General features: G+C 37.6%; 1 protein-coding gene and 1 non-coding gene across 3 annotated transcripts; both read right to left on the bottom strand.

Annotated features, from left to right (window-relative positions):
- Positions 1 to 5,991: 5,991 nt before the first annotated feature.
- On the bottom strand, positions 5,992 to 43,770 carry TIA1 (TIA1 cytotoxic granule-associated RNA binding protein). Of its 2 annotated transcripts, XM_006862920.1 has the most exons (13): positions 43,528 to 43,770; positions 29,420 to 29,516; positions 26,631 to 26,729; positions 25,937 to 25,991; positions 25,732 to 25,764; positions 24,395 to 24,482; positions 21,156 to 21,231; positions 12,582 to 12,690; positions 12,142 to 12,237; positions 11,927 to 12,011; positions 11,409 to 11,532; positions 10,299 to 10,444; positions 5,992 to 9,222 (listed from the first exon to the last, which is right to left on the bottom strand). In XM_006862920.1, exons 1-13 carry the CDS (start codon positions 43,551 to 43,553, stop codon positions 9,096 to 9,098), a joined length of 1,161 nt encoding a protein of 386 aa, XP_006862982.1. In that variant the 5' UTR covers positions 43,554 to 43,770; the 3' UTR covers positions 5,992 to 9,095. The 2 variants fall into 2 exon arrangements, with proteins under 2 accessions (XP_006862982.1, XP_006862983.1); XM_006862921.1 differs by lacking the exon at positions 25,732 to 25,764.
- A 326-nt stretch (positions 43,771 to 44,096) lies between these two features.
- Positions 44,097 to 44,167, bottom strand: TRNAG-CCC. The gene has a single exon. It is a non-coding gene; the product is annotated as a tRNA-Gly (tRNA).
- Between the last annotated feature and the right edge of the window lie 17,578 nt (positions 44,168 to 61,745).

The raw sequence follows: 61,745 nt of genomic DNA, 5'->3' as shown, positions 1-61,745 counted from the left end.
GCTCCTGGAGCAGCTGAGCGTCTTGAATTAGAAAGCAATGGATCTCCTGCTTCTGCTACAAATTCCCCTAACTGTAAGCCTTCCAACCTTCTAAATATTCCTTTTTATGTGGTTCAGAGTTCTGGGACCATCTCCTGAGCCTGCTTGGTCTGGTATTCCTTCCGTGTTGTTGCTGACATAGTTCCTTACTACACTTCCACCCAATCTGCCATCTTGTTTGTTCTCTCCTCATAGGGTTTTATTTTTTAACTTTTTTACAGAAGCAGATGGCCACCTTACTACCAGACCCTGAAAATTCATTTAAAAAATCATCATTGAACACAGCTGTGTGCAGGCATTGCGTTAGTGTTAGGATTTCTTCTGGAAATATGACACAGTAATACCTGCCCTGAGCCTAATCTTCTAAATGGATGCAGATAAGTTAAAATACTACTACATACGATTTGTTGTTAAGTGCCATAGAGTCGGTTCCAACTCATAAGAAACCCTGTATAGGGTTTCCAAGAAGCAGCTGGTGGGTTGGAACTGTCAACCTTGTGACTAGCAGTCCAGTGCTTATCCTATAGCAAATACTTTTGCAAGTTGCATCTTTCTACCTGCCCCCTAAAATGTTTTGATGAATGGAGATGGATATGCTGTTGTTAATTACTGTTGAGTCAGTACGAACTCATAGTAACCTTCTATAGTTTCCGAGTGGCTGGTGGGTTTGAACTGCCAACCTCGTGTTTAGCTGTCCAGTGCTTTTCTTACAGTGCCACACCAGGAGTCCAGGACATGCTGCTATCCCTTCTCAAAAGAGCAAAAGCCATGTTGTTCTTTCATTAAAAAAAAAAAATGTTGGAGCACAGATCCTTCCTTTTCTAAATCTTAACACCAAATTCTAGGGAATCCTACTTATCTGAGGAGCAAAAACCATGAAATGTCTAAAACATTACTGTTCTAAGTAAATGATTTAGGTTTGTAATGTAACTGAATACTTTGCTTCAGACAGTAAAACATTTAACCTACCTGTAATAGAAAAACATTTTTCAAAGACCTTCAGTTTACTCTGTGAAATTCAGAATGGTGCAAAATCCCTACCTAATTCCTAACTTTTCACTATTTGTAATGCAAGTTTGGTGAGAAAGCACTGATCTGGAAGTTACAACTTGTTTGGGCAATTTTCAAAGGCATCTTGAGTTATGGGAAGATTTAAGGGCACTTAGTAGATTTTGCAGAAACTTACCAAAGTTTACCTTTTTCTACTAGCAGTTTCCTGTAAGGAGTTAAAAGTTGTCAACCACTCTGTCTTTTTCAATGTGAAACCCACCTCATGAGCTGCTATCATCAGTACTAGAAGCTTCATCTCTTATGGAAGGTTTGTTGTTAAGTGCTGTTGAGTAGGTTCTGACCCATAGCAACCCTGTAGAGTCCTCAAGGAGCAGTGGGTGAGTTTGAACCACCAACCGTGCGGTTCAAACTGATCTTGGGATCCAGTGCATTATCCTGCAGCGCCACACGGGGAATATGATGCAAGATTTTTATGCCATTAAACTTAATTTTTTAAAATCTGTTGACCTCTTATAAAATTGTCTTATGTGAAAAACTGGAACTGGACCTGAATATAAGGCAGAATTCACAAAATCAAGTGGTCTTTTAACCCTAGTGCTGTCTACAGTTTCCATAAGCACTGCTTGTTCTTTAGGACTCCTGGTGTGGTGCTGTAGGATCGGCATTGGACTTTGAATCACAAGGTGCTCCTTGGAAACCCTACACAGGGTCGGTATGGATCAGAACCAACATGACGGCATGTAACAAGAAGAGTGTTTTTTTTTTTTTTTTTAATTTAAGGTTTTTATTGTGGATTGAGTGAAAGTTTACAGGGCACATCATCAGTTTCACATTCAGTCATTCATATAACTTGTTTCATTACATTGATTATAATCCCCTCCATATACCATCAGTTAAAAGTATTTCTCTTTATCCACTTTAGCTTTTTTTAAAAAAACACACAAACAAAAAACCCCACTCAGGCATATATAATAAATTACATCTCCAAAGGGCACATTCTGCAAGTCTGCCTCCTGGCCACCAGTTCTTAGTCCTTCTCTTCTTAGTTGATGAATCTAGAGTCCTCAGCCGCTCCCACTCTCCATGCCCCCATCTCTGCCTCCATCTCTGGCAAAGAAGCGTGTTTTTTGATAAGCATTTTAAGTGACTAAACAGGACAAGAAACTAATGACAAAAAAAACAAACCCGCATAATATAATCCATTTATCCAGAAAAGGGTTGCTCTTGAATAATTCCTTTGAGACTATAGTTAACGTTTTGAATGTTTCATGTCAGGCAGTCTGTTTTTTATAAAAGCTCTCAATCTTATAATCAATCCTCTAGGTACTATTTACATTTTACAAATAAGGAAATTAGGAGGATACTTTTTTCCTTCTGGTTTCTCTCTAATACGCATTTTTCATTAATCATCTCTAGGTATTAACAACATTCTATTATGGGAGATGAGGAATTTATCTCATTTTTTGTTGACAGAATTCTCATTTATTGGAGATGATCTCAGGGTTTCCACGACGTTATCATCTTAGTACCTTAGGAACATTCCTTGTATTTTTTCCTGACAATACATTGTACTTTTTCATTTTTCTGACTTCCCTCAAATATATCTTACATATTTAAAGCTCTGTCAAATGGGCCACTACACAATCTTCTAGACTCCTGGTGTGGCATTGTGGGTTAATACACTGCACTGCAGTCGGTTTGAACCGAAAAGTCAGGAGTTCAATCTCACCAGCTGGTCCTTGGAAACCCTATAGTTATCACTATGGTTCTGAACCGACTCTATGGCACTTAGCAACATACAATCTTCTACATAGCCTAACCTGTCAGGTAACCTCAGGTCTGTTGTAAAGTGCCGTTGAGTCAATTCCAACTTACAGAGACTCTGTATGGGTTTCCAAGGAGCAGCTCGTGAGTTTGAACTGCTGACCTTGTGGTTCAAACCGACCTTCCTATCCAGTGCTTTATCCCACAATGCAACACCAGGACTCCAGGTCTAGCCTTTAGCAATTGTGGAGTAACTGCTGAAACTGCTTTCTTTTCCTGTGTTGCATCCCATTTCTAGACTCTATGTCTACTTTTTTCTTGATTTTCCTTTTTGATTAAATGGGAGGAAAATCTGAGAACTTGAATGCTTAATCATGCCTTTTATTGCCACCTTTAATGAAATATAACCAGGTATTCATTCCAACTTTTGAAGGCACTACCATTAATCCCTAGCTTCAATATTGTTGAAAACCTATGATCAGTGGTGGCTGGTAGTTATGTGCCATGGAGTCGGTTACTCACAGTAAGCCTGTATAGGGTTATTTCTGAGGCTATAAATCTTTACAGGAGCAGAAAGCCTCATGTTTCTCCTGTGAAGCAGCTGGTAAGACTTGGAACTGCTGACCTTGCAGTTAGCAGCTCAGCTTGTAATTCACTTTTAAGACCAGTATTATGCTTCATAAGGGTGGCACAATTGGTTTGCACTTGACTCCTAATATAAAGGGGTCCTACTGTGGCACTGTAGGATAAGCAGTGGACTACCAACGGCAAGGTCAGTGGTTCAAATCCATCAGTCACTCCTCAGAAGCCCTACATAGGGTCGCTATGAGTTGGAACCAATTTGATGGCATTTAACAACTAACCTGAATGGCTGGAGGTTCAAACCCACTCAGGGGTGCTGTGGCACATAGGCCTGGGGATCTGTAAAGATTACAATAAAAAAACAAAAACCCCTGTGGAGCAGTTCTACTATGTAACACATGGGGCTGCCATGAGTCAAAATCACCTCAACAGTAATGAATTTATTATTTTTATTATAGCCATGTATCACCCATGATACAGTCTATGAAATAGGACATTACGTGATTTGGACGTTGTGCAAACACCGTGTTGTATGTAGTCTGGTCCTGCTTTTTCTTTAAGCATTTTCAACAAGCTTCATGCCTTAGCAGGGATCATCAATGTGCTGAAGGATTTGCTTTTGTGTTTTGTTTCTCAAGCCACATCATCAGCAGTCTCTCCACATCTGATACAGGTTCCTTTTGCATTTTCATTAGCCTTGTAGCCTTCAGTGGAGCTGATCGTTTAATACGTGGGAGAATTTTTTCTTTGGAGAATCTTTTGCTTTTGAAGATCGCAGTGATTGTAGAGTGAGGTACCCCTAAATCATGAGCAACAACATTCACTGATTTTCCACTTTAGCGTTGTTTTGTTTCACTTCCAAACTGGTACATCTTCTTTGCCTCTGGCTGCTGTTACTAGTACTAGTCTTGCTGCATTTGGGAAACATGATGCAATTTACAGTAATATTTTGAAAGAAAGTTAAAGAGCGAGACAACACGACAACACTCAAATCTGAGATAAATGAGATTGAGTCAAACTTTTCAGATAGATGTGCAGCACACATTAAGCCAGTAACACAAGTGTTTATTATGACTATCAAGACAAGTTATACAAGGAGGGCTTCAAAAATTTAATTGAAAAATGAAAAAGAAAATGGAATTTCTCCATGAACTTTTTGAATCCTCCCTGTATACGTGCTGTACCACTTTTATACAGGAGACGTAAGATACACATGCGCAGGGAGCTCTTCCCTTCCTATGTTCCGCTCTTCGATCCAAATCTGTGCTCTTTTATAACCTTACAAGATCACTGATGAACATGTGATCAAATGTTGCCTGAACAAATGTTAACTGTTTTCTTAATTTTTAGAACACAATCTAAAAGTAAGTCTTTTGCTGTACGTAATCTTTTAGCATATTTTTGTCTGGTGTTCTAAAATTCCATGCTGGTAACTCTTAGTATGGGTGTTAAATTTTGTTTTGATAACTCAGTAGCCTTTTTTTAAATCTTAAGATTCGTCATTTCACCAGGTAAAATTTCTTTCGTTTTCCCAAATAAAATATAAGCGTTTTCCATCTCTCGTTTTCGCAATTCTCTCCTAGGAACTCCTAATGGTTGGATATGAAACCTCCTGAGCTGTTCCCCACACTCTTTCCACTTTTAATTTTTGTTCTAGAGCATTTCCTTTTTTTAAAAAAACTCACAGAATTTATTAATATTTTAAGTTCTTGTGATGTTTTACTAGAATCATGCTGTATTTTTTTTTATCTGAGGCTATTATAGGTCTTGGATAGTTTCTACTTCCTGCCAGCTATTTATTATCAAAGATCAACCTTTCTTGATCAAAGTTTATTTGCAAGAATTCTGATTATCTTTGGCTGTCCCTATTTAAAAGTGAAACAGGAGAAACCCAGTTGGAACAGCGTATATAGGCAGGACTTATAGACTGGTGGTGTACTTTATTGTAAGGGTATTGGTTGGCAGATGGGTTTTTTTAGGGTAGGGACCCACATACATAGTTTCTTCTCTTAGGAGTAGTTGAGTTTGTCTAGGAAAGGGACCTCCACCATTCTGCCTGGTAGGTATAAGACTGGCTGATGGTATTCTGGAACTAATTAAAGATAAAGATCTAAGAATCTTATTTATCCAGTATGCAAAATTCTGCTTCATTCTCATTTTTTTGTATAGGCTGTCTCATTTTAGTCTAGTGGCTGACTTAACAGTCTATTTGTCCTTAGTTTAATTATTCTTAGAATTAACATCAGCAATCAACTTTAGACATGTTTGCTATAGGGTAGTTAGTAAATCTTGGCAAAAACACAACCTATGATGCTGGTGCTTTAGCCAAGTGATTGGATAAAATAGAAATGTCTAATAACTGAGTGTGTCATTCAAGACATATTCCTGCTAATACTGTAAGCTTCAAGTTTGGCTGTCTCCGAAGGAATTAAGGTCTTCCAAATGAAGGAAGTAAATCATAGTCAACTGAGAAGTAGTCACATGTATTTACTAAAGCTATTAAATTAAAAAATCATTGTTTTGGAGGTATCTTCTTTCAAGTTCTAAATACCATAGTCAAAAGAATGACTGAAATAAAATGCAACACACCCTAACAAACAAATGAAATTGGTTTTAGAAAAATCTTCACTCTTCATCGACAGGTTTGTATTCGTTTTCGCATTTCCTACAAACACATTTTACTTTTCAAACTTAACTGAAGCCTCAAGAGCCTTTAAAGCAGCTGGTAAAACCTGACTCCCTTTTTAAATGCAATCTAGCTCTCATCAACTACCTTCTCAAAGGGAATAAACACTAGCAAGCATACAAAAAGAAGATGAGCAAACACAGGGACAAAAGAATAAAACTAGAATGTGAATCTCATTTTCAACAGTAAGGTATCAACTGGGAAAATGAGATCCTTGTTTCAGCACTACTTTTATCTGCAAAAAACAATTTCTCTGTAACCCAATGTGAACCATGGTTCCCGGTATAAGATTAAAAAATAAAACAAAAAAACACCTTTTGAGTTAATCATACAGCTAGATCAAAAAGAAAAGACAGAAAACGAAACAAAATAAAAAAACTTCTCACACACAACAATCACTGCAAGAAAATCCCATAGTCTATAGAAAACATAAAGGAACTTTAATATCCAAACAGTCAGGGTAAAGAATACTGGATTAATGACTCATTAACTATGAATCACTTCAGGTTCTTTACAGTACCAGATGTATTTTAAAGTAAATCTGAATGCATATTGTAGAGAATGAAACCATTTTAGAAATTTTAATTTCCTTACCTGATACTAATAACACTAGTATGAGTTTTGATGGAAAATCCTTAAATAACTTGTTTCAACACTAAGAGTTAAATAGAAGTTAGCAATGTTCCTGAAATGTGAATTTGTTCAGTAGTAACCTTTTCATCATGAGTAATGATACTATTGTCTTCTCAAAATGTAGTTAATGTACATTTTAAGATCTGTGCAATATGAAAATATACTGGCTAATAAAAAGTGGTATTATTTGATAGTCCAAATAAAAGAAAACTGAACTTTTGCTTAAATCCTTTATGCCCAATTAATTTACCCTGCAGTCCTTAAGATGTTTAGGAAATAAAAATATTTTTGAATAAGTGAAAATCATGAGGGTCCTAAAATAGAAACATAAGCCAGAGGAATCTAAAAATAGCTTCCTGATATTTTATTTTTTTAGAGTATTTCATTTAAGCTGCTTTTGGTTACACGCCCTGATCTGTAAAAGTTAACAAGGAAATAAAATTTCCAAGTATTTTAAAATTTTACTTATCGTCCATAAAGCAACTTTTAATGTACCAACACTTAAAAATGTACAGTGACTTAATGAAACATCAGCACAACTGCATAGAATTGAGCTCCAGAGAATTATGCACTACAAAGTGGTCTTTTCTGGGCTCTGATTTAGAAGGATACTGGCGTAGAGACCAGTTTAGAGTCATTTGTTCCCACCTGGAAGATACAGGCCAGGAAACTCTAAGACTTCACAGACCTTTTCTGTTCCTACATAAAATTCTGGGAGTTCTCTGAAGGTCTTAAAAGGAAAAAAAACCAAAAAGCAAATATCCAAATATGTACACTGGAGAACCTTCACCCTTTGTGAGTCAAGGAAGGTGGTTTGTGACCTTTGCTGAAAACAAAACAGTCTCCCACAACTCTTCTAAAACGACTGAAATATACTAGAAATGTCAAAACTAGAACAATGCCATCAAAGACTAAGCCTCTTAATGCTCGGAGATACCCCAAAATGATAAAATTGGGAACTCCAGGAAAACTGGTACCAAAGGAATAAAAGTAATGATTGCACTGAGGATTCTCCTCTTTGAAGGCTCTTTAAGGAGGTAGGATTTTAAGTGTTTTTTGTTTGTTTTTTTGGCCTCTGAACATTTAAAAAATGCTTTGCCCGGCTGGTCCTTTAGGCTAGCATTAGAGTTCACAATGAACCCCAAGCCTGACATAAGGATATTCTACAGTTTCACAGCTATCATTTGTACATATTACAATGAAGTCGACTTACTCTTTTTAAGTAAATCTGACTAGAAAATGGCAACTTAATATATTCCTTTACATACAATTTTATGTCTCAAAATTCTTGAAAAACAAGAGCAGATGACTTTGTATTCAAAGACTACCAAAGTATGTATTTGATATTCACATGCAAACAACTTAAAACCTTATAAGTCTCATGTCAACTCTGCATGATACCTTTAAGAAGGAAATGACATACAAAGTTCGCTAACTGTGCAAAATATTAAATTGCTAAAACATTTTACATAATGAAATAATACACATAAATGTAGAAGTTGACACATGAAATTAACATGGGTTCATAAGAACTTATCACATTCCAGAAATTTTCTTTAGTAACAAGTTTTTTTAGATTTCCAGGTACACAGCAAAGTTCATCACAGAAGATAAAAATCCATTTCAACAAATCCAACAGAGAATTCTCGAGGCACCTTCTCATATAAAACACAAATGAATGTAATTATCAATCCATCTGAGAAAAGTTTTCAATTTAAGTGAACATCATTTTTTTCCATTTAAGTCTTATTTTACAGAACTTTAATAAGGCAAGACAAATTTGTGAAAAAATGGTTGATACAAAAATGATGTAAACTAATAATTTATATTTAAAAACCCCAAAGGGATAAAAGTAGAGATGGGACAACTCAAACAATGCCTTTTTTTTTTTTTTTTTAAACCTAAAACAGAATTGTGCACAAGCTGAAGGTAATAAAGAACTTCTAGACTCTGCACAGTTTTGGTTTGTCTTTTTTTTTTTTTTACATCTTTATATTACATGTTTTAAATCATATCAGGAATGCAAACTAGAACTGCACACTACTTTAGTGGAAAAAAGTACAACATTGTGCAATTTCCTGCCTCAATTTAAAAAAGTGGCAGCAATCCCTGCATTTTTATTTGAAACAAGGATCTGAGAAACTTTAAACTTTATCAAAAAAGGTAATGAAGGCAAAAATTGGCAGACATCCAGCATCTTGTTTTTTTTTAAACAATGTGGATGATAAGTAATTTCATGATTAAAAAAATGAATCTTTTAAATAAATACATTGTATCTGACATTTGCACTGACTGATTTGATAAATCTTTTAAGTAAACAAAGGCTTTACTACACTCCCTGTAGCCTCAAGCCACTGGCTTTAGATTCTGGAGTCCTTTCTCATTGGGTTTCATACCCTGCCACTCGATACCCCGCCGGCTGGTTAGGCAACATGCTGCCATTCTGCCCTTGAGGTGGCTGCACGCCGTAATTTGGACCCATCCATGGTGCGGAAGACTGTGTCTGACTGGTAGAGAATGTGAAAGAAACAGAGGGAAGAGGAAATACACTGATTAAAATAAAATGCAATGCCAGAAACAAGTAACAGACTTATGGGAAATGAGAAATATACTTTTTCTTAAACCTAATCATAAGAACAATTATTATATCAGAGAAAGAAAAGGCAAAGGTTTTTTCCCTTAAATCTAAGCATCTCCATATGTTCAATTCTCAGGAATTACAGCTAATAATCCTCTTAACCTTTTTTTTTAAAACATTGATCCCCTTTAAATAAATCCCATCTCAGAAAGGAAAATGCCCATTTGGATTGGACATAAGTTGTTATAAGGGCTAGTATTTATATTGGGAGCGAAGTGGCTCCATAGGATAAGCACTGGACTGTGAACCACAGGTCAGCTGTTTGAGCCCACCAGCCACTCCATAGGAGAAAGATGAGGCCACAAAAACCCTACACAGGGTCACTTGAGTCCGAACCAAATCTTTGGCACTGAACAGCAACAACAGTAACAAGCATTTATGTTACCCAAGAAGAAATTGAAACAATTGCTAGCATATGTAAGCTCACAAATTTTTCAATATTAAAATTAAAAATTCTTTTATAATAGTGAAGTATTATTATTTCTAGTTCAGAAATTTAAGTAAAATTGCTTCATCAGGGTATATAAAGAAGCTTGTCATAAAACAATATATTAGCAACTGCTTTTGCACAGAAAAAGCATGTTGAACAAAACTGGTATCAAAATAATTATACCTAAGAGCTGCTTATTAAATGTCATGTAAAAAGCTTGACTACGTTAAGTTCTTCATTTTCTTACTAAAAATTTGGTTGATACATTATCAGTCACCACCAATATTTTTTATGGAGTTGATTTTACCTCGAGGCAACATATTTCCAAGTAAAATTTAATAGCGAGAAATATTTAAAATTGTAAATTAAAAACCATTCTAAACGTAAATTTTTTTAAAGGCTAAAAATTATGCTTTAAGACAGAGGGCCCCATTACCTACTAATTACTTAAAAATTGTGTTCTAAATTCATAACATATTCTAAGGTTAATAAAGGAAAAGAGCAAATATGCTTACTTAAATCCCTGCTGGTTCCATGCCTGACCATACATTCCATATGCAGGTACCTGCCAACCATTAGGCATGTATTGGCCAATTTGTTGAGCATTTCCATACCACTGGCCCCACTGGCCATAAGCTTGTGGATATCCAATTTGATTCTGCTTTTAAATAAAAATGTCACAGATAATTTAATGTAATTTGAAGTTATCTATACAGAAGTAATCCATATATATTTAATCACAATATAGCCATCATTATAATGAAAATGACATTTTAAACAAGTTTAGTGACTTCTTAAAAAAGTTAAGGTTGCACTGTCATAATTTTACCTGATGTCCTGAATGTGTACCCTTTGTAAGGCAGCAGATAGTGTCTTAGTGGTAATATTGCACACAGTATAAAGTTTAAATGTTTATAAACTATCCACATAACCGTTTCCTTTAGATGGGAAGGTACAAATATTATTCTTATATTCAATTTGGAGTCCTGGTGTAGCACTGTGGTATAATGCACTAGAACATAAAATTAGTTCGATCCTCAAGCTTGGAGGTTCAAACTCACCAGATACGCCTCAGAAACCCTATACAGGATTACTATGAGTTAAAACTCACTCCCCGGCACTTAACAACATACTCAATTTATTTATGTGAAAAACTGAATTTAGGATTTTCTTACTCCCATCTCTGTGTGCTCCATTTACAACTTGCTCATAGAAAATTTTGTGGGGACAGGTTTGAACCACTAAAGCTGCCTGGACAAACAAGAGTAGCAAAATCTAAAAGAATATGCTAAAGCTCTGAATATGGTTTTAGGAACATTGTTTTAGTTGAGACAAGCATGTTTGTTCAAAGTTCTCCAAATAGCATGTGAATTGAAGAAAGAGTTTACACCCTGTTAGGTTTGTCGGAGCATTTTAAAATCCACTGTGTGAGCCTCAGTTAAATGAGGCAGTCACATTCACCATGCCACCACTGCAATCCATGAACCACTACTCCCACTCTGGAACCATAATACTATCATTTTAGTTAAACTCAATAAACTTATTATTAAGGATTACAATTTAAAAAAATAATAACCCTTATTACTAGACCAACAACCAAATCCCCAAACCAAAAAGCCTCTCACCTGCTGCACGGGATTTATCATATCAAGAGTCTCTTTGCCCCAGTAGCATTTTACAACATGCCCTTCAATAGTGGTGCCATTAACAGAAACAATCGCATGTGCTGCACTTTCATGGGAATTGAACCTATTAAAAACAACATGAAGAATTACAGATACAAATTCCTTTAAATACTTATGAATAAAACCTACTTTAAAAATCAAACTGAATTTGAAATGAAAACAGGCAGCTTACATAAAAGAATATAGCAGGCTGGCATATTTTCTTTGTTTCTCCCCTCAACCCCTAGATCTACTGTGGAGAAACTTTATTTTAATAAAGGATGAAGTTTTCTGACCTTGTGTTCAGAGAGAGCAAAAAATAAGCAAAACAAGAAATCCCAACAAATACTAAATACTAGAGAAATTTCTACTTCTTTAATCAAGGTAAATGTTTAAGAAAATCACTAGGTTAAATATAAAAAAATTATATGTGTGTGGGGGGGAGGGAGGGGTTAAAAGCAAATAAAAAATATCCCTACCGAACAAATGAATATCCTTTATCTGGAAAGACCCGAATTTCCATTATTTGTCCAAATGGTGAAAAAGTCTGACGCATTAATTGTTCTGTTAGATAAAAAACAAACACAAATTAAACAAACAAACAAATACACTAGGCTATATAAAATTCCTACAAACATTAAGCTTCTGGGTTTAAAAATTAAATTGAGATGCCAGAAAGGTAAAGATCCCATACCTGTTAGCCCAGAAGTAACACCTCCACAATATACAGTACAGTTGCTCGGACTAGACTGATTGACCACCTCATCATATGACAGTTGTTTGGTGTTCGCTGGAAAGGTAAAAGCAGCAGTAACGACACTGTTACAATGTTAGTATTTACCTTGAGCAGACTGCTTATATAATATATATCACATTTAAGTTTAACATTAAATCTCCCACAAAGAATGTGTAAAAAATTATCCAGATTCTCTATTTTTAATAGGAGACTTGACACAGAGATAATATCATTTGCTATAATTACAAAAATGAAAACTAAGTACATTTTTGAATAGTAGTCTTGATTTGCTTCTCATCTATTTCTGCAATAAGTCTCCGGGAACAGCTCTAACATTTAAAATCTAGTGTATTTTTCTCCAAAACTCCACATTTCCTTTTCTTCTCCAATACACCTACACTCATATGTACTCTTTGGAGCTGGAGGCTTTCGGGTTGCCCAGTTAGTTCTGATTTGTCTTCCACCAAGCCACTGGCCACCCATCTGTTGAATGGCGTTTTCAGCATCCTGTTGTGCACATTAGAAACAACAAAGGAACATTATTAGATATTACAAAACTTTTAGCAATACAGAAAATTAAAGGTTGCACTTCAAAAATATTCTTTGAAAGAAAATGTTTTAAGAAATAAATAATATACGACAGATTTCCTAAAGTGCAAAGGTGTATTTAAATTTTACATGGATATCAGATTCTGAGAATGTTAATAATCTGAGAAAGCTTGGAGAGCCCCAAAGTCCTAATGAAGTAGTTATCATGAAGTTCATGTAGCTACTCAGTTTCAAATAACAGTATTCGGTATCTCATTCAAAGTAAGTTCTAAACAATAACTATGTTCTAGGCACCAGATTATATAGTAGAGTTGCACTGGTGAACAAAGCAGACATGGCTTTCTGATGCCACGGGGCTTATATTCTTTTGGGGGACAAATAAAGTAACCGTAAATTATGGTAAATGCCACAGCAGAAACAAAAGGCTGAAGCAGAGAATACAGGCATGGGAATCTGTTATTCAGCATGACTGACACTTAAGCTGAGTTTGTGAAGTGTAGACACAGACATGTCAAAACAACGAAGAAGAAAGTCTAAGTAGAGGAAAAAGCACTGCAAAAGTGCTAAGACAAGAAAGTTTGGTATGAATGAAAAAGCCCATGAAAGATTACGTTCAGTGGAATCAAGTTAACAAAAGGAAGGGAATATCAGAGTAAGAATGTCAAGAACTATGTTTAAACAAAGTTTTTTTGGTTTTTTTTCATTTTCAAAAGATCATTCTTTAAGCTAGTAGAATGGTTTAGGAAGACAAGTAGTAAAAGGGTAAAGACAGCTCATGAAATATGAAATTAGCGCAATACTTTAGAGCAAAATGTTGATGGCCAGTACTACTGCAGTTGACAAGCAAAGATGTCAGCTTGAGGACTAAGGTGTGCCTAACCCAAGCCATGATATTTTCAATAACCTCATATGGATGCTAAAGCTGGACAGTGAATAAGGAAGATCGTAGAAGAATTGATGTCTTTGAATTGTGGTGTTGGAGAATACTTAAAGTGCCATGGGTGCCAAAAGAACCAATAGATCTGTTTTGGAAAGTGCAGCCAGAATGCTCCTTAGAGGCCAAGATGGCTAAACTTCATCTCTCATACTTTGGGTATATTGTCAGGAGGGAACAGTCGCTAGAGAAGGATATCATGCTTGGTAAGATGGAGGTTCGGCGAAAAAGAGGAAGACCCCCAACGAGATGGATTGGTCAGGTGGCAGCATTAATGGACTCAAGTGTGGCAGTGGTAGTGAGGTTGGCCCAGGACCAGACATTGTTTCGTTCTGCTGTGCATGGAGTCGCTATGAGTCGGTTCTGACTCGATGGCACCTGACAACTACAGGAGCTGTGGATGCCATCTAAACCAAGTCAATTTGGAGGACAGTGCTGTCATTTACTGAAATGGGGAGAAAGACTGGGAGAGAGGAAGGGAACAGGTTTGGGGAAGAAACAAAGTACTCCATCTAAAACATGTATGGACTGAACTGTCTGCGCCTCCCCTCAAAAAAATATGCACTGTAAATCATAACCCCTGTATTATCTGTGGGAGTCTGGTGTGGTACTGTAAAATAAGCACTAGGTTGCTAACCACAAGATCAATGGTTCACCCATATTACTCAGTCAAGAGGAACTGGGGAAGGATTCTCTCGAGACAGGGGAATAAAAGTCTTTGCGAGCTGGCAAAAAAAAAAGAATATCAGTGGTTCAAACCCACAAGCTACTCCTCAGAAACCCTACACAAGGTCACCATGAGCCACCACTTAACAACAACAATGTTGTCCTGTGGTGATGCTATAGGATAAGCAGTGGATTGCTAACCACAAGGATGGTAATTCAAACCATCAGCTACTCCATGGAAACTTTATACACGGTTGCTATGAATCCAAAGGATTCATGGACACTTAACATATACCTATGGATTAAGTTACTTCACTTGAAAATGCTATCCCATTTTTAAGTTAATGAGACTATATTAGGGTAAGGTGTCTCTAAAGTCTTTTGAAATATTAATGAGCATATTAAGCTTAGAAACAAGGAACCATGAATGAGGAAAAAGACAGAAAACAAATTTCTGCTCATTAAAGCCACCTACTTGTGGTGTATCTGCTATCACGCCACTAGAGAACCAAGACAACAGGCTAAGTTTAAGATGTCTGTGAGCCGTCTTTTAATAAGTGTGGAGCAAGCACAGAGAAGTAGCTTGGATTGGAGATCGAGAATTCAGAGTCAAGAATAAAGACTGGTGCTGGTGGTTGTGTGCCGTCAAGTTGGTTCCAACTCATAGCAACCCTGTATAGGGTGGGTTTTGGAGGCTGTATATCTTTACGGGAGCAGAAAACCTCATCTTTCTTTCACAGAATGGCTGGTATTCGAACTAGTGACCTTGTGGTTAGTAGCCCAGCTCATAATCCACTATGCTACCAGGTCTCCTAAGAAGTAAGACTAGAGAGCGAGAAAAGAAGTCTAGGATAGAGCCCTGAAAAACACCAAAATTTGCAAACTGGGTAAAGGAAATATTTGCTGCTAGTTAAAATGACTAAGAAATCGCCTATAAGGGATGCAGAAACCCACAAAAGTAAACAAGAAGCCAAGAAGGCAGAGATCAGTAAGAGCGAGCTCACTGGTGACCTTGAGAAGAACTGTTGAATCTTCACTCAGTGACCCACGAGTGACAGTAGACTGCTCTATCATTTTCTTGGCTTTAATCTTTACAGAAGTAGATCCACAGAGGTGCTGGATGAGTGCAAACTGCTAACCTTTAGGTTAGCAGCTGACTGCAAACTGCTTGTGCCACCAGACTCATTTTGAAAATAGGGTTGGTATTTCTAAAAGTGACAGCAAGAACCAGATTAGAGTAGATTCAAAAGTAAATGGATGAAAAACAGTAAATGGGGATACAGCTTTGATTTGCCATATGCCAAATGTGGGCTTGGGTTTAACTTACCCTAAGGAATGCAGATAAATTAAACACTAAAAGTTTTTCTTGAAAGACATAAATAGGAAATATACATTCATAAAACAAACTTTACTATGTAATAGTGAACTCCATGAGATGCTTAACTACTGTTAGTTGCATCGTATCCCCCCAAAAGATATAAAGAAACCCTAGCTCTCCAGTGACCTTATTTAGAAAGAGTCTTTACAGTTATAATTAAAGTCATACTGAATTAGGTGGGCCCTAAATCCCGTGACTGGACCTTATCGAGAAACTCCTAAAGAGGAGAGATGGTCACATAAACTGGGAAGTAGACATCAGTGATGCAGCTACAAACCTAAAGAATGTCAAGATTGCTGACAACCAGAAGTGGGAAAAGGCTAGAAAAGATTCTTCCTTAGATCTGTCAGAAGCATGGTGCTGCATATACCTAATTTTGGACTTCCAGCCTCCAGAGCTGAGAAAATGAATTTCTGTTGTACTAAGCTACCCAGTTTGTGGTAATTTGTTACAGCTGCCCTAGGAAACAAACACAACTACTCACTCACAAAAACTTTTTCTGGGTGTGTGAGGGTGGTGGTGGTTGTGAATACACAATAAAGTGGAAGTCTATGTAAACAATACTCTAGAGAAATCTAATTCTGAACTATAAGAGAGAAATGGGGATATAGCCAGGAAAGAAATGTGGGATTAAGTGTGGTTTTAATTAAGAGATAGGAGAAAGAAACTAGAACATGTTTTGATGGTTGCTGGGAATGATCCAGTAGGGAGAGAGACACATGGTATAGCAAGAATAAACACAACACATATGACCTGAGTAATGTATAGGAACTATTCAGAACATGTAAATCTATTACATAAATAGATTAGTAGCTGCCCAGGGACTAGTGCAAGAGGGGGGAAAAGGTAGTGTGACAGTCAATGAGTTGGGGGGTTCTTTTTGGGGTAATGAAAATGTTCTAAAATTGATTATGGTGATGGCTGCACAACACTGTGAATATACTAAAAGCTACTGAACTGAACACTTCAATTAAGTTAATTTTATGGTGTGTGAATTATATCTCAATAAAGCTGTTACTTAAAAAACATAATTAAGCACAGGATCAAAGTATAAGGACACTGCCATCATAAGACATTTGTCAAGGAGGAAGTTTCCTCCACTGAAATAGGAGAAAGAAAGGGAAGATACATTTTATGTAGATTTGGTGGTTGTAGGACTGCTTCTACTTTCTTAACAAAGCAAGAAATAAATTTTGCCAACTCAGGATAATAAAGGAAGTAGGGATACTTGAGATAGAAGTAGGAAATAGATCTCGGGAATTCAAACTTACTAGAGAAGTAGGTTTAGGTTGACAAGGACAGTATAGTGTACTCTTTTCAAGTATGTACCCATGACTGAAACCAGTTGATTAAGTTGTTATGATTCTTCTAGATGCTTCAATATTGGGGATCTGGGTACTAGCATAACAACACAGGAGAGCGCCAGGCAGTGGAGGGCTACTGCAATCAGGGCCACGACACTGCATTAACACCAGAGGGTGCCAATCACTTAGCACCAAGTTTACAGAAGTTGATTCGTAGACTTAGGAAAATTACTTACCCGAAGTTACATCTATCATGAGAGTTGTCAGTATTCAATCTATCTCTGATTGATTCCAGAGACTATACACTGACATCTCTGCCACTTGATTCTGTTACTGGTGCTGCTGTTAGGTACCGTCAAGTTGATTCTGACACATAGCGACCCGAGTCAGAATGAAACACTGCCAGGTCCAGCGCCATCCTCACAACTGCTGTTACGTTTGAGCCTATTGTTGCTGCTACTATGTCAATCCTGTTGTTGCGGGTCGTCCTCTTTTTCTCAGACCCTCCGCTTTACCAAGGACGATGTCCTTTTCCAATGACTGAACCCTCCTAATAACATGTTTGAAGTATGAGAAATGGAAGTCTCATCTCCTGGCTTCTAAAACGCATTTTGGACTCTACTTCCATTAAATATCCATCTAATAGCGTTTGTTTGCTTTTTATATAGCAGGAGGCTATATTCCAGGTTTTCAAACAGGAAAAAATAGGTTTGTAGCCCACTCAAAAACCCTAACCTATTAATAAACACAAGTCTCCAAGTAGCACTCAAATACTCTGAAAACCTATATATCAATGTTTATAAGGAACTCACATTACTTGTGGCCATCAATCCATATACAAGGTCTTTTTCTACCTTTCCAAAATATAATGCTGTGACTGAATAATGCAGTAAAGCTTTCCAAATCTGCTCTACTTTAGCTTTTATTTACTCTCACAGAAAAAAAACACTGCATGGTATATAGGACAGTACATTGGTCAGTTTACATCCTTTCATTTCTCAATGAAAAAAACAAAACAAAACCTGATTCTGACTTACAGTGCCCCCAATACAAAGTTTTTGAGGCTGTAAATCTTTACAGGAGCAGATAGCTGCATCTTTCTCTCAAAGAGAAAGTGGGTTTGACTTTGCAGTTTATCAGCCCAGTGCTTATCCTTACAGCACCATCATGCTTTATCATTTCCAACTTTTCTTCTAATGCACAGATTTTTTTCCAACCTCTTTAGACTTGCCTAGCTTCTTCACAGGCTTTCTACTTTCATAGAAGGTATTTTTACTTTATATACAGAAAGTGATACTGTTATTACACATTTAAACAAGATGCAATCTTACTGTGATAAAAGAAGACTACAATCAATCTCTAGCCTGAACTTGTAAGCCATGTAAACATTTTATAGAGCCCATTTTTATTTGGATAATAAATCTTGTGCAAAAATGGTTACAAGCTGTTGTAGCAAAGCTCTGAATAAGTAAATGTTTTACACTGAGGGATACTGGACATTAGTTCCAATGCACAGACACAGGAACTAGAAAAGAAAAAACATGAGTTTGATACCATCTGGCACAGCTGCGAACACACGTATTTCACAGAAACTACAAAAGGAAACACTGTGTCCCAGCATATTACAACTGATCTTGATCAATTTGACCTGGAGTCATCAAGAAACAATATAAACTTGGCTATACTACTATTATTAAAATAAGAAATGTCTTCCTAACATACATTTCATATTATCAAAAACATTTATCAGTTCATTTCAAGGCAAAAAGTAGAGTGCTTTTAAACTTAATATTCACAACCACTAATTCTAACATGAGAAATCCTGATGTGACATTGTAAGATAAGCACTGGAATGCAAGGTCGATTTGAACCACACTGTTGGCAGTTCGGACTCACCAGCAGCTCCTTGAAAACCATATACAGAGTCGCTATGAGTCGCACTGACTCAACGGCTCTTCACAACAATTCTAACATAAGCAGCCCTGGTGGCACAAAAAGGTTAGCATTCATCTACTAACCAAAAGGTCTGTGGTTCAAATCCCATAAAAAGATTTTATTATTAAATGCCATCTAGTCAGTTCTGACGCACAGCGACCCTGAAAAGTGTAAGGAGCAGCTAGTAGGTTTGAACCACCAACCTTGTGGTTAACAGTTCAGTTCTTAACCTATGAGCACAACACCAGGACTCCCTCATAAAGATTACAGTTTGAGAAGCCCTATGGATCAATTCTATGTCATATAGGGTCGGTATGAGTTGGTATTGACTTGATGGCATACAACATAAAGGTAACACAAGAAAATCCAAGGTGACTGAAATATCAGTGTACACTCCAGACTTAACATCTGTGAACTCTCCCACCATGCATCCCTGCATTTCTGAAACTGTGGTATCTCTGTGATTGTCTTAAACCTTCAGTCATCTAACTGAAAGAGTTAACGTTTTGATTGACTTGAGAATACATTTATAAAGTTCAAACAACAAAGAGTACAACATAGTTATAGACACTTGCCTCTCTGCCACCCATGTCTAGCTCTTATCATTCCCTTTCCCTCACCTTCCTCAAGAAGACCCTCTTGGACAACCACTATTCCAGAAAAGAAAAGAAACTCATGCATCAGAAGAGGTGACTAATAAGCATACCAAAAGAATATGGCTGAACAAATACCAGAATCTGATCAGATAAAACAGTTTAAGGAATTTCTTGGAACCTACAATAAACTTACAGAAACCTGCTTTTTGGACTGTGTTAAAGACTTCACAACAAGAGAAGTAAAACCAGAAGGGACCACCTGTTCAGAGCACTGCTTACAGAAATATTTAAAAATGACACAAAGAATATCCATGAGATTTCAGGAACATCATATTCAGCAGAATGAAGCTCTGGCAGCCAAAGCAGGACTCCTTGGCCAGCCACGATAGACACGTCCTGATGGCTGGACTTATGTTGCAATATTGCTAACAGTTATTGCACTGGAAATGAGGATTCATATGACAGAATCTCATAAAAGCAAAAGTCACCAAGCTAAACTATCTGACAAATGGAAACTACTGGAGAAAAAAAATTGCTGTGTACCAGGAATAATCAAATAGAAGGTCTTGTTCAATGAAAATAATAAGATTCAACGCTTGTTGGGGCCTTAAGATTCAGCAGTTTGGTCACTTGATTAGAAAAATAAACCATTGTTTCTTCAATTGTGACTATTAATTTTAAAGCAAAATATGTATCCAATCATGTATGAGATAGAAAATAATTTTTATTACTAAACGTAAAATAAATGGAAAAAAGAAAAAAAAGAAGACCCTGTCATAAGTTTCTTGCTTATCCCTGCAAGGGAAAACGGACTACACACACACAGACACACATGCATGCATGTCTGCCATGCAAATATGGGCCTTTCCTTTTCATGCATTAGCCTTCCACTAAACAATATACTTTGATCTTTTAAAAACACAAATAACTACAGTGTTATATTACATGGAGGATATTCTAATATTCCAAAGATTTTATCCAAGTGTCACACTGAATATTTGCTGTTTCCTTCTTTATACATCCTACATTATCTTCATTTGACAAGCCACACTATCCTCTGTAAAAACCAGACATTTCAAGTCCCTGCAAATTAATGTTCAGTAAACATTTGGTGAGTGAAGGAAAAAAAGAAGCATTTTTAAGTGCATTAACCTATTTTTTTACAAGGTTCTCACGTCTTGAAACATAGTCTGTTTACCACTTTTATATTACCATAATATCAAATAGGAAGTCAATGTATTAAACCCACATTGTTGTTATGTGTCATCGAATTGGTTTCGACTCACAGCAACACTGTACAGAGTTTTTGAGGAGTGACTAGTGGGCTTGAACCACAAACCTTGAGGTTAGTAGTCTAGCACTTATCCTACAGCGCCACACCAGGACTTTGGCCGATAATTTTGACATCTTTACTACTTATATTCTAAAAACACTTTACCAGCACATTGCATGCATCAAGTACTACATAAATGCTGAATAAAGTATCAAATGAAAGAGGGTACTAATGATCAGTGAAATGAACACATAGCAGACAGAAGAAAAATTAAAACAAATTGAACATTTTCACTCCACTCTTAAAGCACTACACATTCACTTTTTATTGAGCTTACCCATTTGTTGAAAAAGGAGACAAAGCCATATCCCTTAGACTTTCCTGTTGCCATGTCTTTAACCACTCGGGCATCTCTGAAATCAGAAACAATCAGAAATTTAGAATTGCAAACTGTTCTTCTATATAAAGTGAGAATTTCACATACAACTCACTTTCATGTTTCACCTTCATTAAAGTGAACCTTTAATGTAAATTCACTGTTTATTCTATAAAACTTATTATGTATTAGCAAATGAGGCTTAATTTTGTAAACATGCAAATCAGTAACTTCTTAAATATATATGTATATATTGTACAGAAATTTCCTCCCAAATCAAAAATTTTTAAAAACTTAAATATTAAGCATGGTGAAAGCAGCTGCTCACATGAATTATTTAACCACTTACAAGGTATAGTAGATGAATGGCTTTCTTTAACCATGCAATTTTACATTTGCTATTTGATACTATATTCTCCCTAATCAACAAAAAATTAAAATAGAAAACTGGAAACAAAAAAGAATGAAAAAGGTATACTTCCCTAAATTAGTTATTTAATTTTCTCAGATTAATTCATACCCCCCTTTTGGACTATGGGTAAACTGAATAACTTTTGAAAACCTTACATTTTCAGAAATGTTAAATCATTGAAGGAAAATATAGACACACACCTTAGCTTTAAACTTTACAACAAAAGATTTTATACTGAATTTTATAATAGCAATCATAAGATTGATTGGAAACTACAAGACATAAAAGCAAATTTTTAAAAAAGTCAGAAAGTAAAAAAGCACGCCAACATTTATCCACTGTGAACCGTAGCTTGTAGTTAGCCAGGGCAATTCTGTCCATTCTTCAGAGACACTCTGCAAAATAACCAGAGCCCTATTATTTGAGATTGAGTAAAAACCCAGCCATGATAGCTAAAACTCCATACCTCAAAAAATTGGACTCAAATTGTGCTTCACAGGCAATCTGCTTTTAAGTTAGCCAGGTATGTCACAATGCTTGTTCTTTCAGGACACATGAACAAAACAGGCACTTTCACAACAAAAACCCAAGTCAGAAAACCATGCAAAGTAATTTTTATATTAAAGTATACATAACGATTATTTTAGATTAAGAGTGATTTGTTAAGTGTTTAGGGTCAGAGATGGTGGTAAGAAGGGATAAGGAATGCAAGTCACTTCTTATTAAATTATCTATACAATACACACATGCATTTAACTGTATAGTTGATTCACTTCTATACCAAAATTTGCCATACAATCCTAAACTCAAGGAACAGGAAGAGTTGCAATTGTATTAATTATGAAAATATAATAATTTTGATACAAAATATTTTAATAGGCCACCACTACGCATGCTACAGAGAATATCTGAGAACCCTACAAGATAGCATTATCAGTTTACCTCCTTCAACCAAAATAAATAAATAAATAAAATTAAATAAACCAGGAAATTGTCCTACCAACTGCCAGAATGGATTTTTTTAATTTAGTAAAGGTAGCCCCTTGTATAGCCTTAGCTCATTCTATTTAACCTCAACTGAAAATTATTAAACTTAAAGAAAGACCTTTTCTTTCCAGAGACAGAAAAAAATACTATGCATATCAACTATTATAGAGGGCCATAAGACAATCTATAGACTATAAAAATATATCAAATTTCATTAAAGAAAAGTATATATATATATAAATATATATATACACACACCAAATTTATCAAAAATATTGACTCACGATTAAAAGTATTAAAATTATTAAAATTTGAATGTAATTTACCTTAAACTCACCAATTTGTTAAACAGTTTTAACTAATCCTAAACTAAAACTCCTACGATTTTTCAGAAACTGCTTCAATCAATAATGAAAGCATTTGAGAAAATAGCTACTTAATCTACTAACAAAGTTAGAAAAGTTTTGTCTGCTTTAAGTTTAATTTCAGGAAATGTTAGCCTTGAAATATAATCAACTCTTACTCATTTCTCTTGGAAAGGATTCTCTGAGGAAGAAGCAATGAAAGATCTGGATCAGGGTTTAAACTTCTATGACTGCTATGCATTCATATGAAATTTACAGGGATTTCCCACACCAAAATGAAAATATACTGCAAAATTTTGCAGACAGATTTATAGAGCCCTTGAGGGACCAAAGGTTTAAGACTATCTAGTGTAGACATTTGAAAGCAAGCTAAATATCAAAACATAGAGCAGATTATGAGGAACAATGAGAAATAAAAAACCTTCCAAAAATGTCACCTAATAGAATATTCCATTTATAAACCCTACTTTTGTGAATATCTTCAAAGTTGGTCCCTTATTTACAGCCATTCCTTAGTCAATATGTTCTGCCATTTTACCAATGAACTCTTCATAAGAAAGCCCCCAAAATTCATCATTAAAGCTACTGATGATTACTTTCCAGATTCCTCACCTTCTCCTCTCTGGTGATCTATTCATCACACCAAACTACACCTAATATTTCCTTTTTACTATACTTCTAGTCTGAACAAAAATAATGCAACCAGAAATTCTAAAAAAAAAAATCATTTCTAAATTTAAAACAAAACAAAACAAAAAAAAACCCGCTTTTATTCTAAGAAAAGTATTGTAATAATCTTGTTATTCTTATTCTAATATGGCATTTTTGCAAAATAATTAAGTTCTTCTATGATAAAGCTACTTTAATGAGCTATTTACAGAAGGCCTAAAATAAAATGTCTGATTAAAAACAGATGCAAAGAAGACTGTGCTTCACAAAACACTGAGGCACTACTGTTGTTAACAGTTAAAAAAAGGAGGATCGAAGCAATCTAAGAAATGTCATTTATTAATTGCTTTCAAGGTTAAATTGTTAAGGTTTCTTTTTAAAAAAATAACAACAACAACAAAATGCATGGTATCACAGAAGTGCCCTAAGTTCTAAATTCCTTAAGTCACAGTACACGTTTACTAGATCATGACCGAGCCAGCATATCATCTATAGAAGAAACTCTAATATGTACAATGACAAATTTGATTCTTTGAAGCTAATGCTAATTGAAAAGGATTTTAAAATAATTAAAGACCAAGATTTATTCATCAACAGGAAAATAATCTTTTGTTGCTATCTAACTGAATAGTCTCTAAACAATGGAATACATTATATTCAATCGTTAAAAGTAGTGCTCAAAATTCACAATAAACTTATTTTCATATTACTTCTACATAAGATTGTTTCTAGCTAAAAGCATTTTAAATTTATCTTCAGTTACTTACGATATTCTTCCAAATGGCGCAAAAGCAGCTTTTATATCTTCAGTTGTAATTTCTGGACTGAGATCACCAACAAAAACATGGAAATGATCTTATAAAGGGAAGGAAGGGGAAGTGAAAAGAAAAACAGAACTTTAGAATTTAAAAAATACTAAAGTCAATAAAGTATTCTTAAAATAATTTGTGGATTATTGTATAAGTAAAACACTATTCTGTATCTATACAAATCCTCTCTATTTTAAACATAATGAATCAAGGCGACAATTCATAAAAATTCTCCTAAAAAGACTGGTATACCTAACTTGAAACTGACAGTTATATTTGACAACCAATTACTATACTAGTCTAAGAATATAAACTAATATATAGCAATTCTAAGTACTGCAAAAAAAATTTAATAACTTAGTTACCATTTTAATAGTAATTATTTACTTTTATTCAGTTTACCACTATGGTAAGCCATTAACAAATTAAAATAAAATAGTGGTATTGTGAATTATGTTGACTAGATTGGCCTTAGTTAAGACAATTTACTGAAGTTAGCTACACGATACACTTGGTTTAACCATATTTTGTGAAGAACAATCAAAGAAATACCTTGCATTGCAACAGTTTGATGTTAAAGTATTTGACAGTTTTCTCAAAAGCCAACAGTTTTGGTTGCCCAGACATTACACCATTCAGTTTATGTGAATCCATGTGCAAGTGAACTAAGACTGAAGGCAACAGAATGAAAACAGTAATCCCTTCACTTTGATTATATCAGAGTCATTAAAAAAGCAACGGAGAGAAATACGATCCCATATCTGAAGTTTTTTTTAAAAAAGACAATTCTTGAAAAAAAAACCCAAAACATTTAAAAGTAGTTGGACCAACACTTCAAAAAGGACATATATGTATATATAAATTTTGATAAAGTATATTTGGTAAGAAAAATTACCCCTATTTGGCAGGCCTTAAGCAACATATTGGTTGCCATTTGGGAAACACAGTTTCAGGAGCAACTCAAGCATTCTGAAGATCTGGGTATGAAGCACAGATCGTGACTTCAAGGAAGCAGGGTATCTTGCCCTTTAGTTGATGAAAGTATTTCTAAGACATCAGCTGCTATCAAGGGGGTCAGAGAGCTTGAAATAGCACCAAAGTAGTGGACAAGCCACACTCGGTCAACACTGGGAAGAAGGGGGAAAAATATCGCCAGAGAGACAAATAGAAATACGACTCCCTCCCTCCCTCCTCCCACCAATATCAAACAAAAAAAAAAAACACACACACACTTCAGGTTGTTAGTGATACCCTTTTCAAGAGATTTCATTTTATGTTTAAGAAGATACAATTACCTTGTGAACGCTGTGTGCTGACAACGGTACTACCTGATGACAAAGATTAGATTTGTTCTTAAATTTATTAACACAAACACATTAAATCATATCTTAGGATAACGATCAAAACATTACTGCAAACATGTATGATGTTTATATGCTTTACAATAAAACTACTGTGTACAATGAAAACAAACGTTCAAAGAGTATAAAATATACTTACTGCTTGTGTCTTTCTTTTGGCTGCTGGGAGTTGTTGCCCAATTCACTTTGACTTCCTAAAAAAATTTTTTCTACATTTATACCCCATAAAGATAGAGCTTAAAATCATCTATTATTAGATCTTAGGAAGGGTATATATTTGAGATGAAATATTTAAGGGGACAACAGTTTTGGCCAGAGTTTAAATACCAATATTTTAACCTACATTTATACAAATCATGTTGACAAGATTGCAATTTATATGCTTCTATGTTAACAGGCAACTAATTTTTTCTAACCTAAAGCATCGATGACTATTTTCCCCTATTATTTTATCCCCACTAGCACCCAGCATTCCTAGCTGTTTCCTCCAAACTTGAATCAAGAAATATTCCAGTATTTATCATGTACATTTCAACATGAGAAATACTAACAGGCCTCTGTCCTCTTAAATCTCGATTTCTTCTTTTCTATGGTGTGGTGCTAGAGGATAAGCACTTGACTCCAATGTCAGTTTGAACAGAAAGGTTCTATTACTAGGAAACCCTACACAGGGTTCACTACGAATGGGAACTAACTCCACAGCACTTAACAACAACAACAACATATCAAATATGAGTAACTGACATTTTGCTGTGAATATTTATAAAAAAAGAAATGAAGCTGTATATAGAAGTTTCCAGTACAAGTCACCTTCTTTCATTCTGACCGCTTACCTTACCCATTATCTTCCGCCCGTTCATAGCAGCTAGTGCTGCAGCTGCGTGACGATGCTCATAAAACTCCACAAAACAATAGGGATCATTTCCAGCTGTCTATTGGAGAAAAAACACAAAATCCATTTTAAAGTTTGATACTCCCAATTCCTTAAAATTAAACAACATTATTTCTTTGTGTGTGTATGTGCCAGGTCTTATACAACATCTCAGGTATCAGGGAAAACAAAGAGTTTATTCCACAAACATTTAGGCAAGAAAATAAATTAACTCCTCACTTACTGACTTATCTTGTTATCCAACATTTCACATTTACAATAGTAAATATCAACTATTTGATAATTTTGCAGATTAACGAACACTGGTATATGTCAACTCGGTTGAGGCATGATTCTTTGAGGTTTGGCAGTTACATAATGATATAATCTGGCAGATAATGATGTAGCCATCCACTGTTTTGTGGTCTGATGTGGCCGTCCTCCATCTTTGCAAAAGGCTGATTTTTACTTAACAAGCTAATGTTTGGAACCTAACCAGGTCGCTACATGAGGAAGAGTGCAATTTAACAATTTAATAATTTCTTTAAGCCACAAAAGGTTACATTTGACTAGACTGCTATTTACAGGTCTTGCTGTTATGATTTTTCTCTCTTCCCTATCATGTTTTCTTTTTAGTGCTACAATATGCATATACCTCTTTGCTGTTTCTGATTTTGAACTACAGGTAACCAGGCTCTGAAAACCAATTAGTTTTAGAATGGGTTTTTAGAATACGAACTTTCTGGCGTCCATTTTTTGTCTGGTTAACCTTTAAAAAATTCTCTGCTCTAGCCTTTAAAAAATGCTCTCCTCTTATTTGCCAGTGTTCCAGGTAGTTGATTTTAAGTGAACCTCTGAAGTCTTACTGTAAATTAAAACAAAAGAAAAAACACCCAACACTTACATTTAACCTAATCCATTAATCTACTACCGTCTAACTGATTCCAACTCATAGCAACTGTATAGGACAGAGTAGAACTGCTCCTTAGGGTTTCCGAGGCTAGGCTGTAAACCTTTTATGAAAGCAGATTGCCTCATCTTTCTCCCAGGGAATAGCTGGGGGTTCAAACTGCAGCCCAATATTAACTCATTGTGCCACCAGGGCTCCTTCATTTTACACCTGTTAACACCAAATGATACTATAGTCCATTCTTCCGTTAATCTTACACATATTGTTAAATTAAAAAAACTTGAAAATGCTAGTAGAATCTAGGAAAATACTTTGTTTCATGAATAATTAATAGTTTAAAAATATCACTAGCAAAGATTCCTATGAATTTTAGAGCAAGGAGGCAACCACAAAATTCATAATTTGGGGACTATCTAATATTAAAAAATACATAAAATATAAAAATATTTTTTAAATTGCAAATTTCAAATGAATGCTATACTTAGTGAGAATTCTATGACAAAGGTAGGTTCACAGGCATTAGAATACAGTTAGCAAAAGGAGCTTGCACTTTTTCTGTATCGCAAACGAATGAAAAAGAATTTCATTTCACTTAATTTTTACCCAGAAAATCATATTTAAATAAAAAGATTCTATGCATACACATCAAGGAGCTCTGGTAGCGTAGTGGTTACAAATCGGATGGCTTAACCAGGTCAAAACTATCAGCCGTTCCTCAGGAGAAAGATAAGCATTCTGCTCCCGTAAAGATTTACAGCCTCGGAAACCCTGTGCAGGGTCACTATGAGTCAGAACCAACTCCATGGTACTTAACAACAACAACAATGCATACACATCAGCTTTTAAACTTCAGTCCACCAACTACTATTGAGTTACTTCTGACTCTCAGCAACCCTCTGGAATAAACAGACTAGAACTGGCCCTGAAGGGTTTCTGAGACTAAATCTTTACAGGAACAGAGAGCCTCATCTTTCTCTCTTGGAGGGGCTGATGGGTTTAAACCACCAACCTGATGGTTATTAGAATAATATAAAAAAAACAATAATTACGAATATACGTAATTGTTTTTGATCACTTTAAAAGTTATCAAAAACAAAAAAATACAAAAAATGGCAAAGGACATTTACCTAAAGACAAAGTTGAAAAGAGAAAGGAAAGATGGTAGAATGGAAATACAAACCACAGGGAGGAAGTGGGATGAGAGGATAGCAAACACTGGGATGAAACCAAGTGTATTATTTGTTGAAGTAAAACTAATGATCATCTCTATAAGCTTTCATTCAATTCACAATGAAAAGTTTAAAAAAAAAGTGGCAAAGGCTAAGCTAGCTAGTCTTTTCTATAGGTCAGACAGCTATTAACTATTTGCCTAGTGATCATTTTCCCCAGGAAAATATCTAAAATGTGAACAAGGCAGACACCAGCAGCATGCAAACCAATGCAGAGGATTTATGTTTAAGGTAGATCACTTCAAACTTAAATCTTTCCTTTATCTCCTTTCTTCATAAACAAAAATAGGAATATATGCTTTATAATATTTCTATTGAAGATTTGCAATAATGCATCTATTTTAAAATAACTGATTTCTAGATTAACCAATCACTTTACACTACATATAAAAATAAACAATCCTGAGGTCTTAATGTATTGTAACGTAGAAATGACCCTCTCTTTTCCTTTTAATTAGTGAAACAAACTCAGCAACCCAAAAATGATTTGTTATAAAATCACAAAAATCTATATGAATTAAGATTGTATAAACGAATATAAGTGTTTTTGGAAATAATGGTATTATGTAGTATATGAAAAAGAAGAACGTTAACTATGTAAAATACCCTTACATCCATTATCATTTTGCAGTTTTTACAAGGTCCAATTTGGCTAAAGAGCTGGAGAATTAGAGCTTCTGTCACATCTCTGGAAAGGTTACCGACATATCTGAAACACAGAGAAAAATAAGTAACCATTTTAAAACTTACTTCTTTTGAATAAAAATTTTCTACGGTTGTTTATAGAAAAATGAATTTTGGGATTAAGCACGCCTTTTATATAAGCTATAGTAGGAGCCTTGGTGTGGCACTGTAGGATCAGTACAAGATCAGCAGTTCAAACCTTACCAGCTGCTCCTCAGAAACCCTATACAGGGTCTCTACGAGTAGAGACTAACTTGATGGCACTTCACAACAACAGCAGCTGCAAACAGCTCATAAAAGTTTGCAAAAACTGCAAAATCTCTTTCAAAATATAGTAGACACTGAATATCAAAACCATTAGGCAAAAGGGTGGTGTGGAAGTGGACATTCACATAGAGCCAAAGTTAGTTGATAGGGAAAACCCCATTTTAAAAGTGGGAAGCTCTGGCTGTTAACACTGTAATTCAGTGATCAAACTTTAAATCATTTTAAAGAGGGGCAATGAGACTGTATATGTACAATATGAGTATGTGGACCCTTAGCAACATTCTCGTTACTGACCATTCTCTCCATAACAAAATATTCTTCTTTTTGTTTCCCTTGCAGTATATTCACTTTATTTTCTTCCTACTTTGAACTTTAAATACTGTTTCTTCTTGCTCAGTTTTTATTTTGTTTTGTTTTTTGGGGGGGTCCTTTCCTCTTCTATCTCATGTTTGTTTAATGAGATTTTTCAAAGGAATAATTAATTAAACATGAATTTAGTTGTTGTTGTTAAATGCTGATGAGTCAGCACCAACTCATAGCGACTCTGTATAGGTTTCCAAAGGGTGACTGGTAAGCTTGAACCGCCGACCTTGCAGTTCAAACGACTTTGTAGTCCAGTGCATTCACCCATAGAACCACACCAGGACTCCAGTGTTGATATTTGTTGTTGCTGTTAAGTGCTGTTGAGTCGATTCCGACCCATAGTGACCTTGTACAGGGTTTCTAAGGAACAGCTGGTCAGCTTGAATCACTGACCTGGCAATTCAAACGACTTTGCAGTCTGACGCATTTAGCCCACAGCGCCAACCAGTGTTGACATAGTGGTGTGTATATTCATGGTGTGGCACTGATGGATAATGTGCTGTGGACAGCAAGGTTGGTTTGAACCACAAAGTCGGCAGTTCAAAGTCACCAGCCGCTATACAGGGTAGCTATGAGTTGGTACTGATTCAACGACATTTTTAAAAACAATATTCTTGTTGAATTAATTATTCCTTTGAAAAACTTCATATACAAACATGAGATAGGAGAGGAAAGGACCAAAAAATAAATTAACAAAAATAAAAACCAAGCAAGAAGAAGTAGTATTCAAAGTAGGAAGAAAATAAAGTAAATATACTGCAAGGGAAACAAAACAAAGAGTATTTTACTACAGAGAGAACGGTCAATACGAGAATGTTGCTGAGAGGTCAAATACAAAGAGGACCCAAATGTCCAATGGAATTAGCACTAGGGAGGTTTCATTCATGATCTGAGCCCCAACAACCTGAGTAGTACACTGAAGACAGAAGCTAAAAATTCATGGGAAAGGAAAAAATAGACGCTTCAGTAAGTCTGCTTAAGCATCAATCTTCTACTAGTATCAGAGGGAATGTTACCAAAAAATCTAAATGCTCATGGAGATGTTTATCCTGTAGTTTTTATTATTTTTCATTTAGTAAGTCACCATAATTAAGGATATATGGTACTTCTGGAATTTCAAATATTTGTTGAGTATTTATGAGTGTATAAACACTGGGGAGGAAAAAGAAAATAAGACACAGTCCTTACCTTGGTTTGTTGGATAATATAAAAGAATTCATGACCACAAGACAGTTATCAGGGTAACTTGGTTAGTTTAACCTACAACTGCTATGGAAATAGAAAACTGAAGATCATTTGAGAATTTAATAAGAGTCTTATCCACGCTGACAGTATGTGAATTGAGAGGTGATCTAGGCCTTAAAGGGTTTGCTCTAGGGTAGGAAAAAGATGCCATTTGCAATAAGAGAAAAGGAAAGAGTAAAAGTATAGAAGCAGCAATCAAAGTTCTCACATTCCAGAAACCACTTTGTAAATGACAGAACTTAAAAAGCATCTCTTTGGAGAAAAATGCTCATTCTAAGGCAGGTACAAGGAACATACAAGATGAACATGGATGAATCTGGAGCATCTTGTGGCACTCAAAATGAATGCTTTTTTAAAAATGAAAAGAAAAAGATATTGCTGCAAGTTCTACTCATGGATGTTAAAATTAGCTGATAAACTTTGAGAAAAAAATATTTTCATGGCTTCAAAACATTTATCGGTTTTTAAACAATGAATTGGTAATAACACATCCATAAATTCAGACTTTTTTAGCAACTCTATGTACAACAAAAACACTGTCCGTTCATGTGTAATCTTCACAGTCTTTTCTGTTTGAGACCACTGTTGTAACCACTGTGCAAGTCCATTCCATTGAGTCTCCCTCTTTTATAAGGATAAGATTGTTATGATTCAACAGTGAGTAATCGTTATCATGATTAATTGTGACTGTCACAACTGTAAAGGGAGTTTTATAACAAAAACAGGGGAGCAGTTAATCTTACAGTCCAGAAACAGAGGACCCTAGGACCATAAAGGGAGAAGACCATAAGCAGAATGCAGTACCTTATCCAAAGAAGCAGTGACACCAGAGATGAAGACAGAGAAGAGGACATGGAGAGAGAGAGCAGCTGAGGAATCTACATTCATGGGAAGAGAGGGACTAAGAGCTGGCGGCCAGGAGGCAAGCTTACAGTTGTGCCCTTTGGTTGTTTAAATGATTATATATTCCTGTTTTTGTGTACATCCCCTCTTCCAAATAAAACCAAAAAACAAAGAGAATAGGAGCAAATACTGTTGAATGATGATGCACAAAGGAGATTATAATCATGGCAATGAAATGATGGTGTAAAACTGATGTTCTCCCATGTAAATTATCACACATTTCAAAATTAAAAATTAAAAAAAAAAAGAGTCACTCTCTTTTCCCTTTCTACTTTACCAAGCATGATGACCTTCTCCAGGGATTAATCAGTCCCTCTTGACAATACATCCAAAGTATGTAAGACAAAGTCTTGCCATCCTCCCTTCTAAGGAGCAATCAGGCTGTAATTCTTCCAAGACAAATTTAATCATTCTTCCGTGGATCAAAGTAAAATGAAATCTTGATTGTGGATCAAACAAAAATGAAATCCTTGACAATTTCAATATTTTGTGTGGTGCCATAGGATAAGCATTGGACCTCAAGGTCAGTTTTAACTGCAAGATCAGTGGTTCAAACTCACCAGCCGCTCCTCGGAAAACCTATACAAGGTCACAGTGAGTCAGAACCGACTCGATGGCATACAACAACAATCAAGACACTACTTATTGGAGAACAAACAAGATGGTGGATCGGACAGAAGTGCAGTGAGGAGATCCATCAGCAACAACACAGAATACTGGACCAAGGTGGTTTCAGGGGATGGTGCCAGAACTCTGAATCACATATAAAAGAATATTTAGAAGGTTGGAAGGCTTATAGCTAGGGTAATTTGTAGCAGAAGCAAGAAATCCATTGCTTTCTAATTCAAGACACTCAGCTGCTCCCAGAGCCGCCACCTTGGGAGAGACCAAGTGGGGGAAGGATCACAGCAGCCACGGATGCCTGATAGAAGGGCAGAGATAAAGGTGTGGACATCCTTTTTTTTTTTTATATCCGTTCATTAGTCTCTCACTGTCAGCACTCCTCCATTCTGGTCTAGAGTGGGTGCCTGAGCAAGTGAACACCCCACCACACCCCCAGAGCATTCTACTACGCATGCACACAGATCTCCTTGAACTTTAAAGTGACAGTTTCCACTTAAGACCAAACAGCAGTGCAAAACAGCCACAGCCGGCTCTGAACTGTTTATCACTGTGAAAAAGGCCTGAACGGGGGTTGTGGAGTGGGACAGGCAAACTAAAAAGGAAATTGGCCGAAAATTAAATCCTGAGTTATGTCACAATGACCAACAGTGACATCTTGAAATTTCTCAGGGAGAAAAATGAAAAGGTAAGCCCATCTCCTAATCACATATACCTGGAGGCAATTACAAAGCATAAAAAATAAAAAAATACACATTCATGTAAGTATAAAGGCCACAGATAACTCCTGAATATGCCCCCAAAACAGAAAAATGACCATATCAGCACATATCCAGAAACGAGATAAAGTGACTGAGGCAAATGAACTGGAAGTAAACCTATACTCCATCCATACTGCAAGATGGGCAGGCTTTGGAAATGCCTGAGAAGGAATTCAGAAAAATGATTATAAAATGTATCAAAACACTATATAATGGAGTTGAGAAAAATAAGGAAGAAGTCAGGAAAGTGCCACAGGAAAAATCAAATAAGATAAATACAGCATTGGAAACAATTCAAAACCTACAGAAAGAGGTCCAAACAATTAATAATAAAATATCAGAAACGGACAATACACTGAAATGGCAAAGGAGTAGAATTGAAGAGATAGAAACCAGAACTAATGAGCTAGAAGATAAATCTCTCAACACAAAAAAGGATAAAAAAAAAAATCTGAAGAAGGCCTAAGATTCATGTCGGACAACATGAAGACGAATAACTTAAGAATTATCGGCATTCTGGAACAGGAAGAATCACACAAGTCCACAGAGGAGATAGCTGAAGAGCTTCTGGAGGAAAATTTTCCTAACATCCTGAAAAGCCAAAAGATAAGCATTCAAGAAGCTCAGTGAACCCCAGGAAGGATAGACCCTAAAAGATAATCACCAAGACATATAATAATCAAGCTCTCCAAAATCAAAGATAAAGACAGAATCCTGAAAGCAGCTAGGGAAAAGAGATGTGTAACAAAGTCAAGCAAATCAGATTAAGCTCAGATCTCTGAATAGAAACCATGCAGGCAAGAAGGTAATGGGAAGACATATATAAAACCCTCAAAGAAAAAAAAAAACTGTCAACCAAGAATGCTCTACGTAACAAAGCTATCAATCAAATATGATGGTGTAACCAAAACATTCCAGGATAAACAGAAGCTAAGGGATTTTGCCAAAGCCAGCCCTGCTATGAAAAACATTCTAAAAGAAGTTCTGTGGACTAAGAACCAACAATAACAGACAACAACCAGAGAATGACGTACGTGGCAGCATCACCCTGAACTCAATTGAAAAATGGAAATATCAAGAACAGAATAAAATTATAACAGATCTGGGAGGTCAGGCTATGATCAAAACAATTACAATGTGAAAGAAGGTAAACACAGAGGAACAGAGATTCAGGTGGTAAGAAGGTCAGGTAGATTACAGGATAAAATATACTATCTTAAATAGAGGGAAGACTTAATGGAATATAAGGTAACCACAACAGTGGCGTTGGGGTGGGGGGTTTAGTTTGGGTGTTGGGGAGGGCAATACAAGAAGGGGGAGGAGATGTAAGACCAAGATAGATAAGGGAACACGGAGACAGGTTTGAATGGCCTAAGTGGGACAGAAGTAAATAGTGATGCATGCTCAACCTTGGAACAGGGCTCTGTGATCTAGGCATAGTTTGAAGAAGGGAAAGAATACTAAAATGCTTGACTGTCTTATGAATATTGGTTTCTCTTGCCTACTACTGTAAAATAGACACTTGAGTGGATAGAAAGGAATGTTGGGAAACATGATTACAGAAAACTTGTTAGCCCGTCTTCAGCCTATAACTAATTGGAGTATCTAAAAGGGGTTCTAGAACTTGCCCAGTGAAATAGGCTTCTTGCAAAGCCTTTGCACAGTATAGGACCTTAGGTGGAATCCTGAGTCTCATCCAGAACCTTATGATGTGGAACATTCCCACTAGAAAGGACAAGGAGACCAGCCTGGAACAGCTACAGCAACAGAAGATACATCTTCAAAGAAAGATCATCAAGAAAAACCCAAAACAAAAATGTCAGCATGATTGGCTACTACAAGAATAAGCAAGCTGTTCACCAGGAAGCCATCAATGCAAGTAATCAAGTTTCTTCAGGAAAAACTTCCCCCTAAGACTGAAACTCAAAGGGAACATATAGACAGGCATATTAGCTTTTTGGCGACCACATTGGTCTACTAGTGAGTGGAAGAGGGGGAAAGGCAGCAATGAAGAAATGGGCTGAGAAAAAAAAAGGGCTGAGTTCAGCCACATTCCATTGACTCCTGTTGACCTGGAGATGAGAGAGAGAGGAATGGCTGGTTTGTCCAAAGTGTAGTGAGACCTGGGGACACTTGAACCCATGGACAAGGACATAGCCACAGAGGGCTAGAGTTGAGAGTGAAGCATCCAGCTGATATGAAGTGAGGGGAGATGCACAAGAACACCCAAACTTGCAGACAGTACCCATTTGACCTAGCCTCAAAGGCTTGATAATCAGAGCTCGACTAGAGGAAGATTACCAAAAAAAAAAAAAATTTTTTTTTATAAAGGAAACAAGGGTAAATTGCTACAATTTGATGAACCTGACCTATACTCAGGGAGGCAGTAACTCTAAATATCAACAGAGAAGGAAGGAGTCTTCACATCAAGTGTTAATGCTTTCCCCTCTGTACACAGGGTAGATAGGGACAGGCAATTTAGACATTGTCTACCTAGAGGGGGGGCGATGAAGGCACGAAGTGACTGGCTTGCAAAGTTTCAAGAGGGAGTTTAGTTTCAGAGTATTGGTGTGGGGGGGGGGGAGTGGGGGAAGAGTCCCCACTGAATAGCTGAATAGTTTTCATCTTGTCTCCACGGGAGAAAGATGAGATGAGGCTTTCTGCTCCCGTAAAGATTTACAGCCTCGTAAACCCTGTACAGGGTCGCTATGAGTTGGAACCGACTCCACAACACATGACAACAAGATGAGTCTGGTGAAAAGAGATGGGGATAAGATTCATATAATTTAATAGTTATCATTACTACTAATTTTGACTGTCACAATTGTAAAGGTAGAAGTTTTGTAACAAAAACCGGGGAGTGGTTAATCTTAAAGTCCAGAAACAGAGGACCCTAGGACTATCAAGGTAGAAGAGTACAAGTGGAATGTGGGACCTTATCCAGAGAAGATGCAATGCCAGAGGCCGAGGCAGAGATGGGGACAAGGAGAGGGGGAGTGGCTGAGGACTCTAAATTCATAGGAAGAGAGGGACTAAGAGCTGGTGGCCAAGAGGCAGACTAGCAGAATGTGCCCTTTGGAGGTGTAAATTATTATATATGCCCAAGTGTGGTTAAAAAAAAATTTTTTTTTAAATAGCTAAAATGAATAAGAGAGAAATATTGTTAACTGATGGTACATGGAGGAGATTATAATCATTGTAATGAAACAAGGTGTATGATTTGTTGAATGTAAACTTCACTCTATCCACAATTGTTGTTGTTAAGTACCACGGAGTCGGTTTTGACTCATAGTGACCCTACAAAGGGTTTCCAAGGCTGTAAATCTTTACGGGAACAGACGGCCTCATCTTTCTCCTACGGAACCGTTGGTAGTTTCAAACTGTCAATCTTGAGGTTAGCAGCCCGATTCATAACCACTACGCTACCAGAGCTCCTTCTATCCACAATAGAAACTTTCAAAAAAAAAAAAAAAAAAGCTGCTTATTGTCCATTTGTGAGGATTTTTGTTTTATGTTTAAGTGTAATTCATACTTACTTAAAGTCTTTCATCTCCATCATTAAGCAATTCAAGTCCTCTTCTCTTTCAGAAAGCTAGGCTGTGTTATCTGCATATCCCAGGTTTTTAATGAGTCTTCATTCAATCCTGATATCATACTGCTCAGCATACAGATTGAATAAGTGTGGTGATTCTTTCACCAGACTTACACCTTTCCAGATTTTAAACCACACAGTATTTCCTTGTTCCATTCTGACAACTGCCTCCTGGTCTATGGATAAGTTCCACATCAACACAATGAACTGTTCTGGAATTCCTATACTTCACAATGTTATCCATAGTTTAATATGATCCACATAGTCGAATGCCTTTGCATAATCAATAAAGCACAAGTAAATATCTTTCTGGTATTCTCTGCTTTCAGTCAAAATCCACCTGATATCAGCAATGATATCCCTCATTTTATGCCTTCTTCTGAATTTGGCTTCAATTTCTGGCATTCCCTGTGGATGTACTGCTGCAACTACTTTTTAGTTATCGTTGGCAAAATTTTACTTGCTTGTGATTTTAACGATACTGTTCGATACTTTCGGCATTCTGTTGCACTACCTTTCTTTGGAATTGGCACAGACATGGATCATTTCAAGTTGGTTGGCCAGGTTAAGCTGCCTTCCAGTTTTCTTGGCATTAACAACTGAACACTTTTAGACTTCCATCTATTTATTGAAAAATCTCAATTGGTATTTTGTCAATTCCTGCAGCCCTGATTTTTGCCAACGCCTTCAGTAGGGTCTGGACTTCTTCCTTTAATATCATCAGTTCTTGATTACATGCTACCTTTTGAAATGGGTGAACACTGACAATTCTTTTCGGTACAGTGACTCTGATGCTTCCTGTGTCGTTCATAGTTATTGCCCATTGTTGTTGTTGTTGTTATGTATCATTGAGTCAGTTCTAACTCATAGTGACCCTGTACAGGGTTTCCAAGGAGTGGCTGGTGAATTAGAACTGCCAATCCGTTGGTTCAAACCACTCTTGTGGTTCATGCTTGCTTACAGTGCCATACCATGACTCCATTTTTGCCCATAGAATCTTTCAATATTGCAACTTGAGGCTTGAATTTTTTCTACAGTTCTTTCAGCTTGAAAAATACCTAGCATGTTCTTCCCTTTTGGGTTTCTAGCCCCAGATTTTTGCACATTTATAATAATGTACTTTGTCTTCTCAAGTCACCTTTTAAAAGTCTACTTAGCTTTTCATCATTTCTTCCTGTTGCTTTAGCTACTGCACTTTCAAGAGCAAGTTTCAGAGTCTTGTCTGACACTCATATTGATTTTTCTTTCCTATCTTTGAAATCATCTTTTGTTTTCTTCAAGTATGATGGCCTCTCACAACTCCTGTGCTATTTGATTATTAGTGTTCAATGCATCAAATCTACTTTTGAGGTAGTCTTTAAATTCAGGTGGGATATACTCTAGGCCATACTTTGGCTCTTAAGGACTTAATTTTAATTTTCTTCAGTTTGATGTTACACTTTTACAAAGAAACCTACTTATTGGTGATGTCATTCTCACATCCTATATCCATTCGTAATTACTATTGCTCTATTTTCAAAGCATATCCAAAATCCAATCACTTCTCACTTCCACCAACACCATATTATTATTATAAGCCATTTATCTCTCACTTAGATTATAATCAAAACCTCTTGACTAGTACCTTTTTCTTGCCCTTTTAAAGCTTAAAAAGAATAGTACTCCCTCTACTTAAAATTCTGGACTTTTGGTATGGTGCTGTAGGATGAGCACATGCTGATGGATTATGAACCACAAGGTCAGCAGTTCAAACCCACCAGCTGCTCCTCAGAAACCCTATACAGGGTCACTATCAGTCAGTCAGAACTAACTTGACAGCATGTAACTACAACTTAAAACTCTATAGCTTCCACATTTCACTCAGATAAAAGACAAAACCCTCCTAAGAGACTACTCAGCAAGCATATCCCTGCCTGAGGGCCTTTGTACTTGCTGTTATAGAATGCTTCACCTTCGGAAATTCATATGACCCTCTCTCACCTCCCTCAGTTTCCTACTCAAATGTCACTTATCAGAGTATAAGTCTTCTTTTACTGTTTTTTTTTTAATCAACATGTCCCCATTTTCCTTACCCTACATTATTGTTCTCCTTAGTGTGGTGCTCTTAGTTAATGCACTAGACCGCAAGGTCGGTTTGAATCACAAGGTTGGTGGTTCAAGCTCACCAGCCATTCCTCAGAAACCCTATACAAGGTTGCTATGGGTTGGAAATGACTCAAATGCACTTAACAACAACATAATTGGCCAAAAGTGTGTGAAGGGGAATGGGATAGGTAGTAAGAAAGAAAGATAAATAAGCATGAGGATATAAAAAGGCAAAGCTTACATTAGTATGTTGTTGTTATTTAGGTTCTGACTCATAGTGGCCCTATATAGGGTTTCCAAGGAGCAGCTGATGGGTTTGAAGCACCAACCTAATGGTTAGCAGTCCAGTGCTTATCTTACCACACCACTTAAATATAAATTAGAATTTTCCATAATAAAAATAAAATGTGTAAGTAGTTAAATGCCATCAAGTCAGTTCTGACTCACAGCAATCCTGTATAGGTTTCTGAGGAGGAGCTGTTGAGTTTGAACCTCTGACCTGATGGTTCAAACTGAAGTTGCACTCCAGTACTTATCCTACACGGCACACCAGGACTCCCATTCAACACTTATTTAGTTATAGGCTTTTAATGATGTTTAGTTGTAGGCTATGTAAAGATGTCCTACCCGGGTGTGGAAGGAGCTCTGGTAGCGTAGTGGTTACGAATGGGGCTGCAAACCCCTAGGTCAGCAGTTCAAAACTACCAGCGGCTCCGCAGGAGAAAGATGAGGTGTTCTGCTCCCATAAAGATTTATAGGCTTAGAAACCTGGTGCAGTCTCACTATGAGTCGGAACTGACTTGACTCGATTCCACGATATTCAACAACAACAAATTCTGGTGTGGCACTGTGGGTTAATGCGCCAGACTGTAAAGCCATTTGAACTGCAAGGTTTGTGGTTCAAGATCTCCAGCTGCTCCTCTGAAACCTTATAGAGTGTCGCTGTGGGTAAGGAACCTATTCGACAGCACTTAACAACAACACACATATTTTATGTAGATCCACATTCTTTGTATAGCTCCCTCAAAAGAGAGTGAGTACACATAAGCATTTGAGAGTAAATCACACAAAGGATATTAAAGATGCCTGGATTTGGGAGAACAACCATGAATTAACACTAGCAATGTTTTTCTTGTGTATAGCTTTTAATTAACTAATTATCTTAAAGTGACCAAAGGCCTATTCAGACTCTCTATACACATTTTAGGAGTCTTGATGAGACACTGTACGATAATCACTAGACTACAAAGTTGGTTTGAACCACATGGTCAGTGGTTTAAACTCACCAGTCACTCCTCAGAAATCTACACAAGGTTGCTATGAGTCAGAATCAACTCAACAGCATTTAACAACATATACATTTTATTCTTTTCATTATGGAAAATTATAATTTATACATGAGTGGCGCTGTAAGATAAGCACTGGGCTGCTAACCAGATTGGTGGTTCAAACTCACTAGTTGCTCCTCAGAAACCCTATACAGGGTCACTATGAGTTGGAACCAACTCAACAACACTTAATAACAATAGTAGTTGTAGGTGTCCTGGGTGTGGCGCTGTGGGTTAATGCACTGGACTGCAAAGTTGGTTTGAACCATAAGGTCGGAGGTTCAAGCTCATCAGCTGCTCCTCGGAAACCCTATACAGAGTCACTATGGCACTTGACTTGACAGCACTTAACGACAACATATTTAATCAAGATTGGCCCAAATGCAGGAATGGGAGTTTTGGTTAAAGGAGACAGAAGCCGGAGTAGGTATAACAGGAAATTTTAGGGCACGAAATACTCTCAAGAAAAGAAAATCTCAATGGGGTATTCTAGTAAGGGATAATACAACTGCCTTTTGGTTCAGGTCCAGGTTCACCATGAGTATAAGTAAGTGTTCTAGGGTATCCAATCTTCGCAATGTTATCCATAGTTTGTTATGATCTATCCATACAGTCGAAAGGCTTTGCATAGTCAATAAAGCACAAATAAGTATCTTTCTGGTACGCTCTACTTTCCGCCAAGATCCATCTGATATCAGCAATGATCTCCCTCATTCCACGTTCTTCCCTGAATCGTTGCAATAATTTAAAAATTATCTTCAGCAAAAGTCTAAATGCATGTGATATGAATAATATCAGACTATAAGAACCCTAAATTATGCAATATGTCGTTTGATTTCTTAACTGCTGCTTCCGTCTAGAATATGCACAACATGCTACTGATATGTGTTGTAGAGTTGGTTCCGACATAGTGATTCTGAACTACTGACCTTGAGGTTAGCAGTCCAGTGATTATCCTACAGCGGTACCCCAAGACTTCATTCAGAATATATGAATAAGAATCCTACATTAAAAGATGTTACACAAAGATGAGCAGCGCTCAGCCCACTATCATACTTCCAGCCAAGAGGCAAGGAGAAAAAAGCAATAAACTCCCTTTTTTTAGGGAATATGAACCACTGGTGGCAGCTGTTAAACAAAAGGTTGGCCGTTCGAACAGACCAAACGCTTTAGGGGAGAAAATTATGGCAATCTGATACCATACCAACTACAGCCTTGGAAACCTTATAGGGTAGTTCTACTCTGTCCTAAAGGGTCACTATGAGTTCACCTGAGCAATGGGGTTTAGTTTTTTAAATTATCTACAGAGAACATCTTTCAAGAAAGGAAGGTCACTCACTAAATGGTGGTGGTGGTAGTGTGCCTTGGAGTTGGTTCCGACTCACAGAGACCCTGCAGAGGGTTTCCGAGGCTGTAAATCTATATGGGAGCAGAAACCTCATCTTTCTCCCTCGGAGCCGCTGGTAGTTTCGAACTGCTGACCTTGAGGTTAGCAGCCCGATTTGTAACCACTGAGCTACCAGAGCTCTTTAGTCACTAACTGCTGCAGTGGTTACAAGTGGGGCTGCTAACCTCAAGGTCAGCAGTTCAAAACTACCAGCAGCTCGAAGGGAGAAAGATGAGGTTTCTGCTCCAGTAAAGATCTACAGCTTCGGAAACCCTCTGCAGGGCCTGACACACAACCACCATCACCATTAAAGGAATATTCTAAGGCAACTAGCAGATTATAAAATAAATAGCAGAACATTTACTAATTTACTACAGAAAGTTTGACTGCATTTTTCATATAGGTTACAAATATTAATTTAAGGCTGAAACCTTTTGAGATTAAAAAATAATGGATTACATTGCACTTTTATAACAGCTATATGTAGAAAGTTACAAGAAGAAAACGGAAAATTGCTTTTTTAATGCAGACATTACTCAACCTGCCAGTATTTCAGGGATGAAACAATGAGCCTCATCAGGAACTCACTGTTTTTAGTTCCTTTGAGAAAAGCAAAGAGGTAGGATCACTTTATTCGATAATACTTAGAAATTGAAAAACAAAGGAGAAAGCAGTGGGAAGTTAAGACTACAAAGAAAACAGCCCAAGATGAGATCATTTAACTAAACTTGACTTAAAATGTTAAGGTATTTATCAACTGTTGCTTCCTAAAAACTGCCCACTCGTTCAGTAACAGGTCAATCACAAGTAGCCTGGGATTACAGAAATGTATAAAGTCCACTGCTCCTCAGCTGATGTATACCTTCGGCTGAAAATTCTGCTTTTAAAAAGCACTTTCAAAATCTTGACGTGGTCCAGCTAGGACTGTTGGTGGGGGAGAGTTGGATGCTACAGAAAGAAAAAGGAAAGAAAAATATGGGGTTTTTTCCCAGTTGGCAACTACGAGAATAAAGTTAACCTCACTGAAAATAAGTGCAGTTGCTTCAAGGAAAGAGGGGAGAAAAAAAACCCTAACTAAAAAGAGAGTTTCGGGAAGCAATCAAAATAGAAGGCGTTAAAGATAAAGATGGTTATGGTGGGGAATATATGGGGACAAAAGGAAGGTGCATCGAGTTCTAAAAAGCGGTTTGAACGAAAAAGTTCTGCGGCCAGGCATGTAGAGGGCCCGAGGCGAAGCTAAAGGCCACACGCTACGGTGTCGCAGAGGCGAAGGGACTAATTCAGAGGGAGAACCGTCTCTCCCTTCACCTCGTCCCCTCACAGCCCAGGTCTGGATCCCGAAGTATCCAGATGTGTGTTAAGGAGAGAAGAACCAGAATATCGCGCAATCTACGAAGAACAATAGGCTGGGGAGCGGCGCCGGGCCGAGGCCTCCCTCCCGGACGACCCCCATCCCTCTCCCCTCATCGCTGCCCCAGACTCACAGAGTCTTGGGCATCTCGTCCTCCATGGCTGTTGTTGTCGCGGCGGGGCCTCCGGGTCCAGGTCCCTAACCTTTGCTACCTCCCAAACCTTATGAGTGGCTATGGCTGCAGAATAGCGGGGTTTCTCGGCTGACCAGAGGTTACTCCGCCTCCTTCTTTGGCGGCAATTACACTAAACCGCCCAGCCCAGTGCGAACAATGAAGCACCAATACAAGATGGCGGAAAGCCGGGAGACTAGGAGCACCCAGCCAAGCGACCCGAGCCGCGCAAGCGCAGAATAACCTAGCCCGCTCACCCTCCAGGCCGCCAGACTACACCTCAATCCATAGGTTCACTTGTTGCGCAGCCGCTCTTCCACTCGACGCTAGGGATGTGTTAGATTGCGCAGGCGCATGGGTTAACTTGCAGGACGCGTGTTAAATCTTGTAGTCTTCCAATTTAGTTATAAATTTTTAACAGTGAAAATAAAACATACACCTTTAGAGGAAGTAGTTGTTTTACATATTTTCAGAGAAGCGGAATATTATTAAATAACTTCATGTTATCTAATTTTAAAGAACAAAACTACTGCGCCGCCCGGGAATCGAACCCGGGTCGCAAGAATGGGAATCTTGCATGATACCACTACACCAGCGGCGCTGATGGAAACAGCTTCTTCTAAAATTCTCTAGGAGGAAGTACAGGCAGATGTTCTATCGCTATCAAGATGCATGCTGGTGATACAAATAAATATTATCTCATTCACTTAAAAATAAACACTTAGAGACTATAATGTTATTTTTCTTTGCTATAAGAAGCAACTCAACTTTTCTAATTCCAATACAGTTTAAACGGATGTTCCTACGTTCTCTGTATAGAAAATCTCAAAATATTTTAATAAAAATGTCTAAGAGTCTTCATTAATAATTTGCTTTGATAATGTTAACCACGTCTTTGAGAAACAGGAAAATGTTTGCAGATCTTTCTTTGTTGTAGTTTTCATGATATTTGTATTTCTTTCGAATACACAATATACAAAATATTTGAGACATAGTTATTTAATGCAAATTGGTCACAAGAATCTTAAAGGCAAACGAGTCCGAAACTACATCAATTTCAAATGTCCCCTTTCAGAGAACAGAAAAATTAGTGTCCTGAAATTTTGTTCAGTGACTCATTATGCATTTGTTATTGCATTTGATAAATTAATGTAACTAATTGTAAACACAGGAGAATTGACACATGAAAAAAAGGTGATGTCTTCTTCAAGGTAGTTAGTTCTTTTATATGATGATACACTTTTGAATTTCTGCTTTTCAAATTGTCTGTATGGTTCGTGGCATATTCTGATAATAATCAAACTTTGGTCTTTTTAGGACGAAAAACATAATGTTAATAATGGATAGTATTTTCTTTAAAACACCTTTATTGAGATAGAATTCACATACCATACAGTCCGTTCATTTTAAGTATACAGATCAGTGGTCTTTGTTGTCAAGTGCCTTGGAGTTGGTTCCGACTCATAGTGACCCATAGGGCATCGGAGAAGCCACTATGGGAATGAACCTTGAGGTTAGTTGTTGTTGTTGTTAAGTGCCGTGGAGACGGTTCCGACTCATAGCGACCCTGCACAGGGTTTCCGAGACTGTAGCTTTGTTGTTTTTAGGTGCTGTGGAGTCGATACCGACTCATAGGGAACTTACACCCTGTCCTGCGCCCACCTCACAATCATTGCTACGCTTGAGCCCATTGTTGCTGCTACTGAGTCAATCCATCTCATTAAGGGTCTCTTTTTCACTAATCCTCTACTTTACCAAACATGATGTCCTTCTCCAGCGACTGGTCCCTCCTGATAATAAGTGCTCTGTATGAGAGACGGAAGTCTGGCTATCCTGGCTTCTAAGGAACATTATGGCTGTACTTTTCCTACATAGAATTGTTTGTTCTTTTGGCGGTGCATGGTACTTTCAACATTCTTCTTCAACATCCTAACTCAAATGCATCAATTCTTCTATTCTACAGCGCCACAGTCAATGATTATTTAGTACCCTTGCATTGAGTCCTGGTGTGGCGCTGTAGGCTAAGCACTGGACTGATAACCCAAGGTTGCCTGTGTAAACCCAGAAGCTGCTTCTCAAAACTGACTTGACGGCACTTAACGACGTACAGATTCACACAGTTGTGGAATCATCATCACACTAGTTAAAGAACGTTTACATCACCCACAAAACAAAATTTACCAGTTAGCTGTCACTCCTCATTCCCCATCCTACTTTACTCCCAAACCACTAATCTTTCTATCCCCATAGATTAGCCTATCCTGGACATTTTATATAAATGGAACCACATTAATATGTGATATTTTAGGACTGACTTCTTTGATTTAGCATAATGCTTTCAAGGTTCATGCATTTGGAACATGTATCTTTTTAAATTGTTGAATAAGAAGCCATTATATAAACATAACACAAGTATTGTTTTTACAAGTATTTCTTTAAGTTTTAAATTTTTTATTAAACTTTAAGTTACAAAAGTAATAAAGTACATGCTTATAGTGCTGAGTCAAACAATATAGATACATAAGGAAAAGATAAAGAATTCTATCATTCCCTCACCTTGCGAAAAGTAATATCAACAGGCTAGTATATAAGCCTCTACAACTTACTTTATATATTAATATGTAAGTTCTCGGGGTTTAAAATTTTAAACAATGTGATCATATAATAGATATTCCCTTGCCGGTTGCTTTAATCATTAAAATATCATAGATATTCTGCAGAGACTAATTTGTTGTTTTAAATTTCTTCAGAATAGCCCACAAAAAGCATGTACCCTAATTTATTCAATGCTGTTGTGTGCCATTGAGTGTTCAACTCATAGTGACCCAGTTTAAGGTTTCCAAGGAGTGACTGGTGAGTTTGAACTGCTGCCGTCCAGTGCTTATGGTACAGCACCACACCAGGACTCCTTTAATTTATTTAATGTTGTTGTTAAGTGGGATCAGATCTGTTCCAACGTATAGCGGCCCTGTATAGGGTCTCCGAAGAACGGCTGGTGGATTTGAACCTCTGGCCTTACAGTTTAAACTGACTTTGGGATCCACTGCTTCTATATTTAGTTTATTCAATAGTGTATATGGTAATTAACCATTAATGGTGTTAAAGGACAGGCAGATTACAGTAGTTTTCTTTTTCCATTAGGACAAACAATGTTGCAGTAAGCATCCTGGCACCTATGTCTTTACAAATGGATTCTTTTTTGCTTTTTGCTATAGGATACATTCCGAAAGGTGCAATTGTTCAGTTAAATGGCAATCTTTATAAACAGTGTTTTCTGAAAAAGATTGCTGACCTTCACACTTTCACCAACAATGTTTGAAACTCAGTCCCTGATACTCCACCCCTCTCTGCAATTTTCATCTGCATTAAGATGTTAACACATTTTTTAAAGTTTTGCCAGTACTATATATATATATATATATGTTTTTTTTGTATTTAAGGATCCCTGGTATGGCACTGTCAGATGAGCTCTGAACTATTACCCACAAGATTACAGTTCAGACCCACCACCTGCTCCTCAAAAACCCTATACTGGGTCACTATAAATTGGAACTGACTCAATAGCACCTAACAACAACAACATGGATTAAAAATGGTACATCCTCACTTTAATTAATTTGCATTTCTCTAATACCGAGTGTTTCTTCATATTTTTTGTTTGTTTATTAGTAGTCCCTCTTCTATGAATTTCCTATGTGGTGCTATAGGATAACCACTGGGCTGCTAACCCCAAGGTGAATGGTTCAAAGGCACCAGTGGCACCTTGAAAACCCTATACAGGGTCACAATGAGTTGGAACCAACTTGAAGGCACTTAACAATACTCAATTCATATTTATATTGAGTTATTCACCTTTTATTAGCAATTCATAAAACTTCATATGTTTGTCGTATTAATCACCATCTTGTCTGTCATCATATGAGTGGCAAATATTTTCTCATGTGTTTGTTTTTTAACTTATTGTTTTTGTAATCATATCTTTTGCCATGCTACATGTTTAAGTTTTATTCAGTCAAATATGTTTACCTTTTCTTATATTGCTTCTGAATTTCCTGATTTTCTTAAGAAAATAAATACCATTTGGGCCATATAATTAAGGATACTGAAGAAAGAAGTTGAAGGTGCATTGAAGGCATTGGCAAAGAACAAGGCTCACTGGGAATTGATGGAACACAAACTGAAATCTTTCAACAAATTGATACAGCAATAGAGGATCTCACTCACCTATGACAGGAAATTTGAAAGACAAATAGCTGGCCACCTGACTGGAAAAGATACATATTTGTACCCATTCCAAATAAAGGTGATCCAACAGAAAGCAGAAATAATAGGGCAATATCATAAATCTTACATGCAAGTAAAATTTTGCTAAAGATAATTTAAAAACTACATTGACAGGGAACTGCCAGAGGTTCTATCCAGATTCAGATGAGGATGTGGAATGAGGGATGTCACTGCTCACGTCAAATGGATCTTGGCTGAAAGCAGAGTATACCAGAAAGATGTTTACCGGTGCTTTATTGACTACGCAAAGAGTTTCAATTGTGTGAATCATTACAAGCTATGGACATCACTGTGGAGAATGAGTATTTCAAAACTCTTAACTGCTCATGAGGAACCTGTACATAGACCAAGAGGCAGTTGTTCAAACAGAACAAGGGAACACTGAATGGTTTAAAATCAGGAAAGGTGTGCACCAGGGTTGTATTTTCTTACCATACTTATTCAGTCTAGAATTATATTGCAAATCTAGAATTATATTGCAAATAATTCTAGAAGATGGATTATATGAAGAAAATATGGCATCAGGATTGGAGGAAGACTGATTAACAACCTGTGATATGCAGATGGCACAACCTTACTAGCTAAAGTGAAGAGGACTTAAAACACTGTTAAAGATAAAAGACCGTAGCTTTCAATATGAGTTGTACCTCAATGTAAGAAATAAATGAAAAATCCTCTCCACTGGACCAATAAATAACATAATGATAAATGGAGAAAAAAATGGAAGTTGTTAGACTTCATTTTGTTTGAATCCGTATTAGCATTCCTGGAAGCAACAACATCAAGGAATCAAAGGACATATTGCATTGGGCAAGTCTGCTGCACAAGACCTTTTTAAAGTTTTCAAAAGTAAATTTAAAAGACTAAGGTGTGCCTGACCCAAGCCTTGGTATTTCAATAGCCTCATATACATGTGAAAATTGGACAAAGAATAAGGAAGATCATAGAAGAATTGATGCATTTGAGTTATGGTGTTGGAGAATTTAACAGAGTTCTGTGTCAACATGAGTAGGCCAGGATTTCCAGAGGTTTAGCAGTTGAGATGTACTTATTCCCATGGTGATGAAACCTAATTCAGACATAATTAATTCTATGATGAATGGCTATGCACAATCAATTAAAGCGATGCTTCCTTGGAGGTGTGGCCTGCTCCCAATATAATGGACACTCAGGAAAGGCTCTCTCTCTTCTGCTGGGGACCTGGGACTTTTCAGTTGTGGACCATTTCCTTGATAATAAATTTCTCTTTATATATATACATGTATATGTTTCACTGGTTTTGCTTCTGTAGAAATATTGGCTTAAGGCTTATGGCACTGAAAGAGTGGGGATCCAGAGAAACAAAATCATAAAGATGAGTTTTCTAAATTGGTACTCAAGTCTGACTAATTTTAAAGGTACTAATATAAGGAGCTCTGGTAGCGTAGTGGTTACGAATCGGGCTGCGAACCTTAAGATCAGAGGTTCGAAACTACCAGCCGCTCCGCAGGAGAAAGATGAGACTTTCTACTCCCGTAAAGATTTACACCCTCAGAAACCCTGTACAGGGTCGCTATGGGTCGGAATCGACTCAATGGCACTTAACAACAACAACAATATAAGGTACCGTGCAATAACCGATTGTGCCACTTAAGGAGCTCTGGTAGCGTAGTGGTTATAAATCGGCCTGCGAACCGCAAGGGCAGTTTGCAACTACCAGTGGTTCCACGGGAGAAAGATTTACAGCCTCGGAAACCCTGTGTGTAGGGTCACTATGAGTCGGAACCAACTCCACGGCACATAGCAACAACAATATAAGGTAGAGGCATGTCTGATATCCACTTCATAGGAATCAGCATTGGGTTGATTTTGGGTTTGGTCCTCTTTTCCCCTTGTGGAACCAGAGGAAGACAGACATGGTTTACATATGGTTTTTGCAGATGGTGTCGGGAGAGGGATTCACTGCAAAGGCTCCAGACTCATGAAAGTATGTAGTTTTATGAGACAACGAATTAAGGGGCATAGGATAAAATATTAAAGTAGGGAGAGCAGAGGCTATTGGAGTGCCTGGAGTCAACAGTAGGCTGTTTAAAAAGGACGGCTGGGCTGATACTGGGTCTGGACCTACTGGTATCCACCCTGCCAGAGGCCCAAGACTATATGCATATGAATGGGGTTAGTCCAAGGGAGAAGAAAAGATTGAACTTGAGTGTTGTTAAAAGGTGTATCTGACTGCCTTTTGGACATTGGTTTCTCCTACCTATTATTGTAAAACAGACATATATGTATGATAGGAATATTGGGAATTATGATTACAGAGAGCTTGTAAGCCTGCCTTCAGCCTATACTTGGTTGGATTTGCTAAAAGGGGAGTTAGAATTTGCCCAGAAAAAGTAAACTATTTTGCTTTAAGCCTTTGTTGAGTGTGAGGCCTTAGGTGGAATCCTGAGCACCAGCTGGAACTTTCAGAGTTAGAACATTTGCATTTGAAAAGACATGCAGACCAACCCAGAATTGCTGGAAGAACAACAGGTTCACCATTGAAAGAAAGTAGAGAATAACACTGCATATTTTGGCATTTTGAGTTTCAGAGGCATCAAGGCAAGGAAATTGACCTATGAGAGAAAATTCCCTTCTAGAACTGAAAGTTAAAGGGAACTGGCAGTCCGTATGCCCATCAGTGACCAACTGGGTCTATGTATGAGTGAAATTGGGGGAAATACAACAATGAAGACAAGAGCTGAGTTTGGACATGTTCTATTGGCACCTGTTGACCTTCAGGTGAGAGGAGAAGGAAGGCTGACTGGTCTGAAGTTTAGGGAATTGTGTGAATTCTTGAGCCCATGGGCAATGACCTAGACCATGTGGGCTAGCTGAGAGTAAAGGGACCAGATGTTTTGAAGTGCAGGGAGGTAGGTGTGAACTCCCTCCCAGACTTACAGCTGGTACCCAATTTACCAGGCTTGGATGGCTAGGGCTGAGCTGATCAGAACTTGACCAGATGACGATAAAGATGTTTGCTACTGTGATCAAGTATCAATTGCTACAATTTAATGAACTGGATTTTTGCTTATGGATACAGTAGCTCAAAATTCCAACCAGAATGGAGGAGTCTTCAGATCAAGGAATAAGTTTGTCTCCTCAGTGTACTGGGTTGGTTGTTGTTGTTAAGAGCCTTTGAGTCGATTCCGACCCACAGCGACCTTGTATAAGGTTTCTGAGGAGCAGCTGGTGAGGTTGAACTGCCAACCTTGTAGTTCAGGTGGCTTTGCATTCTGGCGCATTAACTCACAGTGCCACACCATGTGCAATTTAGACATTGGCTATCAAAAATGGGGGCAATAAGGCATGAAGTGGCTGGCTTACAAACTTTCATGAGTGTGCTTAGTATTACAAAGAGGGAACAAGGGATAATCTCCACTGACTAGTTTTCCTCTTTTCCAGATGGGTGTGGTGAAAGGGGTTGGGGGATGATGATAATAGTATTTTATGATTTCAATGGTGAGTAACTGTTAGTAGGATTAATTGTGATTGTTTAACAGTAATTGAAGAAGGAGGAGTAGTTATCTTTCAATTCAGGAACAAATGATCCAAATACCATCAAGAAGGAAAAGCATGAGTAAAGCTTGGGATTCCTGCCTGGAAAATCAGTGACAGCAGAGATAGTGGCAGAGGTGGTGGCATGGAGAGACAGAGCAGCTTTGGACTCTAGGCCCATGGACTGAGTAAGGCTGTGTGCCTATAGGCAGGAGGCTGACTTGCAGAATGTGCCTTTTGGACATTTGAATGGATATATATTTTTTGTTTTGTTTTATATGTTTGCATCAAATATTTTTGTTCTGTTCGTTTGTAACATGTGAGATGTAAATGGGGCCAGTGTGTTTTCAGTTGTTTATGTTTTAGCTGTATCATACTACGGACAAGTATGACTTTACAATTTCCTTTATTTAGAGACTATACATATACTTCATAGGTTTCAAATTGACAAGAGTGGACTGTAATGGTTAGGGTTCTGTGTCAACTTGACTAGGACAGGTGTGCTTATTCCCATGGTGGTGAAACCTAATACAGGTATAGTTAGCTCTATGATGAGTGGCTATGAGCAGCCAATGAATTAAAGGGATGCTTTCTTCGGGGTGTGGGTTGCTTCCAATATAGTGGACATGTGGGAAAGGCATTCTTTCTCTCTCCCACTGGGGACCTGGGACTCTACAGTTGTAAGCCATTTCCTTGATAATACATTTCTCTTTACATATATACATGTAAATGTTTCACTGGTTTTGTTTCTCTAGAAAACTTGGTCTATTAAAAGTGCCATGGACTTTTAGAAGAACAAAAAAATCTATGTTGGGATTGGAACCATCGAAATGAGATGATATACTATGGAATGAATGTAAAACTAAAGCTCTTGCATGAAAACTATCATATAGTGCACAATAAAACATTAAAAAAAAAAAAGATGAACCTGGAAAAAAAAAAAAGATAGGTCCCATCCAATAAATTAATAAACTTCTTACATCTGCTCTTCAGGATATATTCTAGTCAGCCATGCCCAGATAAGTCTCATCAGGTATTTATGACCACATAGATAATACAGTCATGAAAGACATTATCTTTGACATCATGAGGAATTACCCAATAATACATTTAAGCTGTCTTTCCAGATTGGTCATGGAATTTTATATATTTTACATCTTCTTTCCAACTTAGTATCATGTATTCCAGAAGATAATATGTATATGAATAATTATTCTCAGCCACTCCAGGAAATATTTAATGTTGCTATTATTGCTATGTCCCTAAGTCTTAATAAGTAAGGAAGAAATTAATATAAAGTCTTGGAAAAAAAAAAAAAAACTATGTTGGAAGAAGTATAGCCAGAATGCTCCCTAGAAGCCAAGATGACCAGACTTCACCTCTCATACTTTGGACATATTATCAGAAGGGACGAGTACCTGATAAAGTGGAGGGTCAGCTAAAAAGAGCAAGACCTCCAATGAGATGGACTGGCACAGTGGCAGCAGCAATGGGCTTAACAACGTTTGTGAGGATGGTGCAGTATCAGGTAGTGTTTCATTCTGTTATCCATAAGGTCACTATGAGTTGGAACTGACTGAAAGGCACCTAACAACAAAAAGGGTAGGGGGAATGAAAGATGAGTTAGTAAGAAAGTCTGAGAATGCTTTTCAAAGAAGAAAAAAAAAATGTATGGAGCAGTGACAATTACGCATCTGAGTGTTTATTTACAGAGATTCCTTTTTAAAACAATACTCCTTTAGATAAATATTACTTTATTAACTTATTATTATGCTTTTAATATGTGGTAACATTCCCTCCTCTGCCATGATCTTCTAAAAATCGTTTTGAGTTTCAATGGCAGCATTATTTTTGAAAGGGCAAAGATTGCAGAATGGGAAGGTCTTTGATACTCTCCCACTTTGTAAGTTTTCTATGCTGTCTTGTTTACTGAGTTTTCCTTTCAGTTCATTGTTTTCCAAGGTTTCAGTAGCAGAAGAGAAAGTTTCCAAACATGACACTTGTATCAAGATCACTCACATAGTCAATTCTAATGAACCAACAAATATCTATTGGGGGCTTCCCAGTGGTTCACTGATTAAAGCCTCTACTACTAAGCAAAAAGTTGGCTGTTGGAACCCTTTCAGTGCCTTGGAGAGAGAAAAACCTGGCAATTTGCTTCCTTAAAGATTTCAGCCAAGAAAATCCTATTAGTAATTCTCCTCTGTGACATTGGATCAGTATGAGTTAGAATTGACGGAATGACACATAATCACTACCACTAGGCTTAATATATGGAGGGATTCTGAGTGTAATGTAGTCCTTTGGAAAATGGAAAGTAAAAGACACAAACAGCTTCTTTGCTTTTCCTCAAATAGGTCAAGCATTCTCTTTGCTTGCTAAACTCTTTCCCCAGAAATTCACAGGGCTCATTCCCTTACTTCCTGAAAACTTTGACTCAAATGTCACAATGAGAGCGACACTGACCATCCTATTTAAAATAGCAACTTATTTTAAATGATTTTTACTTATTGAATTATATCCATCTTCCACTAGGATATCAGCTTTATCAGATTTTTTAAAAATATGTTTTGTTTTCTTATTTTTCTCAACCACCAAGAACATTGCCACTTAGAAAGAACTCAATAAATATTTATCCAATGAATGGATGCTTTTTGTTCTGGATCTTCCTCCTTTTTCCAAGTTCAACCTTTTATCCAACTAATTTCCTTGTGATTCATTCTGCTCTTCAGGTTCATATACTAGCTTTGCTCTTTTTTTTTGTGGTGGGGCTGGGGAGGGAAGGAAAGTATTGTAATTACAAGGAATCCGGGTGGTCTAATGGTTAAGGTTCCACTGCTAATTGAAAAGGTCAGGGTTTTAAGCCCACCAGAATCTCCCTGGGAGAAAGACCTGGCATTCTGCCCCCATAAACATTACAGCCTAAGAAACCCTAGCAGGCAATTCTACTCTGTCACATGGAATCACTATGAGTCAGACTGAGTCAATAGCACACAACATCAACATTATACTTATGAAAATGGGAAATGGAATCATATAATACTCATCATTCACCCACCAACTTCTCTCACTTTAACAATATGAGGGGGTTCTTCAAAAAAGTTCATGGAAAATATGTATTATAAAAAAACTATACATGGATTTTGCAGTGCTGTGAATTACGAATTTTCTACCCATAGTCCTTAGGAGCTCTGGTAGCGTAGTGGTTATGAATTGGGCTGCGAACCTTCAGGTCAGCAGTTCGAAACTACCAGCTGTTCCACAGGAGAAAGATGAGGCTTTCTGCTCCCATAAAGATTTACAGCCTCAGAAACTCTGTACAGGGTCACTAGGAGTCAGAACCGACTCCACGGCAAATAACAACAACAACAACAACCCATAGTCCTTATAACTCCCATTAAACAACTTCTTCCGGATGGGCCTGGATAAGACCTGGTAGGATGATATGATTCAGTTGTGATGCTGACAGAATGATATGATTCACTTGTGAATGTTAACAGTTATTTGTGATTGTAAAAACTTGAGACTCTAATGTGGATTTATAATGAGCCATCTCATGAGTAGAAGCGGGGAATCTCACTATTATCAAGAAGAAAGAACCAGGAGTGGAATGTATCCTTTGGACTCTGAGATCCCTGAACATTGAACCTCCTTAACCCAGGGACAGGAAGCTAGGACGTTGGAGGAGTGGCAAAGGAGCAGCAGCAGGAGGACCAAGAGCCAGAGCCTGAGACAGACTGGTGGGCTTCCCAGTTCAAGGAGCAAGTAAAGCTGAGTGACTTAGAACAGGAGACTTGCTTAAAGAGCGGGGTTACGCCAGGCAGTTCATTGGGGAACTAAGTTTGTTGACCCGTGGAGCTTGAGTTGAGTGCCTTCAAGGCTGAGGCTTATGGTGGAGTGGTTTGTCCTGTGGGCGTTTATCAGCAGCCCCTAAAAGACATTAGTAACATTGGCCAGGCAGAGAGAGGAGTATCTGGGGCATGGCTGTCCTGACTGGAACAACTGTGCCCTGATCATTTCTGACCCTGAATTGTAACCTATTAACACCTGAGAATGGTGTCCTGGTTCTGTGTAGCCATTGCAATGAATTCTCAAACCCGCCAGAGTAGAGAGGGCTGTAAGAGGAATGTTTAGTTCATTTTTTGAAGTTTGGTGTCAGAAGTGGGGTTTGTTGCAATGGTTCCAGACTCATGGAAGCCTGGGGTTTTTAAGATAAAGAACAAAGGGGATGGGAAGTGAAATTTTTGATTCCTAGATAGTTTTTGTTATTGCTATCTATAATGGAAAGGAGTGTAAGAAATGTTATGCTACAAAGGAGGGGAGAAAAGCTGCCACTGAGACAAAAACCTGGCTTGTTAAACAAGATGACTAATAGGGGCCAGGATCTACTTGATCCATCCTGCCAGATAGAGGCCCATGGCCATATGAATATGTGATAGAAATGGTTATTGGGTGTCTTGTTTACAAAGAGCTTGTAAACCAGCCTTCAGCCTATAGTTGATGGGATATACTAAAAGGGAGTTAGATATTACCTGGAAGAAACAGGCTTTTTTGTTTTAATTCTTGGTAAAGTGTGGTTCCACCTAAGCCCCACCCAGAACTGCTGAGAGAACAGGAGATTTGCATGTGAAGGAAAGATTTCAAAAAAAAAAAAGGAAGAGGCTTGACTTTCTTGTATTGAGAGCAGGCAGTTTGCTGTTGGATGCATTGAGGAAGAACAAATCTGTGCTCACCAGAGAAAACCCCATTCTATGATTGAAAGTGAAATGGAGTCAGTGAGCAGAGAGCCTGGTCTGATAGTTGGCAACTACTTATGGCAACTTGATGAGTTGGAGTGGGGAGAGGGCAGCAATGAAGAGATGGGAGAGAAAGGACTGGCTGGTCTAAATTAGAATTGTGTGGACTCCTGAGCCACTTGGTACCGAACTAGCCCATAGGGTTGAGAGAGAAACAGGGAATTAGGTTAGCTGGTCTGCAGGGAGGTGTGTGTGGATACCCAAGCTTGCAGCTGGTACTTATGTGACCTAACTTGAATGACTAGGGCTGAATTGACTAGACCTGACCAAATGAAGAGACAGATGTTTGATACTATGAACTAGAGTAAATTGTTGCAATTTTGATGATTTACTCTGGACTGGACTTTGCCTTAGGATGCAGATGCTTAAACTTTTGACAAGAACAGAAGATCCTTCAAGATCAAGAAAAACATGCATGTCTTCTGAGAGTACTGGGTTGATTGTTGTTGTTGTTGTTAAGTGCCATTGAGTAGGGATGGACAATTTAGAAATTAAGTAACTAAAATGGGGGGACTATAAGGCATGAAGTGGCTGGCTTACAAGCTTTCATGGGTGAAAATTGTTATGGGGGAATTCATTCATGAATGAAGGGCCAATGACTAGAAGAGTCAGGGTGTAGCCTAGTGCAGAGGATTACTTCTATCCATAGTCCTTGTTACTTGCACCTAACAACTTTTCCTTATGGCTCTGGGTCAGAAAATATGGGAGAAAATGCTGATAAGATGATATTCAGTTGTGACTGTTAACAGTTTATTGTGATTGTAAAATCTTGGAACTTTAATGTGGATTTAAAATGAGCCATCTCATAAGCAGGAGGAGAGAAGTCCCATTACAATTAAAAAAAAAAAAAAAAAAGCCAGGAGTAGAATGCCTCCTTTGGACCCTGAGATGATCTCTGTGTTCTGAGATTCCTGCACACTGAACCTCCTCAACCCAGGAACTGAAAGCTGTGATACTGGAGGAGTGGCAGAGGGGCAGCAGAACCAAGAGGCTCTCAGCGTGGTGGGCTTCCCACCCCAAGAAGCAAGTAAACCTAAGTGACTTTGGGCAGAAGCCTTGCTGAAAGTGTGGGTTGCCTCCAGGCAGTTAATTGGGGGAGCTAAATTTGTTGACCCATGGAGCTTGAGCTGAGTGCCTTCAGGCTGAGGCTTATGGTGGAGTGGTGTGTCCCGTAGGCATTTATCAGCAGCTCTAAAAGAGTTTTGTAATATTGGCTGGGCAGAGAAAGGACTGCCTATGACTTGACTGAGGAGCTTTCTTTACTAGAACAACTGTGCCCTGAGCCTTTCTGACCCTGAAATGTGATCTATTAATTTCCTAATAAACCCTATGAGTGTGGTGTCCTAGTTCTGTGTGACCATTGCAATGAATTATTAAACCCAGTGCAGAAGTGGAGAGCTGTGGAAGGAATGTTTGGCTAATCCTTTGCAGATTTCAACCTTTTATCTCCACCTAAATAAACTTAACTTTTACATGTCTGTAAAAGTTCTAGTGTAAAGCGCTAAGATAAGACATCAGTTTGAAAAGAACCCTTAGCAGAGCAACATAAATTCTGAAATTAAAACAACAACAAAACAGCATATTTATGGCCATGCTGGGGTGGAAGAATGATGAACTCACTAATGCTTTACAAAAGTTTCTGGCAACAATGTCCCAAGGAAATCGGCAGTCTGCAAATGGATAACTTGGATAACAACTCATTGCAAGAAGGGACTAAATGATGTTGAAGATGAAGCCTGCAGTGGCAGATCTTTCACATCAATTAGTCAAAGGGTGAAGAAAAGATTGAACTTTAGTGTTTTTAAAAAAAGGTTTATGTGTTTGACTGCCTTATGGATATTGGTTTTCCCGGACTACTACTGTAAAATAGACATACATGTGTGATGGAAATGAATATTGGAAATTATGATTCCAGACAGCTTGTAATCCTCTCTTCAGCCTATACTTGATTGGATTTGTTAAAAGGGAAGTTAGAATTTGCCCAAATGAAATAGGTTTATATTTGTATTTGAAAAGACATGCAGACCATCCAGAAGTGCTGGAACAACAAGAGATTTATGACTGAAAGAAAGATCTGCAGAAAAAAAAGCAGACTGTTTTTTCTTTTTTGAGTTTTAAGAAAGCTTTTGGAGACATCAAGACCATAAAAGTCTTCCCATCAGAGAAAATCCCCTTCTAGGACTGAAAGTTAAAGGCAGTAGGTGAACAGCAGGTAGTAAGCTTGCTGGTAACCACCTGGGTGTACTTGTGAGTGGAACTGGGGGAAATGCAACAATGAAGAGGAAGGATGACTTTGGACATGTTCCATTGGCACCTGTTGACCTTTAGATGACAGAAAAGGAAGGGTTGGCTGATCTGTATGAAATCCTGAGCCCATGAACACTGACTTAGCCCTTGGGACCTAGGGTAGAGAATGAAGGGACCAGCTGGTCTGAAGTGCAGGGCAGGTGTGTGTGAACTCCCAAACTTGCAGCGGGTACCCATTTGACCTAGCTTGTATGGCTAGTGCTGAGTTGACCAGAACCTGACTAGAAGAAGAGAAACATGTTTAATACTGTGAGCAGATGTAAATTGGTACAACTTGATGGACTGAACTTTTTGCTAATGGATGCGGTTGCTCAAAGTTCCGACTGGAATGGAAGATTCTTCAGGTGAAGGTACATGTTTGTCTCCTCAGTGTACCAGGTTGATAGGGATGGGCAATAAAAAAATTATTTATAAAAAATTATAAAAATTTATTATTGATAAAAAAATATGGTCTATAAAGGCATGAACTGGCTGTCTTACAAGATTTCATGTGTGTGTGCGTAGTATCAGAATTTAGGAGGACAAGGGAGAATCCGCACTGAATAGTTTCTTCTTTTCTAGATGGGTCTGGCGAAAAGGCGTGGGGATGATGCTGATGGGATTCTATGATTCAGTTGTAATTGTTAGCAAGATTAATTTTGATTGTCAAAATTATAAACTTTTAAGCCCCAGATTGGTTAGTTTTGCCATCCAACTAAGTTTAAAAGGCACCATCTCAGAAGTAGGAAGAAACAATCCCAGGACCATCAAAAAGGAAGAGGATGAGCAGAGCATGAGATCCCTACCTAGAAAAGCAGCAACAGCAGAGGTGACAGCAGAGGTGGTGGCATGGAGAGACAGAGTAGCTGTGCACTCTAGGCCCATGAAATAAGCAAAATTGTGTGTCTGTGGATAGGATGTGACCTTTGTACATTTAAATGAATGTTTTTGTTAGTGTAGGTGTGAATCAGATATTTTTGCTTTGTTCATTTGCTCATTTGCTAAATATAATATGTAAACAGGACCAGTATGTTTTCGGTTGTATGTGTTTTAGTTAATTATAACTTTACAATTCTCTTTATTTAGAGATTGTGCATATATTTTATAGGTGCCAAGTTGACAAGGGGTGGATTGTAATGAGGTTTTGTGTCAACTTGACTGGGCCAGGATTCCCAGCGGTTTGGCAGTTGATAGTTAACTCTATGATGATTGGTATCCAATCAAATGAAAGGATGTTTCCCTGCTCCTAATGATGGTGTGGCGCTGTGGGTTAATGCACCAGACTGCAAAGTCATTTAACCTGCAATGTCGGTGGTTGAAACTCACCAGCTGCTCCTTGGAAACCCTATACAGGGTTGCTATGGGTCGGAATCGACTAGACAGCACTTAACATCAACAACAATATTAATGGACATGCAGGAAAAGCTTGCTCTTTTTCTACTGGGGACTTTGGACTCTATAATTGTGAGCTATTTCCTTGATATAAACTTCTTTATATATATATACATATATGTTTCACTGGTTTTGTTTCTCTAGAAGACTTGCCTAAGAAAGTTAACTGAGCCAACATTCTTCTTAATGCTTGTATAATGACCCACTGTTCATATATAATATTTCTATTCATATCTGTTATTTTCCATTCTCTTATCCTTGGGCCAAAGGAGCTCTGGTAGCGTAGTGGTTACGAATCGGGCTGCAAACCTTAAGGTCAGCAGTTCGAAACTACCAGCCACTCCACGGGAGAAAGATGAGGCTTTCTACTCCCGTAAGGATTTACACCCTCGGAAACCCTGTACAGGGTCGCTATGGGTCGGAACCGACTTGACGGCACTTAACAACAACAATCCTTGGGCCAAGAGTTGCATACCAAGTGGTTCTGTACCATAAGCACAGGACTGAGGACCACAAGGGCATCAGTTTGAGTTCATCAGCTGCTGCACAGAAGAAAGATGAGGCTTTCTATTCCAGCAAAGTTGTGGGATCTCCATACATGGTCACTATGAATCAATAATCTTTGGACCAGCCAGCTCAACTCAATGTCAGTTTTCCTTTAACCTAGCATCATTTCTCATTTAACCTCATATGTAAGTATCACTAAACATAGTGATCACTCAGTAGGTATGTGTTATCCCATCGGATAACACATATTTTCTGCTAGAGACTAGCTATATGCGTTCTCTAAGAGGATGTGGAACAAGGGATATCATCACTGATGTCTGATAGATCTTGGCTGAAAGCAGAGAATATCAGAAAGATGTTTACCTGGGTTTTATTGACTATGCAAAGGCCTTTGATTATGTGGATCATGACAAGCTATGGACAACACTGTGAAGGATGAGTATCTGGAACCCTTAATTGTGCTTATGAGGAATCTGCACATGGACTAAGAGGCAGTTGTTCAAACAGAACATGGGAACACAGAATGGTTTAAAATTAAGAAAGGTGCGTGACAGGGTTGTATTCTTTCACCATACTTATTCAACCTGTATACTGAGCAAATAATCTGAGAAGCTGGGTTCTATGAAGAAAAATGTGGTATCAGGATTGGAGGAAGACTCATTAACAACCTGCGATATGCAGATGATACAACCTTGTGTGCTGAAAGTGAAGAGGACTTAAAATACTTACTGATGAAGATCAAAGACCACAGCCTTTGGTATGATTTGCATCTCAATGTAACGAAAACAAAAATCCTCACTAGTGGACCAAAAACCAACATTCTTATCAACGGAAAAAAGATTGTCAAGGACTTGATTCTTCTTGGATCAACCATCAATACTCATGGAAGCAGCAGTCAAGAAATCAAAAGAAAATCTTCTGCACAAGACCTTTTTAAAGTGTTGAAGAGAAAGGATGTCAGCTTGAGGACTAAGGTGTTCCTGACCCAAGCCATGGTATTTTCAATCACCTCATATGCATGCGAAAGCTGGAGAGTGCATAAAGGAAGACGGAATAAGGAAGACCGCAGAAGAATTAATGCATTTGAGTTATGGTGTTGGAGGAGAATATTGAAAGCACCATGGGCTGCCAAAAGAACCAACAGATCTGTGTTGGAAGAAGTGCAGTCAGAGTGCTACTAGGAGGCCAGGATGGGCAAACTTCGTTTCTCATTCTTCAGTCCTCTTGTCAGGCAGGACCAGTCGCTGTTGAGGGATATCATGCTTGGTAAGGTGGAGGGTCAGAGAAAAAGAGGAAGACCCCCAGCGCGATGGATTGGTAAAGTGGCAGTATCAGTGGGCTCAAGCGTGGCAACAATTATGGTTAGCCCAGGACCGGGCAGTGTTTCGTTCTGTTGTG

This window comes from Chrysochloris asiatica, unplaced genomic scaffold (assembly GCF_000296735.1).
Source record: "Chrysochloris asiatica unplaced genomic scaffold, ChrAsi1.0 scaffold00052, whole genome shotgun sequence".
Lineage (NCBI taxonomy): Eukaryota > Metazoa > Chordata > Mammalia > Afrosoricida > Chrysochloridae > Chrysochloris > Chrysochloris asiatica.
This window is presented reverse-complemented; position numbering and strand designations above follow the sequence as displayed.

What these genes read in the sequence shown, in the direction of transcription:
- TIA1 (XM_006862920.1), bottom strand. Translation starts at nt 43,553, where the DNA reads ATGGAGGACGAGATGCCCAAGACTCT. An exon ending in GACGAGATGCCCAAGACTCT is followed by an intron (nt 29,517 to 43,527) that starts GTGAGTCTGGGG and finishes TCTGTGTTTCAG; the next exon opens with ATATGTCGGTAACCTTTCCA. An exon ending in AAAGGATATTCATTTGTTCG is followed by an intron (nt 11,533 to 11,926) that starts GTAGGGATATTT and finishes TGTTTTTAATAG; the next exon opens with GTTCAATTCCCATGAAAGTG.